Source organism: Nicotiana tabacum, chromosome 2, assembly GCF_000715075.1.
Source record: "Nicotiana tabacum cultivar K326 chromosome 2, ASM71507v2, whole genome shotgun sequence".
Lineage (NCBI taxonomy): Eukaryota > Viridiplantae > Streptophyta > Magnoliopsida > Solanales > Solanaceae > Nicotiana > Nicotiana tabacum.
The window spans coordinates 2,451,199-2,523,287 of record NC_134081.1 but is presented as its reverse complement, the minus strand read 5'-3'; the positions used below and the strand labels follow the sequence as shown (position 1 = coordinate 2,523,287).

The following is a 72,089-nucleotide window of genomic DNA, read 5'->3' as shown; positions in this document are numbered from 1 at the left end:
TTGTTTCCTATGTACCTAAGAAAAACCAGGCTAATAGGAGTACGTGTAAGAAATTGTACAAAAATCCGCATGAACTAATACATACGAAAAAGTGGATATAATTACAAGTTCATATTGCATGACCTAAAACATCAAAAAATAAACACAAAAATTATGGCGAAGCGATGAGTATTGATTACTAGGTCATTTTCTATGGACATACGAAATTTCAGCGCTATCGCCTCTCATTAAATTGATGCATCAATCTTAGGAAAACTCGATAGACACATAAATGAAAATAGGAGTACAGTAAGGAAAAATCCCAGAAGATTATCCATGCAGATTATTGATCTCCAAAGGGCTAATTATTTTTTTAATCATGAAAATGATGCTGAAAGCGAAGGGTAACCCCCTCCCCCCCTCCCCCCCCCCCACAAACCCTCGAAAAAAGAAAGTAAAGAGTAGAAATAGACCAACTTGCTCTGATCTCGTGGGCGTTTGTTCTTGTTCGGCTCTCTGCAAATACTATACAGAACATAAACCACTCAAAGCATGCCATTTTTTTCAGATTAATTTATAAAGATTTCTAATTTTTATGCACTGATGTAATGAATTATTTTAAAACTATATTACATCAATGCTATTGTTCTCTAACAAGCATGCTGTTCACTTGTAAGTTATGGTATATGTGTCTGTTAAAACATGTGAATAATTGATTTAGTAAAATCTTTTACAATGTAACTATAATCCTATTATCTAAAAAGTACCACCTTTCTTTGTTTGTATAATATTCACCAACTTATATATATGTTGTCGGCCAAAGACTTGGTCTTATAATTGAGACATAAAACAAATCTAGAGGGTGTTTGGTTAAGTTTAAAAGTTGTTCAAATTGGCTTATAAATACCTTTTGGCTTATCTACACGTTTGGTAAATACACAAAATGCTTATAAGACAAGTACTTATAAGCTAAAATCAGTCATAAGTCATATGCCGGTCACCCCCAACTTATGACTTTTCAGCTTATAAGCACTTTTAGTTTGACCAAGACTTTTACTAGTTTATCCTTAATCATATTTTTTAATTTACAAAATATTTTTCCCAAAATAAATTTTCTAACTTTCTTTTCATTTCATATTCCTTGTTCATCCATTTCTTTATAAATAATTTTTTTAATTTATAATCTTTTCTAAAGTTTTTAAGGATATTTTAGTCATTTTACTAAAAAAATAATTTATCAGCACTTTTTACCAAACACAACAACTGCTTATTATCAGTTTTCAACACACTTATCCAAACACGTAAATACTTATTTAAAAAAGCAGTTTTAGCACTTAAAAATATTTTTCAACACTTCAAACTTATCAGTTATTTACAATCAGCTAATCAATCAGCTAATCCAAACGAGCGCTTAGTGAATCCTACTGTGTCTATATATACGTGGACTAATTTGACGTGTTTTGATTTGCTGATTGTTAGTATTGTGCTTAATTATGTTTTAATCTCACTTAGATAAGTAAATTGTGATGCAATTATTAGGATATTCAGCCAAGTGCATGTATATGCCTTTGTCATTAGAGGTTAGTTTAGATTTTAATAAAGCATGTTCAACTAACTATTGCATTCTCTTCCGATCCCCTCCAAATCTCTAAGACTCTCCTCTGTTGACACAGGCCTGTCACGGCCGATCTCGGGCCATAGTATCCTGCCACGACCAACGTCGTGCCATTAATATAGGTATGCCACTGCCGACCTCAGGCCATAGTTGCCTGCTATGGCAGATTGTGTGCTATAGTGGCCTGCCAATAACAATTTTATTTTAATTTCCCGCCAGTTGTTCGGTACCCACAGGCTCCGATTAAATTCGGATTTTAATCGGAAAGTTTCATATTGCGGGTTAAAGCAGATCTTAACAAAACACGACTTCATACTCATGGTTCGAATTTCGAACCTCTAATTAAAGATTAAAGAGTAATTACCACTCAACCACAACCCTTGATGATAACTACGTTAACAATGTATACACACACAACTACACAAGATCTTAATTAAGTAACTATGGTAAGGAAGTTGTAAATGAATCTTGGGTCCTAGCTCTAGCCATTTTTCTTTCTTGAATATACTTCAAACGAGTATTATAATGAGGGTACCAAAGAGGCAGTAGGCAGTACAATTGCAGAGGGAGTACATTGAGTCAACTGGCTTATATCTATGCAGTGGCAGAACAAAGCTAATTAATGATAGATAGGAAGAAAACAATGGTGCACAATGCATGCTCGCAATAAAAAGCTGCCGCCCCAAAAAGACTTCTGACTCTATGTTTTTTCTTTTCTTTTTAACTTGGTTTATATCAAAGTAAAAGTTCATAAGCATTCTACAATTTCAACTATACAAGAGATGGTGAAAAACTAGAAGGACTATTTTGTTGCTTAGAAGCAACATATCACTATTCACATATTTATTTTAGAAAATGTGCTATGATCCAGGTTTTGAGTAAATATCCTACATTCGCCGCCCCGAAAAGAGAAAAGAAACACATGCGTCTATCAATTATAATTAGATAGATGTGAAGATTCATTTCATGTAGTCGTGAGGTGGGTCAATAGTTAGAGAAGAAGAAACTATATATTGAATAAGCAGTAATTGCTGATTAGAGAATGTATGGGCGAAAAACTTCATGTCATATGTTGAACAGGCCAACATATAACATGAGGGCTGCCACGTGTCGACGATATGACCTGTAAATCTGATTTAAAAATATCGATGTTACGTGAAGATGGCAGGTCGTCAATGAGGTCGAGGTGGCCAGATAAAAATAAACGACTTTTTCTAAAAATCAAAACGCATAAACTCAAAATTCCGAATACACTTCGTTAATGATCATATGATGTATACGAAGGTGGGAAGTTTCTTTAAGCAAACAACGTTAATTATATGAGTGAATGGTGGATGTTGCTCTTTGTTGAGTGCTAACTGCTTATTACTTATTAATTAGTGGTCCATGATTAATTATAATTAAAGTATATGGTCAAGTGATTCGATGTTTAATAAGTACTATTATTTACTACTAGTTGTTAACATTTGGCTCATCTAAGGGGAAAAGGAGATACGAAAGCATTCTTTTGAATTTGGTGCTCGAGAACTAAAACGTGAATTAAATAGATAAGATCAACAAACTAATAATTAATTCATTTTAATTGTTCTTTTAATAAAAGGAAGCCACCCAAAAAGGAAACTATTATGGCTTGGTTGGCGAAAATGATTCCATTTAGAGCTCTATGAGTAAAGAAATAACTTGCCACCATTATTCTAAAAATTCGAGCCGATACATTTTATATATTAATAATTTGCAATTACTTAATTGTTTCTTTTAAATAAAAAAAATGGGAACTCCGTAATTTATGTTTCCTCCGCAATAACATCATTAAACAAAGAAACTACTGACTCATCTATCATTTGAAAATTAGTTAGAACTTTGGGTAAATGTAAACCAGATAGTTTACCATTCAACTTCAGAAATTATAGAATAGAAAAAGGATGAAATTTTACCGTTATACAGTGCAAGAACGGAGTGGCGTCCCCGTTCCGATGCTGTTATTTAAATAGAGTTTAACCTATGTACAGTTATACACAGTGGAAGAGCTACAATAAGCACCAACAAGGATTATTATGCGAGAAGTACTCTTTTATCCTTAACTTGAGGTCTCGGGTTTAAGTCTTAGACTCCTGGGTATTAATTCACTTTTGTTAAGGAGCATTTTACCCCTCAATATAGAATTTTTTGGCACGAATCAAAATTTAGTCGAGTCTCAATGTGAGTACCGCACATCATGAAAAATCAAAATAACAAAAAAGAGCTACAATTAGCAAAATGTAGTCAGTTAAACATCTTTGTCAAAAAATAGTAGTGTCTATATATGTAATTTTCTTTTTTTATACCATCATGTTAAGATGATCTACGAACAAACAATTGTCTGTCGTAATTTTGATTTGATAACTTAAAAATAAATTAGTTTATTACTATAATTTATTTTTAAAAATATTGATAGTATAAAACTTTTAATATTAACAGTGTATAATTCCATTAAAATGACGGTGCGAAATGCAGTATGGCCATCCATTCTGAGCTCTTACTTATAAGTCAAACGGAAAATAAAAGGGGACAATATCTATATCATTGGCTCATAATTCAGGTTAATTTGTCTACCTAGGAAAACATCCAATTTCAAATATACACCACAAGACAATATAATCTACGTACGTAGGATTGCTGTTCATCATTTACCATATCTTTGATTTATGATCTTGTCGACAATATATCTCCTTCTCTACATTAGCTTGGAGCCCACCTAATGACTAAATGAAATGAACCATCACAAATTTGTTTCACTCACAAGCTTGGAGTAACAGTAAAGTTATTTCCGTATGACTTATATATCTTGTTTCGAGTCATGGAAGTAGTCACTAGTACTTGAATTAAGATAGACTGTTTACATCACACTTCTGAGGATACGACTCTTCCTCGGATCCTGCATGAATACGAAATATTTTGCGCATCGAGTTGTCCTTTAATTTACGACGTTCATATGCGTGTCTAATTTAATTTTATTGGGGATGAGGAGGGGGTGGTTCAGATTTATTTGTCGAATATAAGTTTCCATCTTATAAAATACTGTAACAATTTTACAAGTAAACAAACACGTCTTTCAGAAATTGGTAGTGGATTTTGTGATATGTATATAATTTCCAACTTAATTTTGAAACCCACATTTAGTTACCGTTCAGTCTTGCAAGATCCAAAGTCAATATTAATCTTTTTTCTACGAGGGAAAACTCTAAGAAAAATGTAAAAGACAAAAAATCTTATGCTCAATTATTGAGAAAAAACAACAAAAGACTATCAAAATCAAGGGTGTAATAGGCGATAAGAGGTCCTAAATTGAAGTATGATTAACTTCTAGAAAAAGTGATATTTTTTGTTAGAATATGTGCAAAATAAGTACACGGCAGTTTATTTATAACAGTTGAATTTAAAACTTTTGAATATAAACCTTTTTTTCCTTTTGACAATTAGCTGTTGACTCAACAGCAAGATTTTGTTACTAATAGTTCTACTTTAGTATTATAAAAATAAAAAAATAAAAAAAAAACAAAAAAAAAACTAGTTATAACCACAGCCATTTATTCTTAACAAGAGGTTAGTGATGGTCATTAACAATCCATCACCTAAAATGCTTGCCCCTCAACAAACATTTCTTCGATCTAATGGTATAGGTTGCCAAATATACCGGAGCGGAGCTAGTGTGCACGTTACTACTTCGGCCGAATTCAGTAACTTTTGTTTAAACCCTGTATTTTTTAATATATTGACTATGTACAAATTTTTAATTTAAAACCCTATAACTAAAAAGGAGTAGAAATTCGGCTGAACGCAGTAATTTTAGTCCAAACTCTATATTTTCTTAACAAATCCATTGATTATATATAAATATTTAATTTAAAACCTAGTAACTAAAAGGGACAAGATTAATACAGAAAATTTATACTAGTTGTTTATCTGTAAATTAATTAGCTAGCAAAATTGCCACGTTAAGTAACATGCTTTATCTTAACTAATTGTAATTGCTTGCTAACATGACGAACTTCAATTTGCCAGACACTTATGTACACTTAATTAAACATGATTTAGATTAACTAATCAAAGACTAAACTGACGACTGATGACGACAAAGATTTAAAATTGAATTTGTCAAAGCCTAAAACTACAGAAACTGATGAAGACTAAATGGAACATAATACAAAATCTTTACGTTATGGGGTTAAGCATAGAGAAATAGTCACCAATAGTACGATTTATTTGATAGTAGGCTATATTTATGTAATTTAGACACTATTTATACTCTAATTTAATCGCACTTTATTGATATTTGAATGCTAAAAGATAACAAAATGCTCTAATTAATAATTTTATGCTTTGCAGGAGCCACTCCGAGCTAGGAGGAAGCTAAAGAGTGTTTTGGAGTCAATATGGAGTGTGGAAGGCCAATCGAAGGTTGGCCCGGTCGAAAAGGAGCGAGAAAAGCAAGCGGGGAGGTCCCCTCCAGGTGCGTGGCAGCAGAGTTGACCACGAATTGGACCGCGCACTGGAGGCAGAACACTGGCTGAAATCCGCGGCCGGATCCGCGGTCGAATCCGCGGATGAGCGGACGGAGGCCAACAATTCAGGGGTAATTATGTAATTTCTAAGACGACTAACCTAAACCTATATGAAGCCTAATTCGCCCAAAAGGAAAGAGAGCTGTTTTTTGGGAGATTTTGGAGGCAAGAACAAGAGAGAGAAGACGGAGAATTTCCTAAGAGTTTTCATCTTCTTCTTCTTACTTCCATTGTTGATTATGAATTATTATATTGAATTTTTATCCATTAGTATGAGTAGCTAAACCCATCATCTAGGGTTGATGGAACCAATTGTTGGATGAAGTCTTGACTATGTTTAAATATAATTGAGACGTTCTTATTCTATGATTGTTCAACTATGTGTTGTGTTGTGATTAATTAAAAGGGCCCTTGATTAATCGTGTCTAGTATCTTATGTTGCTTGAGAAAGAACACTTGGTTAGATTGTTGTTGAATAACACCACTTTCGGGTAAGTTAAGAGATTAATTACTTGAATTTAAAAGCAAGGTTAGAGATAACGAAGCTTTGGTGAGATAATTCTGAGTTGCATAAATTGTTAACTAGAGTAGTTCGAGAGAATGCTTCTAGTAAATTATCATAATTGATCGAGAGATAATTACGGTAGCCCGTAACTCATAATCCTCATAGAGTATTACGGCGAGATTATAGCTAACATATCAGGAATTAGTCCGGCAATTGGGGAAATCAATAGCCCTAGATCCTTTTACCTTTGAATTCAACCTTATTCTTGATTATTGCTAATTTTGTTGTCATTTTTCATTAGATAAATAAATTCCACTTATGCTCTATTAAAATTCTTGCATCCGAAAATTGTCTGAGTTTATCATTAGCATTGTTAAAAGTTGTAGTATATAGGTTAATTCCCTGTGGGATTCGACTCCGGACTTGAACCGGATTATATTTGCAGCGACCGTTTAGTCCTTTTTACAAGGCATAGTTGGGCGTGATAAAATTTTGGCGCCGTTGCCGGGGAACTAATGGTGTTATTTATTACAACTTAGAAGAATTTTTAGGATTCTTAGTTTAGATCAATTCCCTACGGTGTTAAAAATTTTCCATTGAAATTCTCACGTTTGAACTCTTCTGTGACTCAGGTGTATGCCTAGAAGCTCTCTGAGGACTGGTGAACTTTTTGAAAGACTCTCAGACCCCGAGAAAGCATTCAGGGCATTGAATCGGGCCAACAAGAAGAACAAACAACTAAAACAAAAAGACCAACTCGAAGGTGAAATGGACAACGTAGACGACATCAACATAAACAATCAGAATGATCGTGTTGACCCAAACAATGGAGTGGTGGCACCTCTTGTGTCGGAAGCTACTCTTTATGATTGGGCACATCCAACTGCTGATAACCTAGTCACCGCCATTGCTGTTCCTCAGATACAAGCGGAGATATTCCAGATTACCAACAACATGCTACACCTGTTGCAGAATAAGGGACTGTTCTTCGGGTCATACATCGAAGACCCACAACAACATCTGAATAACTTCTTATCAATTTGTGTGACTCAAAGACAGCCGAATGTGACTCCTGAAACAATTAAGCTATTACTGTTCCCATTCTCAGTGACTGGAGAGGCTCAAACTTGGCTTCTTTCGCTCCCAATAAACTCCATTGCTACTTGGGAAGAATTAGTCAAGTAGTTCTTAAACAAGTTTTATCCTCCTAACAAAATTGCAAGGCAAATTGATGAGATATTGCAATTCAAGCAGAAACCGACTAAGACCTTGTAAGAAACCTGGGAGAGGTTTAAGGGTATGCTAGTGAAGTGTCCACACCATGGCATTCCAGATCAGATGTTGGGACAAAGATTTTACATGGGTTTGGCAGACAGTTTGAAAGCCAATGTAGATGCTTCAGCTGGGGGTGCATTTTCGAGAAAAATGTTCACAGAATGCAAGATTCTTCTCGACAAGATGGCTCAAAATTCAGGCTGGATGACTAGATGTACGACACTTACACCAATAGTGCATTCTGTTGCTCTTGACCCAAACAATTCCAATGCAGAGAACATAGGCACTCTCATGACCCAGATGAGCTTACTGACAAAGAAAATTGATGAGATAAGTACAAAGCAAGTGCATATTATTGATACAACAAATGGAGGCTTGTGTACTCCTTGCATAAACTAGTCATATGTGTGCTCGTAGAGTGGAGAGGATGACAACCAGGGCTTCAGAGAGGACATGAATTATGTCAACAATTTCAGAGGTTAGAGGTAAGGTGGGCAGCAATGGGGACCAGGATCAAACCAGCAGTACAGACCAAACCAGCCACAACACAACCCCAATCCAGGAAGCGCACGACCACAAGGCCAAGTCGTGCCTTATCAAAGGCAACAAGGCTATAATCAGCAGCACCAGCAACAGTTGGCCTACCAACCACCTCATCAACAGCAGGACAACAACATGACATAAATCAGGGGCATGCTGCAATAACTCATTGGGACAAATGGTAAGATGCAAGAAAAGTTAGCAGCACATGATTCGGCAATCAAAGGCATTGAAACGCAATTGGGACAGCTGCCTATGGCCTTGAACAATCGCCCACAAGAAACATTGCCTGCAGATACAAATATTAACCCAAAGGAACAGAACCCAAATTAACAAATGGCAGTGAGTCTCGGGAATAGAAGAGATTTAGACAGAGAGCAAGAAGTTGCTTAATCTAGAAGAGAGAATATGCCAACTACTCCAGTTACATTAGAGGCAGATGAGTCAGCAGAGCTCACTGAGGTTGTAATTGAACAAGCACAGGTTGACAAGGGTAAGGAGAAGGAAGGTGAACAACTCCCAGAACAGGTGGTAGAAAAAGCTTCCAACAAAGAAAAGACACCAAGCAGTGGGCAGAGGTTGATTCCTGCACCATTCCCTCAGAGATTGGCAAAGCAAAAGAACGATGATCAATACAGGAAATTCATGGAAATGCTTCGACAAATTCAATTAAATATTCCATTGGATGCTTTGAGGGAAATGCTAGGGTATGCAAAAATGATGAAGGACCTGATGTCGCAAAAATTTGACTTCTAGGACCTGTCTACTGTAACTCTGACGCAGACCTGCAGCGCGGTAGTGACAAGACCTATGGCTCAAAAAGTGTCTGATCCAGGTAGTTTCATTATCCTATGCACCATTGGGAGTTATGCTTTTGTTAAAGCACTGTGTGACTTGGGGGATAGTATAAACTTGATGCCCTTGGCAATTTATACAAAACTGGCATTGGCAGAGCTAGACCGACCTCAATGTTGTTGCAACTGGCTGATCGCACAGTCAAAAGACCGACAGGAATTCTTGATGATGTGCTTGTTCAAGTGGGGAAGTTTGTATTCCCTGCATACTTCGTTATTCTTGACTGTCAAGTGGATGAAGATATACCCATCATTTTGGGAAGGCCGTTCTTAGCCACTGGGAGAGCATTGATTGATTGTAAGACTGGAGAGTTGAAAATGAGGTTGAACAATGAAGAAATAATATTCAACGTTCAACAATCCATGAGGAGACCCAGCGAATTTGCAAATTGCTCGCTAGTGGAGGCCATGGATGTGATACTGCAAGAGAAGGATGAGACCCTTAATGTCGGGGATCCGCTAGAAGTATGTTTGATGAATTTGGAAGAGATGGATAGTGAAGGGCTGGTGGAGTGGGTCATGGCTCTCGAGGGTCAAGGGTTCTGGAAAAGGAAACCTCAGTTCGAGCTCTTACGCTTAGAAGAAAGAGCAACACCACCTACAAAACTATCAATAGAGGAGCCGCCACATTTGGACCTGAAACCGCTTCCAGCTCACCTCAGGTACGCTTTCTTAGGGATTAATTCTACTTTGCCTGTTATTATATCATCTGGTTTGCTAGCTGTGCAGGTAGAGCAACTCTTGCAGGTGTGACAAGAATGTAAGACTAACATTGGTTGGACCATGTCAGACATAAAAGGTATCAGCCCAGCCTTTTGTATGCACAAGATTCTCTTGGAATAAGGGCATAAACCTTTCAGAGAGCATCAACGACGGCTAAACCCGAATATGAAAGAGGTAGTGAAGAAGGAAGTGATCAAGTGGCTGGATGAGGGTATCATCTTCCCCATCTCTGACAGCAACTGGGTCAACCATGTTCAGTGTGTGCCGAAAAAGGGAGGAATAATGGTCGTACAAAATAAGAATAACGATTTGATCTCGACTCGTGCAGTCACGGGGTGGCGGATTTGCATGGACTATCGAAAATTGAACACAGCCACCCGGAAGGACCATTTTCCCTTGCCTTTCATTGACCAAATATTTGACAGGTTAGCTGGGCGGTCTCACTTCTATTTCTTGGATGGATATTCGGGGTACAATCAGATCTCAATAGCCCCTGAAGATAGAGAGAAAACATCTTTCACTTGTCCGTATGGCATCTTTGCCTTTCGGAGAATGCCTTTTGGACTTTGTAATGCGCTGGCTACATTCCAGCGGTGCATGTTAGCCATTTTCACTTATATGGTTGAAGACATTATGGAGGTGTTTATGGATGATTTCTCCGTGGTGGGGGATTCATTCGAAGATAGTCTTCACAATTTAAGAAGAGTGCTCAAAAGATGTGTGGAGGCAAATTTGGTGCTGAATTGGGAAAAGTGCTATTTTATGGTACAAGAAGGAATAGTTTTGGGGCATCGAGTGTCCAGTAAGGGAATTGAGGTCGACCATGCTAAGGTTGATGTGATTGAGAAATTGCCACCGCCCACTTCGGTCAATGGAGTGAGAAGTTTCCTTGGGCACGCCGGGTTTTACAGGCGATTCATAAAAGATTTTTCCAAGATTGCTAACCCTTTATGTAAACTTCTTGAAAAGGATCATCCCTTTGTGTTTTCTAATGATTGCACGTTGGCATTTGAGGAGCTGAAGAAGAGACTGGTAACTGCACCCATCATTGTTGCACCCAACTGGGAGCAACCATTCTAGCTCATGTGTGACGCCAGTGATTATGCTATAGGAGCAGTCTTGGGACAGCGAAAAGACAAGATGATGCACCCAATTTACTATGCAAGCAGGACGCTCAGCGGTGCACAACTCAATTACACCGAAACAGAAAAGGAAATGTTGGTTGTAGTGTTTGCCTTTGACAAATTCAGGTCGTACTTATTTGGTTCAAAATTTATTATTTATACTGACCATGCAGCAATTAGGTACTTGATAGCAAAGAAGGAGTCAAAGCCACGCTTAATCCGCTGGGTTCTTTTGCTACAAGAATTCGATCTGGAAATCCATGACAGAAAAGGGACTGACAATCAAGTGGCAGACCACCTCTCAAGGTTGGAAGGAGCTGAAAAGAAGATAAAGGTTGAAGATATAACATAGATATTCCCGGATAAATAGTTACTCGATGTGACAATAGAGGAGACACCATGGTATGCTGATATTGCTAACTATTTAGCAAGCGGTATTGTACCTTATGAACTCTCTTCAATTAAAAAGAAAAAGTTCTTTCGCGATTGACGATCTTATTATTGGGATGAACCTCTACTTTTTATAATATGTGTAGATAATATGATCCGGAGGTATATCCCCGAGAAAGATCAATCTTCTGTTTTGCAGGCTTGCCATGCTTCACTATATGGTGGACACTTTGGAGGAATCCGGACAGCAGCAAAAGTGTTGGAATCGGGGTTGTATGGGCCAAATCTGTTAAAGGATGCCCATGCTTGGGTAAAAAGTTGCGATGAGTGCCAAAGGACAGGCAACATATTTCGACGTCGCGAGATGTCGATGACAACAATTCAAGAGGTGGAGGTTTTTGACATGTAGGGGATTGACTTTATGGGGCCTTTCGTCAGCTCGTATGGTAACAAATACATATTGGTAGCAGTTGACTATGTCTCCAAATGGGTCGAAGTGGTGGCTCTCCCAACCATTGATGCAAAAGTGGTGACAGGATTCCTAAAGAAAAATATCTTCGCACGTTTTGGCACCCCGAGAGCTATAATCAGTGATGGTGGAACCCATTTTTGCAATAGAGCGTTCGCACGACTGTTGGAAAAGTATGGAGTTCGCCATAAGATAGCCACACCGTACCACCCATAGACTAGCGGGCAAGTTGAAGTATCCAACAGGAAAATCAAAAGTGTCCTGACCAAAACAGTGAATGCGACAAGGACTGATTAGGCAAAGAAGCTGGATGATGCATTATGGGCATACCGCACAGCATTTAAAACTCCAATTGGTATGTCACCATACAAGTTGGTATTTGGAAAAGTATGCCATCTTCCTGTAGAGCTCGAACATAAAGCCCTTTGGGCACTACAGTAGTTGAATTTGGATATGGAGACCGCAGGCACCAGCAGAGTCACTGAATTACATGAACTCGAGGAATTCAGGTTCCATGCATTTGAGAATGCAAGATTGTACAAAGAAAGGATGAAAATGATGCATGATAAGCACATTCTAGATCGGAACTTCAAACCCGGAGATCTAGAGTTGTTATACAACTCGAGATTGAGATTTGTTCCGGGTAAGTTGAAGTCCCAATGGTCAGGACCCTTCAAAATAGTGCAAGTGTTCTCAAGTGGAGCTGTAGAAATTGAATCCGGAGATGGGACAAATAAGTTCACGGTGAATGGGCAAAGGTTGAAGCATTACCTTGGAATGGTCGAAGAAAAGGGGGATAGAGTGGTGATATCTTTGGAAGAGCCCCAATACGCGAGCGAAGAGTAAAAATAAAAGCATGCGTCGTGCTACGACGTTAAATCAGGCGCTTCCTTGGAGGCAACCCATGGTTTGTTGTAAATCGCCGTACCACGACATTAACTCAGGCGCTTTTTAGGAGGCAACCCATTATTTTTCTTTACTCTTATTTTTGTAATTGATTTTGAATGGCATTGACCGATCTACTAATGTGCAGGGACAAAATTATGCGCATCGGAAGGATTCGGGGGACGAAATTAACCCGGAGATAGGTAAAGTGCGAAAAAGACAAAAATTTGCTGGAGATCGACATCCGCGGTCATGGATTGGACCGCGGAGTAGGCCGCGGATTTAGCACAGACTACTGCCTCCTCGTCCACGCCCGCGGACTTGACTGCGGATTGGGGAGCGAATTTTGTCCCCCTCACTGTTCCTTATCCGCGGCCGCAGATTGGGCCGCGGATTAGGCGGTACCAGGTTTAGAATTTGTTATTATTTTTTTTTCTTCCCTTCTTTTCTCTTCTTTTCTTTTCTTTCCTAATAATTAATTTTTTTTACTTACCCCCCCCCCCCAACTGCCCACTCACCCACTTCTTCTTTCCCTCCCCCTTAACAAAATCTAAAACCCTTCCCCCTTCCCCTAAAACACAAGCCCACTCTCCCTCTCCCTCAAAATTTCTTCTTTTTCTCCTTCCTCCTCTTCTCCACTCAACCAATCCCCAATCTTCATTCCTCCCAAGATCTCCAAGTAAGTAACATGATTATATTCCTCTTTCTTAGTATTTTTTTTCTTTCTTTTTTTGTTTTTAATTTTTTATTTTTCCCATTCTTTTTCAATTGTATGTGTAGGATAGTAGAATCATGGGTACTCTTGTCTTGGTTTAGGATTGTAGTATATATGTGGCATGGAGGCTAATAGATTTGGTTGAATTGGGGAAAAACATTGTAGAGTTTGTGAGGAATGGAAGTTTAATTGGGGCTTTGGGTAACTTGGGGGATATATGCACCTTAAGTGTTTGTTGAATTGCCACAATGAGTTTGAATGTAAATTGTGACCAATTGTGCGAGTGAAGTCTAAGTAACCACCATTGGTTCCCATATTCCGCCGATTACTGATAGTAGTGTTTGTTGTATAGGTACCATGACACCTTCAAAGAAGAGACGCACCACCAGAGCCTCGTCAAGTGGTCATGGAGGTTCATCCCGGGCACGGGCACCAGCCAGTGCAACTCAAATTGATCGTACCAGATTTGTCTCGAGAGCTGCCCAAGACTGTTTCAATTTGAAGGCCACTAAAAAACCTATACCGAAAAGGGGTATTGATAGGGCGTCCCTCCAGGATGAGTGCCCTAATATGTATCGGGAGTTGATCAGGCACAGGTTGGACAGCTTTTTCGAAGAGCCAGAGGAGGGTAACTTGATGCTTGTCCGGGAGTTCTATGCCAACTGCCCCGAACATAAGGATAGAATATGCGTTGTGTGACACACGAGGGTGGATGCCTCGATAGAAGCCATCAGGAGGGTGTATCGATTGCCTGAATTCAATAGGGAGGAGGATTTCTGTGATACATACAAGAGAGAACCTATCACATGGAACAGGTTTTTCAGAACTATCTGTGCACCAGACAAAGAGGTAGTGTGGGTTGTGCCAGGATCGAAGCTACACTCTGCCTCACTCAATTTTGAAGGAAAGTGCTGGTTGTAAATCATCAACAGTCGCTTGTTGCCGTCCCATAACACCACGGAGGTAAATGGTCCGAGAGCTGCCTTGATTTGGTGCTTCGTGAATGGCCACGATTTTGATGTGGCCCAGGTTATTCAGACTGAGATGTTCGTCCATTCACCACATAAGAGGTATGGGTTCTTTTTCCCTTCTCTGATATTGTGTCGGACAGCAAGGGTGCCTGAGAACCCAAAAGCGGAATGCGTTGTGAAGAAAGAAACAAAGTTCCTGGCAGACAAAGTGACCATCGGGAAAGACCCGGTGGCACCTAGGGAAACTCATAGTGACGATTCTGATGCGCCAGAGGAGGGCGATGAAGGGTAGGAGGAGGTTGAACCTGCCTCACCCCCACAGGAACAAGCTGCAGCGACTGAAGGACCATCCCAGGTCAGACGGAGTATACGGATGACAGCCTTAGAACAGGACATATCAGGGCTTCGCACTTCCATCACGAAATTGGGGGTTAGAGTTGATGCCTTGGCCACCCAAAATGCAAAATCAGAGAAGAAAATCATGGGCTGGCTGCGTGCGCTGGGGAGGGCGTATCATCTCGACCCTGGCACTATCTCCGATCAAGACTGATCGACCAGGGAAGTTCCTTTACCTCGCATTACTTTATTTTGTATGGCATGGGGACATTCCATCTTTTTAAGTGTGGAGTGGGGGATACTTTATTGTATGTTGTATGTAGAATAGTTTCATAGTTTATTTACATAAATCATTTTTGACTTGTCCCGATGATGGATATCATTCGACGGGTTTCTTGAGGGACTAAAGTCGAAAGAAAAAAAAGAAAAAAATTGTTAAAAGTAAAAACAAAATGGTGCGGTGAGCGTGGATTTTCTTTTGTAGTAGTGTATCAATTCCCCTTTGGGTTTTCTTTAAACCATGATTTTTTTCCAAGGGTTTCATTTGAACCGGGTGTAGTTAGTTTTTATTTTTTAGTTAGGAACTTATGGGCTATGGGCAGGATTAGAATAGGATCTCTTAACTTCATAATGCCTTGAATACAGCGGGTACTTAGTGTGACGCTTAGGCTCATTTGTTGACTCTTGTAAGAATGCCTTAAACTGTATGTTCTTAATTTGGCTTAAGTACTCTGATCTAAGTGTTTGATGATCCGATATGGAGTGAGTCATGTGCCATGTGTGTGTGAGGCTTGTTGTGTTCTGTGCACGATATTTGATGCCTAGAACTTGCCGTGTGTGTCTGCAAAGCAAAATAGTAGTCTTGTTTAGTCTGGAAAGTGATATAGGCATTTCTTTATTGAACCATATATATATATATATATATATATATATATATATATATATATATATATATATATATATATATATATATATATATATATATATATATATATATATATTTCACCCACCTATTTGTTATGTATCGTAGTTAACCTCGTTGAGCCTGTAATCTTGTTTCCTTGGCAACCACATTACAAGCCTTATCCTTTGTTTGAATTGACCATCTTTTTAAACACTTTACCTCTCGTAAGTACTTGAATTACTATGAATCTATAAAGGATAAAGTGTGGGGTAGTTGGTGGGGCTTTTGAGTGGAATTAGGGACATTAGGAGAAAGGTGCACCTTGTTATTCAAAAAAATATATATGTATCATGTGTTAATAGTGTATCATGTTGATTAGTAATATTTTGTGGTGGCTTTTAAGATGATTGTGCTCAAAGAAGTGTGGGGTAATTTACGTGGTGTTGAAGGTGAAAATATTGGTTTAACTTAAGTGTGGGCTTGATTATAAAATATATGTATTAAAGTGATTGAGGAGATGTAGTTACTATTATATCCAAATATATCCTACCCGACCTGCAGCCTACATTACAACTAAATAAAATCCTACTTGATCCTGATTGAACAAGCTCAATTAGTAGAATAGTACACTACGGGTAAGCCTATGGAGCGTTTTCTGTGGCACAAGAATATCATTTCTGAGGGTGAGTGAATTTTGTTTATTTTGAAGTTCCTTAATGTGCGTGAATTTTATTGATTGTGGAATGAGTCTCTTTTGTAGTGAGCAGGCACTTGATTCACGAAGGAGAGGTAAGTCTGGACCCTTGAATAGAGTAAGTAAGCCGGTTAGGAATATTGCGTGGCTCGCGGGAGTCTACTCTTCAGATGTAGATGTTACACTAATGTATACTCAAACTATGTGAAATATTCTTAGTATCACGAGTTAGGGAAGTCGCTCAGTGAAGTTAGGCCTCTCTAGAGTGTGGTTTGATTGCTCGGAGAAGAGCAATGGTTTAAGTATGGGGTGTTGATAGTAGGCTATATTTATGCAATTTAGACACTATTTATACTCAAATTTAGCCGCACTTTATTGATATTTGAATACTAAAAGATAACAAAATGCTCCAATTAAGAATTTTATGTTTTGCAAGAGCCACTCCGAGCTAGGAGGAAGCTAAAGAGTATTTTGGAGTCAATATGGAGTGTGGAAGGCCAATCGAAGGTTAGCCCGGTCGAAAAGGAGCGAGAAAAGCAAGCGAGGAGGTCCCCTCCAGGTGCGCGGCCGCGGAGTTGACCGCGAATTGGACCGCGCACTAGAGGCAGAACATTGGCTAAAATTCGCGGCTAGATCCACGGCCGCGGACTGGCGGACGGAGGCCAACAACTCAGGGGCAATTATGTAATTTTAAGGCGACTAACCTAAACTTATATGAAGCCTAATTCACCCAGAAGGAAAGAGAGCTGTTTTCTGGGAGATTTTGTAGGCAAGAACATGAGAGAGAAGACGGAGAATTTCCTAAGAGTTTTCATCTTCTTCTTCTTACTTCCATTGTTGATTATGAATTGTTATAGTGAATTTTTATCCATTAGTATGAGTAGCTAAACCCATCATCTAGGATTGATGGAACCAATTGTTGGATGAAGTTTTGACTATGTTTAGATATAATTGAGCCATTCTTATTCTATGATTGTTCAACTATGTGTTGTGTTGTGATTAATTGAAAGGGCCCTTGATTAATCGTGTCTAGTATCTTGTGTTGCTTGAGAAAGAATACTTGGTTAGATTGTTGTTGAACAACACCACTTTCGGGTAAGTTAAGAGATTAATAACTTGAATTTAAAAGCAGGGTTAGAGATAATGAAGCTTTGGTGGGATAATTCTGAGTTGCATAAATTGTTAACTAGAGTAGTTCGAGAGAATACTTCTAGTAAATTATCGTAATTGATCGAGAGATAATTACGGTAGCCCGAAACTCATAATCCTCATAGAGTATTACGGCGAGATTATAGCTAACGTATTAGGAATTAGTCCTGCAATTGGGGAAATCAATAGCCCTAGATCCTTTTACCTTTGAATTCAACCTTATTCTTGATTATTGCTAATTTTGTTGTCATTTTTCATTAGATAAATAAATTTCACTTATGCTCTATTAAAATTCTTGCATCCGAAAATTGTCTGAGTTTATCATTAACATTGTTAAAAGTTGTAGTAAATAGGTTAGTTCCCTGCGGGATTCGACTCCAAACTAAAATCGGATTATATTTGCAGCGACCGCTTAGTTATTTTTATAAGGCATAGTTGGGCGTGATCACTGTTCATTAACTTTTTCGATGACACTATTCAAAGGAAAAAATATATAGTTAAATAAATTTTGCCAACAATAATATTATATGTGTATTTGCTATAAAAGAAGTTACTTTGTAGGAAATATTTTCTTGAAAAAATAAGTGATTTTCTAACACGTTTCTGATGTTTGATAGATGAGTAGAAACTATTTCTCAAATCCTTGATTAGGAGGGAAAAGGGGGGTTGAGTGTGAAAATATGAAAGTAAATGTGTTTAGTTGGGACAACTCCAAATTGAGGGGCCAATTTTATAAAATTGTATAAACAAATATGCCAATGTGTGTATTAGACTTGTAAGATTCATACCAAAACTTTCTTTTCGCATTATTGTATTTAAGCACTTAATACAAATTACCATTCGCTGAGATGCCATGGTGATGGGCGGGTTGGACCGATTTTAGGCGGGTCAAAATAGGCTGAGTCAATAAATGATCCGCCCAAATATTACTTGGGTTGGGTCAATATGGGTTAAAATTTGGGTCATAGCCCAATCCATCCAATTCTTACCGAGCTTTAATTAATATGTATTATTTTCTTATGAATTACTTAATTACTAAATAAGACTTTTTTTCTTTTATTATGGTTATATATAACATATTAAACAAAAAAGAATCATTTTAAAGACATTTTTGCAAAGTTACTCATGGATCAATTTGGGTTAAAAATTAGCTCAACTTTAGATGGACTGGAATGAGTTGGGTCAAGATAGGGTGAGTTTAATAAATGGACGGATCCCAACCTTGGCAGGTTAGGCGGGTCATATTTTTCTAGGCCAATTTTAACACCTCTATCTAGCCCATTTTGATAACGACAAAGGTATATTTAGCCTCAACTATTAACCCGGCGCAAATTTATTCCATTTCCATAGTTAAGGGGCAAATAAGAGAGGTGAAAAGGGGTTTAATTTGTAACAGTATATGAGTGAATGGTAAGAAACATAAATTCCTTCTTGTTATCACAATTAAATAAGATGTGACATTTATGCTTGTGAACATATCACATTAATTTGACACAAACCAAGTAAAAAAACCATAGCCACAGAAGGCTTTGAATTGACAGCTATTTTTTGCAAAGCATGCACTGCTGTACTTTATTCTGCCACCAGATAGATGTGACAGTATACCTTCTGGTTTTACTGTCACTTTATATTGTGTCTTTATTTTGGAAATGTGTTGTTTAAATTAAATTTTATTACTTTTCTTTTATCATATTTAACACCAATGAAAAGTACACCCACCGTCTCAATTTATGTTAAAATTCGAAATTTGAGAGTTAAATGAATTACTATTCTTCAATTATAATTTCTTCATATGTTTTTATATTTAAAATTAATTATTATGATTTATAATACTTTTTACTTAGTTCTCAAATATGAAAATTTTATTTTGAAAAAACTAAAAAATTCTATGTTCAAATGCATAGTCAAAATTAAGTAGGCGTTTGGACATAAAAAATTGTAATTTTTTTTAAAATAAAAGTAGTATTTGGAGTTTAGTTTAAAAATAATATTTAGAATTTAAAATTATGTTTGAACATGCATTTCACTTGAAAAAATATTGCAGTTTTAAACATAGAACTGGTATTTTTTTGAGCCGAGGGTCTATTGAAAACAATCTCTCTCTATTTTCACAAGCTAAGAATAAGGTCTGCATACATACAATACTTCTCGGACCTTATGGTGTGAGATAATATTGAGTATATTATTATTGTATTTTTTTAGACATAGAGTACATTTTTTGGTAGAACGTAAAACATAGGGAACATTTCTAATTAAAGCCTCTCGTTTGTCATGATATAGTAATTGCTATGCTTTATGCAGTGCAACATAGGATTCTAATTTCATAACACATGCGTTAGGGCATTTCATAACACATGCGTTACAGCATATATATATATATATAGTACAAGTAATAGATATCGAATTTAGTAAATCAAACGAGTTGCGACAGAATTTGAACGTTGAGCCTATATGTAAAGTTTGAATACTGAATTCGTCGATTCTGCTTTTATGCACTAATAATATCAAAAACTTTTATATTACTAGTACAATTTTAATTATTATAACAAGTTATTTACCATATTCTCATCTATAAGCTAAGTAGCAAGACCTAGATTTTATCTTACTAAAAAGCATATAAACTTTAGACATAAACCATTTGGGGCATTGTAGCCATAAATGCTCTGTAATATGTGTTTCCTCATTCACAAAAACATAAATAAACAAAGCAAAATACTTGACTCATGTGACGTATTATATGAAAGTCTGACACATTGAATAAAAATCAACTTCAAAATATAATAATAATTGACTTTAAAAAAAAAGGACAGGACTTTACCGTTACACAGTGCATGAACGGAGTGGCGTCCCCGTTCAGATGCTGTGTAATTAAAACAAATTGTAAGATAAGGCAATATGGCCAGCCATTCTAAACTCTTTCAACTCATATCAAATAATTGTGGGGGAGGCAATAAAAAGACGGATCCAGAATTTTAAATTGGGTTAAGACTTAGAGTTTTATTCATTAAACTCATCACCTTATTTGTGTTCGAGGTTCATAGAATAATATATTTAGCTATTTCAATGAATTTTATACATATAAATCCATGCTTAAGCTAACAATTATATATTTAAATAAACCCATATCTAGACTACTATTTCCGCCCCTGAGGTGATGGACATTTTTTCAGTTGAACATTTGTTCAAAGGATAGGGGTCGTTTTTTGCCACACGTTTACTCAAAAAAGAATCATTACATAAATAGTCAGTCGGATTTATTATTATTTTATTTAGCAAGTATACATAAATAATATAATAATTTACACAATTATATATATATATATTATACCTAAAATATATATTGGTCGACTACTTTTTATTAAACAATTGGATGGACAGCTATCTAGGTCTGTTCTTTTAATAAAAATAGAACAAAAAGGTTGAACTAGAAGATAGTACGTAGCTCTATTTATATACATACTAAGCAACAAAACTCTGTAATACCTCAATCAGTGGGGTGTGTGCACATAATATTATTTTAAAACTATATGTTGATATAATAAGCTGAAAGTGTTTGAAAAACTATAAAGTAAACATTAGTCTAGAACAGAAAGTAAAGACTTAAAATTTGTGACAATAATCGAATACTCTCTCAGTAAACTTATACGTACGCCTTAGTATATATTCTTTTAGTTTCAATTTTTGTAAACCTGTTTGACTGGGCACGAGGTTTAAGGAAAAAGAGAATGACTTTTGAATTTGTGATATAAAATAAGACATATATATTTGTATGACCATAAATTACTGCATAAAGGTAAATTATTTACAAATATAAAAAATGATCATTCTTTTTTTAACGAACTAAAAAGGAAATAAGCTCACATCTATATATATACTTACTATATTAAAAACATGAAAGTCATTAGCGAAATGTTGTTCACCTTTTATACCCTTTAAAAATAGATTTCATATTGGACAAAATTATAATTTAAATTATTTTCCTATTATTTAGGACCTTAAAATCAATTAAAATTTTAGTTATTAAATTTTCTCTTTTTTAAAACATTTATAGAGTCCTAATATTTAGGACTTTAAATCGATTAAGATTTACCTTACATAAATTCTTTTCCTAATTAAAGTATGTAACATATTTATAATTAGTAGTACCAAAATTAGAAAAAGTTTAAGACTAAACATTAATTATCACTACTTGTCAAGAAGACACGTAGAAGGAGTTCTTGGGCATAAAACTTTTGAAAATTAAGTATAATTTGCTTATATGTTGTTTTTCCTAATATTTAGTATCTTGAGATCAACTAAATTCTGGTTATTAAATTAATCCTCTTTATTTGAACTAAGTACTTATATTTAAAATTTTGATATCAATTAAAATTTAATTAAATCCATTAAACTTTTATTTTATATAAATGATCTATATCTATATCTATCTATATAATATATATATACTATATTAAAAGTACGAAACTCCTTCCACTACTATAACAACAACAACCTAGTATAATCTCACTAGTGGGGTCTAGGGAAGGTAGGTGTATGCAGACCTTACCCCTACCCTGGGGTAGAGAGGATGTTTCCGATAGACCCTCGGCTCCCTCCCTCCAAGAACTCCCCACCTTGCTCTTGGGGTGACTCGAACTCACAACCTCTTGGTTGCAAGTGGAGGGTGCTTACCACTAGAGCAACCCGTTCCACTACTAAAAAATAGCAAATTTGTGACTAAATCATTCCGACCGATTTAATTCAGTCGCAATTTTCAATTGATTCGGTCGGAAATTTTATTAAAAATACATGTTTATTTATTTATTTATTGGCTCCAAATTGTGACTGATTCAGTCAATTAATTACGTGAAAAATATTGCGGTTTCCGACTGAATCAATCGCAAAAAAAAAATTAAAAAATATATATATTTTGACCGATTTGGTCGGAATCTGCAATAAAAACGAGGTCTGAATGGTCAACAAGATTTGCGACCGAATGAGTCGATATTTGAAAATTTTAAATTGGCGACCGATTCGGTTGCAAATCTATTTTTAATACAGCCATATCCATTTTTCTTTTTTCTTCTTTCTTCTCTAGTTTTTTTCCCTTTCCTCCCCTCTCCTCTTATGCCCCCACCCGCTCTATTTCTTGATTTTCTCCTCTAATCTAACCATATAAGGTATGATTTCCCTCTCTCTCACTCTCCCTCTCCCTCACCCGCTCCATTTACCCCGTCCACTCCCCCCCCCCCCCAATATTTTTTTTCTAAGTTGTTTAACTCATTTTTTGTGCAGGAATCCGGCGGCTCATCTCCCCTCCGGTGGTGGTCCGGCAGCAGATCTGTTGGTCGTTTTTCAGGTTTTTATTTTTTGCATTAATTTAGTAAAATAGTATGTATAAATTTGCTATATAATTTGTAATATAATATAGATAAAATAGCAATAATTTTTGTAATATAATATGTATATAGTGACTTGTTAAAAATTTACTTTTTTAGATTAATTAGCATTTTTTTTAATTTTTAGTTAGATGTTCTTATGAAAATGGTTAGTATACTTGTATGTATCCAATAGTAAATCAAGAAAAAAAATTAGAATAATTTAGGTATAATCTATAAGTATGGAATTCTTGTTTATATAAAAAAAATAACTTAAGTGTTAATACTTCTCTGTTAGAGTGGAACAATATTTTAAAGAGTTAGAATTTTATACATTCAAGTTAGGTTAGTTAAAAAATAACTTAAGTGCTAATACTTTTTTGTTTTGCCTTTTCGTTTGGAAATTTTTCATGCCCTACCTATGTATTAATTAATTATTTATTATTGAAATAAAATTAATAAAATAGATTCAATTAAGTATTAAAGCGCTATCATATGCTAATTTAAAATAAATTAGATTAATTTATATATTTTAGAACTTTTTTGTCTTACAATAGTTTAATGTACCTATTAATATTGAAATCACCCAAGTATTATAGTAAAATATATAATTAAACTTTTTAGATAACCGATGGGAGAATATAACTTAGTAAGTAGTGTAAATAAAATAAATATATCAACTTCTAGTTTTTTTTGTTTGTGTAGATGCCATTTGCGCATCGTAGATGGATGTATAATAGAAATCATCCTAATCGTGCGGGGTTGAGGGATGAATTTATTGAAGGGGTTGCTGAATTTATTGCTAAGGCTCAAACACTTGATGATTTTCTTATTGGTGGAAGGATTAGGTGCCCTTGTGTGAAATGTAAGTGTGCTAAGTTATTGGGAGAAGATGTTGTTACGTGTCATCTTTTTAAAAAGGGATTTACGGAAAATTATTATGTGTGGACTTCTCATGGGGAGAATCTTGATAGCGTAAATGATGTTGATTTTTATAATTCTTTTGGTGGTGAGGAGGGTAGTCCCGTAGTGGAGAATAATATTGAAAATTCTAGATTCAATGACATGATGAGGGATGCCTTTGAGATGTTCCCGAGGGCTAAATCTGAACCAAATGATGAGGCTAAGAAGTTCTTCAAAGAGTTAGAGGAAGCTGGTTGTTCGTTGTATGAAGGCTCAATGCATTCCAAGTTGTCTATTGTTGTTCGATTACTTCATATTAAGTCGGATAGTTCTATTTCTCAATCGGGAATGAATTCTATCATTGGGCTTATGAATGAACTTAATCCGAGTAACATTGATCTACCCAAAGATTTTTACACGACAAAAAATTTAGTTTCCAAGTTGGGTCTTTCATCAGAGAGAATTCATTGTTATGAAAACGGTTACATGTTATTCTGTAAGGATGATGCATGTCTAGAGAACTGTAAATTTTGTAACAAGTCTCGTTACAAGGATGCCACAGATGATAAAAAGAAGAAGATCCCGATGAAGGCGATGCACTACTTACCCCTTATACCAAGGTTAAAGTGGTTGTATGCATCAATGAGCTCCGCTCCTCATATGAGATGGCATTATGAGCATAGAAGACCAGATGATGTTCTATGCCATCCATTAGATGGAGAAGCATGGAAGCATTTTGATAGGGTGTTCCCGGACTTTGCTAGTGAACTAAGAAATATTAGGTTGGGATTATGTATTGATAGATTCACTCCATTTGCAGTCTCTGCTGCACCACATTCATCTTGGCCGGTGTTTGTTATGCTGTATAATCTTTCACCTGAGTTATGTATGACAAGTCCATATTTATTTCTAACTTGTATTGTTCCAGGTCCACACAATCCAAAAAGTTTGATTCATGTTTACATGCAGCCTTTGATTGATGAGTTGAAGTTATTGTGGCATCAAGGCGTGGAAATATATGATGTATCAACTAAGCAAAACTTCATATTGCGTGCTACTTTGATATGGACTATAAATGATTTTCCTACTTATGGAATGATGTCGGGGTATTGACTACCGGAAAGTTAGCTTGCCCGACTTGTATGGAAGATACAAAGGCATCTGACTTTTTCAAAGTCCCTCCCCCATCTAGCTCGCTTCAGTATAACTCCATGCCTTCTCATGGAGGTTCAACTTCGACCACCATTAATTTTATACCAACGCCTTATTTCCCAACTTCTTCCCCGCGTGATCCTGCTAGTTAGTTCGGTGGCTCACCACCGATTGCATCCTCGAGCCATCATAGTAGCCAGCATTGTGGTACATCTTTTGTGCCTCATACATCGCCCACTCAATTATCATATCCATCATCATCCACTCCAAGTATATCTAACTTAGATATTGGAGGTTGTCACGCAACTGCATCCCCATCTACCAGTACTCCTACAGTTGCAGGTACCGTGAGACAATATACTGGAGGGACTATATAGTACGGTCATCTTCATCGGCTGATTATCGTTCCCCATGGCAACGAGTGAGTTTTCCTTCAATTTCCTTTTAAACTCTTTCAATGTTTTTTGCATATAATGAAGTTAATGATATTTTTTATATGTTAAATTAAATACAGGTTTTTGCCATCCTTTCAGGATACGTATATAGTGATGGAATCTATGAAACCATTTTTTCATGAGCCATGGAATTCCTGGAGACAGATATCGTACCATATTAGAATGAATATGTGACAACAATTTCAGATAAGAATAAATTAATTTTTATTAATACTTATCCACATTCGTTTAATATTATTTATTCAATTTTGCAGGTTAGGTGTGTATAGAAGTCTACACTTGAAAATCTGGTGAATTAGAACTTCGAGAAGAGAACACAGAAACGGATAACAGATTCACATCATGTCGCTAGGAGAGGTGGCACCAGGCCTGATTGGATACATGAAGATGTCTGAAATCAGCTCTTGGCGAAGTGGAACACCCCTGATGGAAGAAGAGTGAACATGCAAAGTTAAACAGAGCTTCTACTAAGGGTGGAGCGTTGCATACTGGAGGTTCTATTAGTTTTGCAGTCCATCATTTGAGAATGGTAATTTTATTATAAAATATTCTTAGTTTTACAAGTATGCAAATTGAACACACACACACACACACACACACATACACACACACACACACACACACACACACACACATATATATATATATATAAAGATGTCTAATTAATTCTTCATTTTCAGGAAAAGGAACATGGGGAGATGTGACTTATACTGAGGTCTTTGCAGGGACCCACAAGAAGAAGAAGAAGAAGAAGAAGAAGAAGAAGAAGAAGAAGGACGGCACAAGAGAAGGATGGATCGAACCGCGTGCTTTAGAGACATTTGTATAATCCAAACACCAACACTATATTATTTTTCCTTCTTGGTTTATTTTATTTATATAATGTGTATTATTTTTATTTCAGGACAAGTATCATATTGATCTTGATGCATGGCAACAAACTCAGCCTGAAGGAACTCAACCGACTCCGGAGGTTATGACTGCAATTTCGACACAAGCGGTTGGTGGCGTGAATAAAGGTATAAATATTATGTAATTATCTACTTGATATTAATTTGAAAGTTCTTGTTTGTTTTATTACTTCTTTTACTTTCTTTTCTTTATTTCTCGTTAAAATAATAAATAAAGATCGAGTCTACGGGATTGGAGTACAGCCATTCTCCAGTCATCCACCAGTAGCACTATTCATCAGTTTCCCATGAAGACATGGAAGCTATGCGTCAAAAAGTGAATCAAATGTCGCAAGAATTTCAAATAACTCAAGCTTTGATCCAAAAATTATTAAAAATGAGAAGCAAGAAAGGCAGTCACGCTGCAATGGAGATTGAGTCTGAGTCTAAGAAGGAGACTGAGTCTGACTAGGCTATTTTAATGTTTTAGAGTTGAAGTTAGAGACATGTTTAATTTATGTTGTTTGATAGTTGGTTGTTTGATTAGTTGGTTGAATTGTTACAAATATTACTATTCATTTTGTAGTAAATATTGGATTTGAATTATTATACTAGGTGTTTGGTTGGTTGTTTTATTTGACAGATGGTGTAATTAAAAATACAACAGAATTCTGCTAAATATTTCTCAGATTTGCGACTGAATTAGTCTGTAACAACCCGATCGGTCGCTTTGAGAATTTGTATTTTGCCCAGTAGTTTGAGGGCATGAGTAACTCCGTATGATGTATTGTGACTTGTGTGAATCGTCAGTTTTGGTTTTCAGGTTATTCGTAATCGATTTGGCAGAATGAATTTCATGATTAAAGTTTTAAGTTGGAAGAGTTGACCAAGTTTGACTTTTTAGTATTTGACCTCGGATTGGAGTTTTGGTGGTTACATTAGGTCCGAATGATAATTTTTCACTCGGGCGTATGCCCGGATTTGTATTTGGATGTTTCCAAAAGGTTTCGACACTAATTAGCGAAAGTTGAAAATTTGAAGGTTTGGAGAGTTCATAAGTTTGACCGAGAATTGACTTTCAAGATATTGGATTCAGATGTGGTTCTAGGAATTGAAATAGCCTCATTATATCATTTGAGACTTGTGTGTAAAATTTGGGCTCATTCCGTGTTGATTTGATGTGTTTCGGCACGAGTTTTGGAAGTTGAAAGATTCGAAGTTCATTGCGTTTGATTCGAGGTGCGATTCATCGTTTCAATATTGTTATGCGTGATTTGAGGCCTCGAGTAAGTCCGTGATATGATATGATACTTTTTGGAATATTCGGACGTGGTCCCGAGGGGTTCGAACGTGTTTTGGATCAAATTCGGATCATTTTATTTCATTTTGGCATGGCTAGTTCCGCAAAGCATCTAGTTTACTTGTTCGCGATCGCGTAGATTTGATTAATGGATGGTGAAAAGTTGTTCATCACATTCGAGAGTCCTCAGACGCGTTCGTGTAGGTTGCTGCAGATTGAGCATCGCATTCCCGCAAGTGTGCACGCGTTCACGTAGTGATTTTGAACTGGGCAGAGGCTGGTTTCTTCTTTGCGTAAGCATTGATTGGCTGCGATCGCATTGTTCAGATGCATGAGGTCATCATGTTCGCATGGATAGTTATGCGAGGGTAAAATCTGGGCAGTGCACTTTTCCTCTTCGCGATCGCGATGGTATTTTCGCGATCGTGATTCAGCAATTCGCCCAGTGATTATAAAGTACTCTATTTCGGAGGTTTCGACCATTTTTGCATATTTGGAGCCATGGAACTCGGATTGAAGCGGTTTTTTAGGCAATCTTCAACATATGGATTGGAGTAAGTGTTCTCTACTCGGTTTTAATTTTATTTTATGAATCTATCTTCGTTTTTGGCATTTGATTGAGGATTTCAAGAGAGAAATTGGGAGTTTTTGTCTAAAATTTCATAGAGTGAATTTTTGCATTTTGATTATCTATTCCGAGTCGGATTTGAATGAAACTTATATGGTTGAACTCGTAATTAAATAGGTTGTTGGATTCTGTGAGTTTTGTCGGATTCCGAGGTGCGGTACGGGTTTGAATTTTTGTTTGACTTTGGGGTTTTGATGAAAGATTCGACCTTTATCATTTGGAGTTATTTCCTTAGGCTTTATTTGATGTATTTGAGTGCTTTTGGCTAGTTTTAAGCCGTTTGGAGGTTAGTACGCGCGAGATGGCATTTTTAGAGTATCGTTTGTCTTGCTCGGTGTTGGATTTGGCTTGTTCGAGGTAAGTAATACTTCTAAACTTGGTTCTGAGGGTATGAAATCCCGAATTACGTGCTATGTAATTGATGTTGAGGTGACGTGCATGCTAGCTGACGGGCATGTGGGCGTGCCAAATAGTAATTATGATTTAGTCGATTCCATGGAAATGCGTAGCCATTTTATCTGAACATTTTTATTATACTCTATGTGTTAGAACACTTGAGTTGTGATTCATGCTAGAAATCATGTTTAGGCTATATGCTGGCACTATTGGGACCCACAATGGTCGTTCTTTGTTGTTGAGTTATTTGCTTAATTGCAATTATGTACTCAATCACATTCATCATTTCGTATCATATCTTAGTCTTTGTTATCGTATATTGTCACATCTCATATCATTGATTAGGGTTGTTTAGCATGATTGTTGTGAGCCCCAGATACTGGAAAGATTAATGACTGAGTGAGGCCGAAGGCCTATTGTGAGTGATATTTTTGGGATCGGGTTGCACGCCGCAGCAGACTTTATTGATTCATGCCAGGATTTAGCTTATTATAGCGCTTGGGCTAGATCTGCCCCTCCGAAGTCTGCACATCCACAGTGGGCGCAGTTGTTATTGATTTTTGGGCTGGATCTGCCCTAGATTCGTTTGCATTGGGCTGGATCTCCCCTGGATTCATTTATGTTTGGGTGGGACCTGCCATGTACAGTACTGAGTGAATGAGTATGCTGAGTATTGAGCATGATGAGTGAGAATACGAGATAGTGAGATTGAGTACTGTGAGAGTGTAAGTACATATGCATTGCATTTGACATGCGTACTTGAGATACAGGCATAGAGATGCATTTTCTCATGCTATCCGATTTTTGTGACATTCATGATTTCACTTGCATATCGATATGTAGGTATATAGGTGTATTTTTTTCATATTATCTGAAAATGAAACATCTTAATTATTGTTGAAAGATTTTTAGGAAAAATCACAGTTTTCATACTTACTCATATCTTTGGTGATTTGGTGAAAAGAATTGAGTTTTACTGACATCTTTGAAAAAGCATGCCCATTTTCCCGAAATTGTGAACGAGTTGAGCATCATACCTCTGAGTTATTTCTTGTACCATTTTTATTATGTCATTATGAACTGTTGTTGGTTATTGGAGTTGGACCCTAACCCTTGTCCCAGCTCGTCACTACGTTCAACCTAAGGTTAGATTTGTTACTTATTGAGTGCATGGGGTCGGTTGTACTTATACTACACTTCTGTACCTTGCATGGAGATGTTAGATGCTGATGTTGTTGTATACGGCGGGAGCTGAATTTGAAGATGTATCTGCATTTCAGTTATGGCTATCACTTGTCTTTGGTAGCATTAGATTCGAATTATGTTCATTTACATTTCAAATAGATGTTGTAATTATTTTCATTCAGTTTTGTAAAAATCTAAATCTTAAAAACTCATGATTTGTACTACCAGTCCATGGGAAATTCTCTGTATAAAGGGAGTTATATTATCATTCTTTTCTTTATAATTCTCATTAAATTCGATAGTTGATAATTGCCTTACCTAACGGGTTGGGTTAGGTGCCATCACGACTAGTTGAATTTTGGGTCATGACACATTCACAAATTTCACCAAAAATTACCCAGATTTGCGACTGATTTAGTTGCAAATTGAGAATTTCTGATTTTTTTTAAATTTAATTAATACTCAATATGTACAACTATTTCAGTCAGAATAATTAATTAAAAATTAATTTTAATATTTAATTTTCAGACAGAATCAGTCGAAACTTTTAATTTGTATTTTTTTTTAAATTTTGGTCAGCAACTGAATCAGTCGCAAATTTAGCGACCAATTCGGTCGCAAATGGCTTAAATTCAAATGTCCCTGTATTTTTTAGTTTGCGACTGAATCCGTCGCAAATTTTTGACTTATTCTGTCATAAATATATTGCGACCACGTATTTTCCGACTAAACACTTTTCAGCCAGAAATCCGTACAAAAAATACGATTTTCGATCGATTTCTGACTGATTTGACGGTCTCAAATTTGCTATTTTTTAGTAGTGTTCGTGGAATGTTGTTCGCCTTTTTTACTCTTTAAAAATAATTTCACATTGGAAAAATGTGTAAATTATTAATTTTTCTAATATTTAAATGAAATACATTGAAATTTTGGTATTAAATCTTTTCGTATTTGAACTATGTAGAAATTCCTAATATTTAAGTTATATAAATTTATTTCTTAAATATCTAGACATTAAAGTTTACTATTGTAATCTACACTTAAGCACATTAGGACGAGTAAGAAAATATCTTTAAATAAATGATTGTCGCGACCGCGACCCGTTACTCGCGATCATGAAAGAGGAAACCAGATGCCCAGAAATCAGCAACTCCATTAAGTCCAAAATGAATCCGAACTTGAACCGAATCACACCCGATGACCCCGGGACCCCATCCAAACATACCAACAGGTCCTAAAACACGATACGAACTTAGTCGAAGCCTCAAATCACATCAAACAATATCGAAATCACGAATCTTACCCCAATTCAAGCCTAATGAACTTCCAACTTCTAAAACTAATGCCCAATCCTATGAAACCAATTCCGAATGACCTCAAATTTTGCTCACAAGTCATAAATGACACAACAGTCCTAATTCCAACTTCCGGAACCAAAATTTAAACTCGATATCAAAAAAGTCAACTCTCGGTCAAACCTCCCAACCATTCAAACCTTCAAATTTCCAATGTTCGCCAAAAATCATCAAATCAATCTATGGACCTCCGAAACAACATCCAAACATATTCCTAGGTCCAAAATCACCATACAAACCTATCGGAACCAATAATAATAATAATTCATAGTAATAACAAATAACTTACTTTAATTTTTATTTATATATTGTAATATATGGCCATATTAAATCACAAACCCAATTACAATTTTTTCACAAGTGAAAGATAGATAAGATACTTAAATTTGTATATTGAAATTAGTAGTAAATTGTACTCTAATTTATAAGAAATTTATGATCGTTTAAATTATAACTTTCTCTATGTTTTTTTTTAAATCTATGCTTATTTAAGTAATATAGGAAGTCAAATAATATTATTCATGTGATTTTTTAAAATTTATTCCCATCGATAAGGATTTACGTGTGACGCGCGTACTCTAAGACTAGTAAATTGAAACAGAGGGACTGATGGAGTAATACTTTTTGTTTCCATTTAGTTTTCAGGATAAAATTTTACATGCCGATTAAAAATATATTATTAAGAAGAATAGTTTGACTAATTCACCCCTTATTAATTCCTTGATCTTTGTATATTTTAGTGCCTCTTGGTCAGAAAACAACTAATGCTAAGGTAAAGTTGAAAAACAATAATTAGTTCTCTTTTGATTTTCTAAATTGACATTATTTACCTAAAAATGAGTAACAATTAAATTTGTACACGGTTTAAAGGATACGTGATTGAATTCAATACGAATAATTAAGAATAACAGATAAATAAATTAAAGATGAAATAAACGATCAAACCAATCGCAATGTAATGGCCAAGTCTGATCTTAGATTGAACAGTAGGACTTTGCCTCGATTGGACTCTCGGTATAAGTTCGGTCGCGAGTGAAGAAAAGAACAAATAAGTAATGCCTTGAACAATAGGTAGAAGATAAAAGTAAACTTTTATTGCTTTGAATTGCGTGTTACCATGTGTCAAACTAAAGAAAAACTTCCCCTTTATATAGTAGGAGAATTTCAGTTCTAGTAAAAATCTAAAAAAGGTAAAAAATTCTCTTTTTCCAGTAATTGTTGATCTATAATAGATACTAAACGAGATTAGCATCGTAATATCCGATTGAGGGCGAATATTACGGCCCCCTATCCGTCATGCATAACCGTTTACCGCGTCTGCCAAGGTCCAGAAGTTATACTTGGTCCGGGGTATGTCACTTTTTCGTGTCTGATCTCAAATATATCGTTCATTTCTCTCGGGTATCGATATGAGGGGTTCCTGGTCTCGATTATAATCACGTCGATCAGTGCTTCCCCTTCGTTCTCTCATCGAAAAATCGGGAAAACTTTGCTCCCGATTTTATCCGTACACAAACATGACAACTAAATGGAAACAAAGGGAATATTTTTTTCAATTTCATTTTATATAGCACTATTTTTTCAGTCAGTCCCAAACAACTTATGCATTTTAAATATTCAATTTTAAACCTTATATTTTATTGATTTATAGTCATATAAGTTTTTATAATTTATTTTAGATCATAAGTTTCAAAAACTTTCTTTATTCATTAATGATGTGTTCAGTCAAACACCAAAACGTAAATTATGATTCTAAATTGTTAAATTCTGCATAATCTAGTTGCCACAAAAAAGCCTATCATGTGGCAGGATTTTGATTTTTTTAATTTCAATTTTAACTTATCGCTTTGTGATATTATTCTAAGAGAGTACTTAAATGAGAGAATGTTATGATTGATAGAATGTTATGATTGATTTCATCCATTTTGCTCTAATTTTAGTCATTCTAGCTGCTTTGACAAAAACAAAATGTAGTGGTAAGCAGATGCTCCTCCATTATTATCCCATTATCCATATGAATTTTCTCATTACTAATTAACTCATTATTGCCACTTATTGTTTTCACATAAAAATAAAAAGAAAATGATATAATGAATCAACACCTGTGATGGGGCCCTTTCATAATTACAGCACAGGCTAAATTAAAAAATGACAAAAATAATAATTATGATGATGAAGTGGGAAATATATTATTTAATTTAACGCATTATTATATATGTTTAGAATGTTTTTATTGTAGGAGAGAATTAGTTGAACTTTCTAATCTGCCGGTTGTTAGAGCATAATTAGACACTATTTGTTGTCAAAGCTTCTTTGTCTACACTATGGTTTAGGTATAAAATTTCAACATATTCATATTACTTGGCCATGCAAGCATGCAAGAAAATTTCCTATTCATGTTACGTGTATTATTTAAAAAAATGGACAGTCCGATGTATAAATTATTTTGTGTTCATGTAAAATTCGAAAAAATACTACACTTAAAGAGGTGTGATATAAGTAGCCTACCTGATACAAGATTAATAACTTATCCTGTGAGTAACATGTAAATTGTTTAGTTTTGTTGATATCTATCCTAGATATGCTTGTCCAATTGAGACGCAACTTTTTTTTTTCTTTTTCTAATTAGCAATAGTGTTTGTATTGCCGATTAATTTAGCCGTAATTTCTATCTCCATTAACACAGGTACCTAGTAATTCTGGCCACCAAAAACAAATCATAAGAAATTAATTTGGAATTTGTACTTCAATCTCTTATGATATTATTCCTACTTTATTAATTGTTTGCCTACACCCTTCAATGTGAAATGTAGCATTTTATAAAGCGGGTATAACTTTCAAAAAGAAGAAACTCAAATCTTAACTAATCTTTCATATTATTCAGGACCCTTGACATAACTAGACGTGAAGGAAGTTTCATATAGGTTACTTCTCAATATATTTTCTTTCAAATTACTAAAATTTCATGTACCGTTCTTATATGGTAGAATATTCATGTAGAACTTTCTAAGATTTTACACGTGTGATACATGAGCCTGTTTGGTTTTTGAAATTAGTGTTTTGCCATAAAATTTTTATTTTTCACTTCAAGATGAATTTTAGAATTTTTCAAAATTTTGAAAAACTATAAAAAAAATATTTTTCAAAATTTTCACTCAGACCACTCACAAAAATTCAGAAATAACTCAAAATTATATTCATGTCCAAACACAACTCTAATTTTCAAATATCATTTTTATTTAAAATTATTTTTTACTTTTTCTCGAAATTTTACAATTTTTATGTCCAAACGCCCACGAAAATAGTAGAGATTTATATTTTCTTGACGCGGTATAAAATTTATATCCATTATTGAGTCTTTGACAGATTGAGTAATCTAGTAATGAATAACATTATCCACGTCATAAAGCAATGATCATGTACTCTGAAGTTGTCTATTGCGTCTCTGCTTATAATATAATATATTCTCCTTTGAGCAAAAGAAAAAGTTAAATAAAATAAAATAAAAGAAGAGAAAAGCTCATTTGAAAAGTGCAAACAACAAGAAGCATCTATTCTTATATCTTAAACGTGTTAACGTATACACCTTTTTCTATTCTTTAGTTCTAAAGGGTAATTATGAAGGCAACAACCATCTCTTTTATAAAGTTAACACCTCATCCCTTAATCCATGCTACAAAAATAAATGTAATAATAATTCTTCTCCAACTTTTGCTTTAACAATTATGAGTCATTAGTTGGGTTAGGTCCTATGTTTAACATTTTTGCAATTCCTAACTATATGTTACTCCCTCTTTTTCAGTTTTTGTGAACCTATTTTCTTTTTGGTTCATTCCAAAAAGAATGACCGCTTTCTAAATTTGGAAATAATTTAGCTTAAACTTCCAATTCTAACCTTAATGAGAAGTTTTTATAACCACACAAATAATCTGGACCCCTTTTTGACTTGTTTAGGACCACAAATTCAAAACGTCTTCATTTTTTCTTAAATTTCGTGTTCAGTCAAACAAGTTTATATAAATTGGAAGAGAGAGAGAATTCACTATAAATACTTTAGTAAATTTAATTATGTAAAGGTAGCTAGCTCATAATTGTGAGAATATTCTGGTTGGGTTGGTTGGTTGTTTTAGTGGCAGCTAGAAATTTTTTTTGGGGGGGTGGTTCGCCCAACATTCGGTATCTGCGTTGGGAGTTAAAGTGCTATCTAATAAAGACGATTCCATATTTAGGGTTCGAATTCAAAACCTCTGTATAGAACGAAAGATTATTTACCACTCCATCACAATTCTTGTTTGCGGCAGCTACAAAGCTTTATATAAAGGAAATGTGGATAAGGTTTAAAAAGGTAGAAAAAGATGCCTCCCTATTAGTATGTTTCTTTGATGGTAAAGGTGAATCTACTTTAGTTGGCATCTCTTCTGCTATAGTTACTAGAATAATATTCTTTACTTAAAATCTTATCAAAGAATTGGTTCTGATTCTATTGTGGAAGAATTTTCTTTGAGTTCCATATTTATGTGAAATGGCATCAATTTGACATTAGCCAACACTATTATGGGGAAAGTTCACAAAACAAAACCTAAACACCCCCAAAAAGGTCAATATTTGGTGTCATGTGAAAGTGACATGATTTTTAAGCTTTTCTTTCATAAGCTTGATATTTGAACCAGCTTAAGAGTATTTCGATTATTCTATCGGTTATTTGTAACATTCCACCTGATCAACTTGCATAATTCAACTATCCCACTGATTATGTAATACATTCTGTCAATATAAGTATAGCATAACTCAACTTACCAAGGCTTTGGCAAATGCAATCTACGTGTATCTCACCTTGATTATCTGTTACGTTCCACCAAAATAAGTATCATATAACTCTCCCTACCAAGACTTTGGCAAATGCAACATGCGTGTATCTCAATTATTCCACTAATTACCTATTATCTCTAACCACATAATAATTATAAAACTCTATTAAGAAAAATTGAGGGCTGTACTTTTTAAAACTCAAGAAACAGGATAGAATATACCTTTTTCCCTCACATATACATGATAAGTAATTAAGCTAAAAACTACTAATACTAGTGTCTAATCCCAAAGAACACTTTGGTTTGCATTAGAAACTAGCCTAAGTCTTAGTACAAAGTTAGACTAAAGTAGAATAAAGAACAGGGAAGATCTCTCTGTGTATTAGGCCAAAACTACTAACTCCTCTGCTAATTCTTCTACTAATAATCTAAAGATTGAGATCTCAACTTCCATTGCTGTTTCTTCCCTTTGTTCTTGAAACTTTTTCCAGTCATCAAACTCGGTTTGCAAATCGGATTCAACCATCATATCAATGGTGTCTGATCTCACATATTGCCATGAATCTAACCTCCTGCATACTCTTCCGAAGACGATTTCCCTATTGTTCAAGCTGTTAGTTTCAGTTTTCTCCTCGGAAAGCAGGTCGGACACTAGCCTTTTCATGTCAAAAGGGATTGTCACTTCACTTGCAAACTTATCGAAATCCCTGTCTCTGTATGATGATAACGAATCTTCATCATCGTCTTCCTCTTCAAGACCGTCTTCACCTCCTTCTTCTTCTTCGTCGAGCATTAGTTTCTCGAGTTCAATAGGATCTAACTCCGCTAGTTTCTCGAACCTACGAAGCTTATAGAGAAGTTGCTGCTGCGCTCCTGTTAGCAATGCATGACAATCAAAATAAGTTTTCAGTCAATGAGGATTCATATAGACGACTCAAACTTTTTGGAACTGAGGCGTAATTATTGTTGTATTAATACAGTAAGCAACCAAACATTAAAAAAAAAGGGCAGCCAGGTGCACGAAGCATCCCGCGTTCACGGAGGATCCGGGGAAAGGCCGCATCCCAAGGAGTGTGATGTAGGCAGTCTACCCTCATGCAAGCATCAGTGGCAGATTCCACGACTTGAACCCGTGACCTATAGGTCACACAAAGACAACTTTACCGTTGCTCCAAGACTCCAACGTTCACGGAGGATCCGGGGAAAGGCCGCATCCCAAGGGGTGTGATGTAGGCAGTCTACCTTGATGCAAACATTAGTGGCAGATTCCACGGCTCGAACCCGTGACCTATAGGTCACACAAAGACAACTTTACCGTTGCTCCAAGACTCCCCTTCGAGTAACCAAACATAGTAAAAATAAAAATAGTAACTTTTACACTGATTTTTAGACATCTCTGTTCCCTTTTGATTGTATTAATTGTTACTGTACAAAAAGAGTAGAAAAGGGATCTTATACTTAATAATGTGATTTTCTACTATGAACAAATGGTAAAGAGGGAATGCTAGAAAACAACTTAAGGACCCTACTAAAAGTACCCTTATCATGTAATCAGGCCCCTGAATCATGGCAGTCTGAAGAAAATACTGAAAAGGCAGAACCCCAAATTAGAAAATGTTTTTGAAATTCAAGAAGTTTGAGAGTTTCTTCTCAAAGTTCAATAAATTGAAGAGGACAAGCATATCAATTAAGTGAAAAGCCCCACCTGCACTAAATGTGGGTCATCATGCAATTAATAAAAGATTTAATTTATTTGCTCTAAATGTGTATAATTTGTTACTACCTCATATAGCCGGTTAGTTGTCATTTTTACCAAGGGAAAAAGGACAGGCCGGTGCACAAAACAGCTCGCATTCACGCGGGGTCTGGAAAAAGACAGTACCTCAAATGATGTTATGTAGACAACCTAACATAATGCAAACCTCAATAGCTGCTTCGGCGGCAAGAACCCGTGACCTATGGATCACAGGAGATAACTTTACAGTTGCTCCAAGACCCCCTTCCTCATTTTTACCAAGCTACCAATTAATATTTCTCATAGAGATTTACGTGTAATTAACTTATACGCGATCTGTTTACACTGTCAGTGAGTAGAACTTAAGCTCATTTCTAAATGAATAAAATTAGGGGATGAATTTATGTATAAACAAGATAAGGTCACATTAACAGAAATGATGTACAAGACTTACCATCAAACCAAGATAATATGTCATGTAATGTACAACACACAAACGTACAAACCTTTTTATCAAAGATTGAAACCTTTTATGGATCCCACATGAAATAATTCATATATCAAAATCAGCATTATCAAAATTGGTTATGACCTTACAATTATAGCATATCCAACCAAACATATCCATAAAGAAATCAGCATTTCCATAATTGTTGAATATGACTTCACAACTAATGATATATTACTAACTACTTAATTATTGCATTCAACATATATTACATATAATTATGAACTATGTATTATAGAACTTGTATGGCATTTACTGATACAACTTAATACAGTCAAACCTCTCTATAACAACTCATTTGTTCTAATATTTTTTGGTTGTTATAGTGAATGTCATTATAGAGGATACATATTATAACATAACATAAAAATCGGTTTCGAGAAAAACCTAGCTTTTATAGTAAATGATTGTTGTATAAGAATGCTGGTATAGAGGGGTCTGTTGTATATAATATATCATTCTTTTAAATCGGAAAAAAGCTAAAAAATTTATCGCACATTAGTATTCAAAATAATTTTGAGAAAATATGATTTACGTACTTTGTACAAGTGCATAGTTGCATTCAACATCACAATCATCGTCTTCCTCGTCCTCGTCCTCGTCCTCATATTCGCCTTCATGTCCATCATCATCAAACGGAGGATCCAACACAGAAACCGGACTGCATTGTTCTTTCTCCTCATCTTCTAGTTCAATATTAGCCAAACCTATTGCTTCATAATTTTCTTTGTCCTAAACAAAAGAAAACCAATTACTAGTATTAAGTACAACCAGATAAGCCACATAATTTAAACAAAATGTAATGCTTTACTTATTTGACAGAATGTTCTATCATTAGGTCATGAATTATAGGAAGTTGACTACTGACATTTATTCCATTAAGTTTTATATTTGTCAATTATAATATGGAATAGGGTGGTGTAGAGCCGGGGCAGACCTATAATCTAGTAATTTTTTCTTAAATTTTGTATTTATATTTAAAACTTATTAAATATGAACAAACAAACACACTAATTAAAACGAGCTATAAATCCAAATACCACCTCTGCCTATCGTGTAAGATCTTTACAATATTATCAATTGGGGGCCAAATGACAAAAGAAAAAAATTGTGGTTCGTCGTTTTGTGGATAATAGTGTCATTTTGTTTTATTTAGACAAGGTCAATTAAAAAAAGATTTTGGTGGCAGAAGCGTGATAAAAAAGGTACAATTATCAAACAAATAGAAATCTCCAGCAATTTAGATAAATGACAAATTTCTCCCCTTAAAATATTGTTTGATTATTAAAACGTCAAAATTTTGATGGGTAATTTTGTCATTTAATGTAGACATTCCGGCCACCGAATCAGACCAACGAGATCCTTTTGCCGACAGGTAAAAACCAGGTCAAACTTAGTTATTTGAGTCACGAGTTGACTCATTCTATTTATGTTGGCTAAGAGAAATTTTTACCGGAATATATAATTATTACTGAAATAACATAATTTTTACGTGTTTAAGTTAAATAACACGTTGAGGTCACCTAAAATATATCCATAAGCAAATTTACTTTAAATACAAAGTTTATAAAATTAAAAATAAGACAGGTGAAATTAAGCTGATGGTGAAAAAATTGCTTACACATGGTATACATAACATAAACTCAACTTTTATTATTACAAATTATATTTAAAAATATATTTAACATACACAAACTTACAACTTTGTAAGATGTTTTACAATTCAATTTTAACTCCTATACGACATGTAAATTTTTTACTAAAAATTCCTTATATCGAAATGAAATTCCCTATGAATATGAAAAAGGACTTTTTTACTATCAGTATAATTTAGTCAATTAATTAGCATATTTATCGGGCGACTGGCTAATATTTATCACAAAAATTTATAGAAATATATATTTATAGTCATTTTTTAAAATAATAGTCGACAAAATACATATTTTGGTATATAATATTAGTGTATTACCAACAAAAAATTATACATATATAATATTAGTGTATTACGAACAAACATTGTTGTATTATGTCCAAAAGCTTACCTACAGTTAGTGACAAAATAGAAAGACAAATGACAAACCTCTTTCTTGTGGCGAGTCGGAGATGCTATCGGCGATGAGAACTCCGGAGTCCGGCGACCGCTGGACGGACATTTCTGAAGAGAAAATCTAAAAGGACTTATAGGACTTGAACAATATTTATTTTCACATTCAACCTCCTCAATTTCCTCCTCATTATCAGACCTACAACTACTTGAAGTCTCAAAATCCATTGATTTCTCTTCATTGCTTTCTGACCAACCAGCACTACTTAGCCTACTATTATTACAAAAATAACCACTTTTCACTTGTACAGTAATTTCCTCCTCATTCTTGATTTCCTGTTTCTTGTTTCTGCTCCTGTTCTTGAGTTTCTTCAAAATTGACCCAAATAAACCAAACCCCACTTTGTTAATTTGTGTTTTGGGTTTAGAATTTTGTTGTTTTTGGATCCTAATTGCAGCTTCAAGAAGTAAAGAGGAAGTTGTAGTAGGGATATGAAGAAAGACTTTTCTTTTGGGGCTATTTTTGCAATTTGTTATAGGTGAAGGGAAATTGTTGAGAGGTGATTTTCTAACATCAGGTGAATCTTGAAAAGAGAAAAAACAAGCATGTTTACATAATGTAGAAGTTGAAGTTGAGGTTGAGGTTGTTTCTGTGATAATTTTGGTTTTTGGTTTCTTGTATGTTTGTAATGAGGTTTCTCTTTTGAGCTGAAAACGTCTATCAGCTATGTAATTTTTAAGTTGAAATGGTTCTTGATCTTCTTTCAAAAGCTCATGCAAATGCTTCTGTGCCATTACGAGAAAATAAAAAAAACCAAAGTCCTAATCAGTAATAAAAGATTTGAGATTTTGAAAATGGATTTGAGTAGTTGAAGAGATTTCAACTTTTAATATAACCAAAGAGATTATATTGTGGAGTTGGGGGAGTGGGAGTGGGAGTGGGGATTTGTTATGTGGTTTTGAAAAGTGGAAGATTGAGAAGTGGGGAAGTTGTGTACATATAGTTAGAGACTCGAGAAAAAGAGAGCTAGGTTGGGGTGGTAGGGGTAGGGGTAGGGGGAGTGGGGGTTTACTAATGGGGTTTGGGAAAGAATGAGGAGAGTTCCTGATTCAAATCTGGAGTTTTACAAGATCGAGGTAAGGTGGATGATAAATAAATAATTACATAGTGTATAAAAACATGAGAAAATTGGAATTGTAAAAAAGTGTATATAATATGGTAATAAGGGGTGCAACAGTAGATGTGTAGGACTGTGGGGTTTGTAGTAATAGTTCCGCGACCAAGCCGTCAATCTCGGAGATAATTAATTTCGAGATTAAATTTAAATTGAGTTTATTATTAAGATAAAATATAATTAATCATTAAATAATTAATTTCGAATTAATTAATTTTAAAATAACTTATTTTCCTCCTAATGACCCCTAAATGATTTTTGGGGTGGATTGTGGAGTTCTATGTGTCTCTCTCATGAGCTTTACATACATAATTGTGTATATCTAAATTCCTATAGATGGTGTAGACACAGAGGCTGGGAGTGTAGGTGGATAAGAAACAGTTTATCTTAGTTAGTAAGTGTAATTACACAGGGTGAATCCATAATAAGAATAATATGAGTTTAAATTTTAAGTCAAAAAGGATAACTCGGTGTGATTTAGACAATCTATTCTAACGTAAATATTAATAGTTACTTTCACGGCTCGAATTCGTAACTTATATATTAATAGAGACAATTTTAACGTTGCCGAAGTTTTCAAGTTTCGAACACACGACCGCTACTTGAAAGAGGAGGTGCCAAAGGGAAAGAGCCACACAACTTTTTTTAAGTTTTATGACAGACTAGATAAAATATATGTACACTAATAAATTATTTATAAAGTAATTACAAATCAATTTCTTATGATAAGTCTTAATAGATAATTTCATAAGCTAATAATTAACCTTCTATAATAGCATAAAATTAAAAAAACAATGGATTGGAAGGAAAAGGAAGATAAAGGAAAGGCAGGAGAGCTGGCAAGCGGTAAGGAAGGCAGAGCCAGTCACAGAATACCCGAGAAGAGCGCTCTTTTGGACCAATCACACTTTTCCACGTACCTTTTCACACCTTTGCTTTCATTTGACCAGCATTACATTAGTTGTTTGTCTTTTCTATAAAGTTACCACAGTTATTAACATTTTTTTCCTTAAATACTACGCCCTCCGTTTAAATTTATGTGAACATATTTTTTTTTTAGTTCGTGTCAAAAAAAATAATTTATTTTATTATTTGAAAATAATTTATCTTTATGCAATAATTTATAGTCACATAAATATATGTGTCTCATTTTACACTACAAATTCAAAAAAATTCTCTCTTTTCTTAAATTTTATGTCCAGTCAAATAGATTCACATAAATTAAAATGAAGGGAGTATGATTTTTTCATGGAAATACTAATATTATGATAACTGGAGAAGAGAGTTAGCTTTTTATCGAGTGAGCTAGAACACGAGCGGATGCACACTCGAGCAGAGAAAGTTTAACTGGTTCAATGGTGCAGACACCTACTGGGATGAGGCAAAGCTGTAATTGAATTCATATCTATTTGAGCTGCTCTAGCAAGCATCTCTTTCGAAAAGCTCAATTATTATCGAGATAGCTAATCATATTATTTTAGCCTAAAATTTATTTCGAGATTAGTAATATATATAATCAAATATGAGATAAATACAATTTCAAATTTATCCCACAAACCTTCGGGATCATTCGAGCTGGGTTTTTTTTTTCTTTTTTTCATGTTACTCTGCTTCTTTTTAACATACCTAATTTATAAAAGTATCAAAATTATCATTTTATAATAGTGGTGATGTGATGTTTCATTTCTTCTTTATTTTCATGAACTTTTATATCTGCTGAAACTCAACTGTCATGCTATTAAACGTAAAACAAAAATGCTAAAAATTTAAGCAATTTTCAGAAGAAGGTAGGTGACATTCTTTTTGAATTAATTAAAAAGAAAAATATCACATAAACTTAGATGGAGGAAAGAATATTTACTCTGTGTATGTTTAAGATAAATACTCTCCATTTCAATTTATATAAATTTGTTTGATTAGGCACGAAGAGTAAGAAAAAATAGAAGACTTTATTACCCGTGGGGTAAAAAATGAGGCAATATATATCTCTAATTTTGAATAGTAACTCATATCTCTATACCTATATATTTGACAGAAGGGCTACAATTTACAGTCCTTCACTGGAGACATATACTATTTAGTTCCCTTGCATTGCTACATTATAGAAGTACTACCTAAAAAGCTGTGACCTAAATAATTTGTCAGTGTACCTAAGTTAAATGCCCCTTATTGCTATTCTAATTGCAAAAATCATTGCTTTCACCGAGTTAAATGCACTGCTTGTAAATATTGATAGTACTGATTAGCAATTATTTGAGTTGGCAACGAAGGTACAAGAAAACATATGAGGTGAATTGTTTTATATAATTAAACCATACTATTGTTTAGCCTGTGCTAGAAAGTTAGTAGGTATTTTGACGTATATTTTTTTCATACCAATAGATTTAGTAGGCGTTTGGACATAAAAATTATAATCTTTAAAAAAAAATAGTATTTGAAGTTAAGTTGAAAAATGATATTTGAAATTTAAAATTATATTTGAATATATATTTCACTTGAAAAAATATTATAGTTTTGTGAGTAGCAACCGATAAATTTCTATCAAGACCACTTTTTGGTTTTTGAAATTTCTATTTTCGAAAAGTTTTTAAAAAACTTGCAAAAATTCAGGGACAAACACATTTTTGAAATTTTGTTTTTTGAAAAAAAAGAATTTTTTTTTATGAACAAACGGGGCCTTAGGTTTTTATTACTACATATGTTTCTTTTGCTTCGGTAATCTTATTATCTTGTTATTATTACTGATTCTTTTGCATGGCTTCTCTATTATTGTATTTCTTTTTTAACACTGTTGTGACTAACGTCCATATTTTAGAAATTCTAGATCCGTCTCTGGCTGTGATTATATTTTTCTTGAGCCGATGGTCTATTGGAAGTAACGTCTTTACATTCACAAGGTAGAAATAAAGTTTGCGTATACACTATCTTTCCCAGACTCCACTGGTACGCAGACCTGCAATAAAGGAGCTCAATTACCATTGGGGAGAAGTTGTTAATCTCAAATTATGGGCGTACGTATATCTAATCATTATTGAAGTGACTAGCAGTTCATTTATTTCTGTAAAATCTCATTTAATCCTTACTTGTTACTCTTCATTTATTGATCTCTGGAAATAAATCATGTATTCATAATGTGTAACCGTTTTGACGGCTCACAAATTCTAACTGGAAATGAAACGACAAAAATAATCCCCAATTGTTTGGTTGACGAATTTTCAAATTGAATTTATTTTATAAAAAAATACTCACATGTAAAATTATCTTATAATCTTATTAGGAAAGTGAGTAAAATCGACATAGAATTTTCTTTTTGCACCCTTGGTTAGATTAGTAAATAGTAAATTTAACCCATTTAAATCAATTAAAATAATCTGATTTTATTTTCTTTCTGTTGTGAATAATTTATTGAACATTACGGAAATGAGATCTTCTTGATTTGACTTGAAAAGAGTGGAGCATACCTGACCCACCATCCCAATGCACTACTAGTCTACTCATATGTCTTTATTTAATGAAAAAAGCCCCACAAAATTTGAAAATTGCACAACTATTACGAGTACGAGAGTTCAAGGTTTTGCTTCCTTTTTATTTTTTGGATTTGAACATGTATTGTTTAATTATTAAATTTTTGAAATTACTCATATAGATCGCAACCATATAATAAAAATTTTGAAAACACTTTAAAATATCACGATACAGATAATACTATTTGATTTTTAAAATTTTTGAACGAGAAAGTTGCATGTACAGTTGACTCTGCTAAATATTTTTAATTATCAAATGAAGAAGAATCAAAAAAGAAAACACGAACTTATGTAAGCACCTATTTGAGTCGATTATTTTCAAGAGCTCACCGGCGACATATAGTTATTATAAAAATATGTTTGCCTTCAATGATTCAAATAGTAACATTGCCATATGAATAAGACAAAGAAAGCAGTGGCTAAATGTCAATAATTCCCACTAATTTCTAATCTTTGAGGTTTTTATACTCATTATATACATGTAAACTTTAGTTACAACTCTAAACTCAAACAATTTGACTTTTCAATTTTGAAGTGCTACTATTAATTTCGGGTGTAGGGATTGGGTAGTGTTATTCTTTCAAATACTAGTTTGAGATTTTTTGTGAAAAGAAAAAGGACAGTTTCCTTTCTATTTTTAAATTGATGCATTGCTTCTCATTCAAAAGTGATAAACATAAGAATGAACTTGAAACCAACTGAATTTGCAGATCAAAAGGGATCTTAAGAATATTCTTTCTATCTTTCACCACTGTGGAAACATTTATCTTTTAGTCCCTGTATTATAGTGGCATGCCCATTTATTTTCTGGATTTCACCTTTCATCTTTTCAGCTTTGAGCTTTAACTTTTACTAAATCTAGTCATTCATAATTTATATTTATGTTTTTAGCTAAAACTAGTCGAGGTGGGAGCGGAATATGTGGTAAACAAGATGCGTGAAATGAGGTTGAAATAGTTCGGACATGTGAAAAGAAGATGCACGGATGCCCCAGTAAGGAGGTGCGGAAGATTGACTAAGGTGGATCTAAGAAAAGATAGAAGTAGGCCAAAAAAAGTACTAGGGAGAGTTGATTAGGCAGGACATGATACATTTTCAGCTTACCGAAGACATGATCCGTGATAGGAGGGTGTAGAGGTAAGAATTAGGGTAGTAGGTTAGTAGGTAGTCGAGCATATTTTTTTCCAAACCTATATTTTTTTTTCCACACTTGCAGTACTAGTATTAGTCTTATATGTTTTTCTTAGATTCTATTAATACATGTTGTTTCTTTTGTTTCGATTATCTTATTTTTTTAGTTGTTGTCACCAATTCTTTTCTTCACCACTATAGTATTTCTGCTTTTCTTAAGCCGAAATTCTATCGAAAATTGGATTTGAGATTGTTGAAAACTGAAAAATATTTGTTTCCCCTTTATTTTTATGTTTTCGTTAGGCATTAAATGCGCGTCAGTCGATGGTCGGCCACTGCCGATATTGAACCGTCATTGTGAAATTTATAAATAGCCCCTCTCTCCACCATTTCGAACTTTTACTTTCAGATTCTTAATCTCCAAAGCTTTTTATATCTTCTAACTTCTTCATCTGCAAATTCACTATTTTCACTGCTACCATCTTCTCAAAACATCAAATATTATCATCTTCATCTATTTTTAACTTCAAATCCATACAAAAATGGCAAAAACATCAAAGATTGTTCCTCAGAAGAAAAACGTTTCTTCATCGCGGCCCGTCGGCGACAAAACATCGGTGGAGCCACGACCTGAAGAGTGTGTTCCTGGGGGGTGTTATCACTTATGACTTCAAAACCAATAAAGCCTCGTCAATTCCTGGTCGATGCCAGCCAGTGTCGAGGTACATATGCTCGATAACTGAAGGGTACCTTAAGCAGGAAAGGAAAGATTGCAACTGAAAAGGCAAAGAAGTGGTGACCCGACCCCGGGAGAAGACATTACCACCCATGTGGAACCTTTCACGCTAGGCCCCCTCGACCCGGTCGTCATTGATTTTTACCGTCAGTACCAAATAACCCTATGCCAAATCCATCCTTCTTTTTGACGAATTATTATTCTGCTATGATTCTTCGTAATCAAAGTCGAGGGGATGCCTTTCACCCTCGACCACCTCATCAGGTTATACAGCCCCCGCCTCTATCGAGGCGAGTTAATAAAACTCTAACGCCGGGCCACCAAAGTGTTGTTCTCGAGCATAAATGAGGACAAGGAACGAGGCTGGATGGGCCGTTTCGTTCGAGTGAGGACTTCCGACCTTATCCCGGCTGAGAAGATGTCATTTCTTTAGAAATGGAATATGAAGCATAAGTATAATCCCATTATTAGTTCTTATTTATTGTTTTGCCCCTTTGCTTCTTCTTATCGATATCCTTTTCTGTGATGTAGCAGTCGCTTGGATGCCGAGTGCAATTCCTAACCTCAAGAGCTGGGTTCGGGACCTGGCCCCAACCTCTACGTACGCTGAGCGCTCATGGCGCGATTTATCAAAGGGACGATGAGAGGCCAAAACTCATGGTAAGCCTTTTTCCCATGTCTTTGATGATTCAATCAAAATGTCTTCTTATACTTAACCAATTTTCTTGCGTGTAGGCCTGTGCAAAGATGCGATCATGAGGCCCCCGTCTGGTGAGAAAGAGACTTTGGTCCCGATTCCGAAACCGGCTAAGGACAACAAGAGAAAAAGGGTCTTGGCTTCCAAGGACCCAGAACTTAAGACAAGGACGGCTTGTAAGCCGGGGAAGAACAACATCCTTCTGACCGAAGAATCTGTTCGGCGTGTAAGGGATGAAGACGAAGAAGAAGAAAATGACGACTCCATACTGATGGCCCGATTGAAGAAAACCACCGATGCCCCAAAGATAGTTGGATCGATAGTGGTTGATGAGGCTCCGCCTCGAACTGAGGGGGTATCGGAGAAGGACTCGGGCAAAGTCCCCGAGTCATTGAAGATCGAGCATGCCTCCCACCGAAGTGAACAAACGGTGGGTATATCTGAAAGGACCGGACCTAAAGCTCTTCGAACTGAGGAGAGCGCCCCAAGTGACTCAGGAGAGTGGGTGAGTCTCCGATTACTATTGCCCCAAGTGACTCACTTGGGGCAATAGTAATCGGAGACTCGCCCACTCTCCCTGCTTTTTCTGAAGGGGCAATTCGGGAAGCCCGAGCATTGGGGACCCTCGAAGTAGACGGATCTCGTGAGGGAGAGGACCCCTTCCGTGATTTGTTTATAGGTATCGAGGATGCTGCCGGCCCGAGTGATGCATCGGATCTTTTCTTCGAGGCTCAACGAGCCCTGAATCGGGTAAGTCTCGATTCCCTTTGTTGATGTCATATTCTTCTATTTTTTGCCTAACTTTTCCTCTTTTTCATATAGGATTTAGCTCTTCATCAGGAGGTATTTTCCAAGTCTCAGGAAGAGTTGAGCCGATGTGAGGCTGACTTCCGAGGGCTTTCGGAGGAGAGAAATAGCCTCAAATTTATTAGTAGGCAGAAAGAGGAAGAGATCAAAGATCTTCGAGCTGAGTTGGCCAAGGCTCGCCAAGATCAGACAGCCCTGATCGAGCAGATAATGAAAGTCTTAAAAGCTCATGGGCTCGATTCGGGAATGGTGGCTAATATTTCAATCTCATAGCTGCAGCAGAAGATCGAGAGGATCGAGCAGTTCCGTGAGGAGGTCGACATGATAAAGGCGGAGTCCTTGGGGTGGAAAGAAGGTATGGACCGCTTTGCTGCAAAAAAAAAGAGACTGCTCGAGCCCAATTATCATCGGTCGAAAGTCAACTTCAAGGCATGAAGGAGAAGAGCTCGGCTCAAGCAAGGAAAATAGAGGAGCTCGAGGCTCGGTTGGCTTCCGAACTTGCCAAGGCCAAATCTGAAGCCGAAAATGCAAAGGCCGAGGCGGATGCTATCAGTGTCCGTCTATCGGGCCGATGCTGAAGCCGCTCAAGTACAAGCGAGAGAGGCATCCGAGACAGCTCAAACTAGAGCATATTGGATTGCTGAACTCGCCAAATGCCAATCTCGGAGGGAAACCCTCTAGGAGATTCATGCTCGAGGTTTCGATCTTACTAACGAGATAGCAAAGGCTAGATAGCATGAAGCCGAAACTAGAGCGCTGGCCACTTCCGATGATGATGATGATAATGGCAGCAAGACCGGATCCGAGAATGGTGAGGACCTCGATGTAGAAGAAGCTGCCCCCGGAGGAGATCATGAACCTTAGGATTTTTCACTTTTGATATTTTGTATAGGATCCTGATCGGACCTTGTAAATATTCGTATATATAAATATCTCTTTCTTTTTCGACTTGTCTTTATTTCTTTTATGCCTTGTGAAAGTTTTGTTCATAAGTTCGAGGCTTAGGCATTTTGATCGAAACCGAACTAGTGTAGTTTTTATAATCGAGTGAGTACTTGCTCGAACTCGGAATAGGGTGACCCTTAGGTTTTAATTGAGTGAGGATGATTTCTTCAAACTCAAAAATAAACTTTCCCTTTAGGCTCTTAAATTAGACCGATACGGCCATAGCAAAAAGAATGGCTTTCTCCTCTTTTTTGGATTGATAAGTTTATCATTTAATCATATAAATTCTGTTGTGCCTTAACACGAAATAAAGAATTTGCTCGAAAGTTCGAACGGTTCTGTACCCATTAGGATTTTAAAGGGTCGATATTATCGAGACCCTTTGTTTCGCAGTGCCTTAGCATAAAATAAAGAATTTGTTCGAGAGTTCGAATGCCTTTGTATCCATTAGGGTTTTCGAGGGTCAATATTATCGAGACCCTTAGAAATTTAGCCGAGGATAGCCTTTTTTAACTGATTTATGAATATATTCGAATGCCTGTTTAATAACGGAAATCGGACGTCTCTGAACCGTGTTGATTTGGCTGTAGCCTTTAACTTGGGATTCGCCTTTTGGGCTTATTCCCCTGTTATGCTTCGAACTTGTTCGAAGTATCAGTCCCCGAATGTGGTGGCTGTGGCCTATAAAATCGAGAATTGCCTTTTAAAGGTCTTACGATATTGAGGTTTAGTAATTCGATCGTGTCGGTTTTTTGGACGGCAGTCCCCGAGTATTGAAAAATTGTTTGAACTTCAGTAGTGATCGGCCCTTAAGCTAGTTTCCACCATAGATCATAAGTATGAAATTGCAAAGTATAACTTTTTCTAAAATATGGAGCATCTGGTAAGGAATAATACTTCTTCCAATAAATTATACATGTGTACATGTTTTGCCATTAAGGCTCGAGTAATCTACACGGACATGGTTCATTTGACCGTTTGGTCCTCTACAAAATTTACCTATCGAGACCATATCGACATGAAGTATTTTCCTTGTAACTATCCGAGGGTGATGCCCCCCACTAAGTATTCGATATTGATTGTAAAGGAGTCTCGGATACTATTGAATTGCTCTAAGTTAGCACGAACAATGGTTGCCTCATTAAAAACCTCGCCGGAAAAATCCATTTAGAATAAAAACCGGTCTAAGGGAAAAAGAGTGCAACGCGTGCTTTCAGACCTAAGGACTGCGTTTGAAGAATCCTTTGATGTCTTCGATTCTGCAAACGGTTAGTATAAAATATAAATAAAAATGGAAAAGGTTGTACCTTAGCAGTAATATCGTTTGAGGAGTGACACGTTCCAATTATTTGACAAATGTTCATCGTTCATCATGCCGAGTTTGTAAGATACTTTTCCGACGATATCGAGGATCTAATATGGTCCCTCCCAATTTGGGCCGAGTTTTCCTTCGTTTGGGTCTCGAGTATTGAGGGTGACTTTTCTTAGCACTAAGTCACCGGTTCTAAAATGTCGAAAATTGGCTCTTCGGTTGTAGTACCTTTCGATCCGTTGCTTCTGTGCGGCCATTCGAACGAGGGCGCTTTCCCATTTTTTATCTAGCAATTCGAGACTTGTATTCATAGCCTCGTGATTCGACTCTTCCGTCGCATATCGAAACTTGACGCTAGGTTCCCCGACTTCGACCGGGATTAGAGCTTCGGCGTCATATACTAAAGAGAATGGTGTTGACCCCGTACTGGATTTTGACGTTGTTCGATACGCCCAAAGGACCTCGGGCAACATTTCTCTCCATTTTCCCTTAGCGTCGTTCAACCTTTTCTTTAGATTTTGAATGATGGTTTTGTTCGTTGATTCTGCATGTCCGTTCCCACTGGGGTGATATAGCGTTGACAAGATCCTTTTGATTTTGTGGTCTTCAAGAAACTTTGTTACTTTGCTACCGATAAATTATTTTCCATTGTCGCATACGATCTCGACATACATTCCGAATCGACATATAATGTGGTCCCAGATGAAGTCGATAACTTCTTGTTCCCTGACTTTTTCGAAGGCCTGTGCTTCAACCTATTTAGAGAAATAGTCAGTCGTAAATAAAATGAATTTAGCTTTACCTGGGGCCGATGGTAGAGGGCCGACGATATTCATTCCCTATTTCATGAACGGCCATGGGGATATGACCGAATGGAGTTGCTCCCCGGGTTGGTGGATCATCGGTGCATATCTTTGACACTTATCGCACTTTCGAACGAATTCCTTCGTATCTTTTTCCATATTGGCCCAGTAGTATCCTGCTCTGATGACTTTGTGAACCAATGATTCGGTACCGAAATGATTTCCGCAAGTTCCCACGTGAATTTCCCGTAGGACGTAATCGGTGTCTTCGGGACCCAAACATATTGCCAATGGTCCATCGAACATCCTTCTATATAGTGTTCCATCTTCGGCCAATGTGAATCGTGCGACCTTCGTACGTAGAGTCCTCGATTCTTTAGGATTCAACAGAAGCTTTCCGTTCTTTAGGTACTTGATATATTTGTTCCTCCAATCCCAGGTCAGACTTGTAGAGTTTATTTCGGCGTGGCCTTCTTTGATCACTGACTTCGAAAGTTGCACGATAGTCCCCACGTTAATTTCGTCGTCTTCGACCGACGACCCCAAATTTGCAAGGGCATCGACTTCGTTGTTTTGCTCTCGAGGTACATGCTTTAGGGTCCATTCTTGAAACCGTTGTAGTGTCACCTATAATTTATCCAAATATCTCTGCATTCGATCATCTCGAACCTCGAAAGTTCCGTTAACTTGGTTTACCACAAGTAAGGAGTCACATTTGGCTTCGATGACCTCTGCTCCCAAACTCTTAGCTAGCTCGAGACCTGCAATCATGGCCTCATACTCGGCCTCGTTGTTAGTTAACTTGGAAGTTTTGATAGAATGTCTAATTGTATTATCTATGGGCGGCTTCAAAATGATGCCTAGCCCGGACCCCTTCACGTTGGAAGCGCCGTCTGCGAATAGGGTCCACACACCCGATGTTGTACCTAATTTTAATAATAGTTCTTTTTCGACCTCAGGTATGAGGGCTGGCATAAAGTCGGCCACGAAGTCTGATAAGATTTGAGACTTGATGATCGTTTGGGGTTGATACACGATATCTTACCCGCAGATTTCGACGGCCCATTTGGCCAATCGGCCCAAGAGTTCGGGCTTATGCAAAATATTGCGAAGAGGATAAGTGGTCTCCATACAAATTGGGTGACATTGAAAATATGATTTTAATTTCCTCGAGGCTCTTATTAGGGCAAGCACCAATTTTTCTAAGTGTGGGTACCGGGTCTCGGCCTCGCCTAGAGTTCGACTAACATAGTAAACAGGAAATTGCGTACCTTACTCTTCTCGAACTAGGACTCCACTTACCGCGTTTTTCGAGACTGCTAAGTACAAGTAGAGTTGCTCATCTGCTTTCGGAGTATGAAGCAATGGCGGGCTCGAGAGGTACCGCTTTAACTCTTCCAATGCTTGTTGGCATTCCGGGGTCCATGCAAAATTGTTCTTTTTTTTAGCAGCGAGAAGAACTTGTGACTTCTATCTGATGACTATGAGATGAATCGACCTAGGGTGGCTATGCTCCCTGTGAATCTTTGTAGCCTTAACATTATCCACGACTGTGATGTCTTCGATTGCCTTGATCTTATCGGGGTTGATTTCGATACCCCGATTTGATACCATAAAGCCGAGGAACTTGCCCAAGCCGACCTCGAATGCACAATTCTCTAGGTTGAGTTCCATGTTATATTTCCTTAGTAGATTGAAGGTCTCCTGCAAATGTGTCAAATGGTCCTCTGCTCTGAGGGGCTTAACTAGCATATCGTCAATATAAACTTCCATTGACTTACCTATTTGTTCTTCGAACATTCGATTTACTAAGCGTTAATAAGTGGCACCAGCATTGTTTAGTCCAAACGGCATTACATTATAACAATAGGTGCCATACTTAGTGATGAACAGAGTCTTTTCTTGATCCTCCGGGTTCATTTGTATTTGATTGTACCCGGAGTAGGCATCGAGAAAACTAAGGATCTCGTGGCCGGCTATGGCATCGATCATACTATCGATATTCGGCAGAGGAAAAGAGTCTTTAGGACGTGCTTTGTTTAAATCTTTATAATCTACGTACATCCTAAGTTTATTTCCCTTTTTAGGGTCTACGACTATGTTTGCTAACCATTCAGGATATTTTACCTCCCGAATGGATCCTATTTTGAGAAGTTTGGTTACCTCGTCCTTGATTAATACATGTTTTACCTCGGACTAGGGTCTTCTCTTTTGTTTTACCGGGCAAAACTTTGGGCCCAAGCTCAGTCGATGTGTAGCGATTTCCGGCGGGATCCCTGTCATATCTAGATGGGACCAAGCAAAACAATCCATATTATTGATAAGAAATTTAATGAGTTTTTCCCTGAGCTCGGGTGTTAACCCCGTTCCCAGGTATACCTTTCGATCGGGTAGATGCCCGATTAGTACAACCTGCTCCAGCTTCTCAACCGTCGATTTGGTGGCATCGGAATGCTCGGGGATTTTGAAGGATCGAGAGATCCAATAGTCATCGTCCTCATCCGTTCCCTACTTCTCCGATTGAGTCGAGGTTGGCATCTTTGGTTGCTGTTTAGCTTCCTGTTTTCCTTTGGACTCCGATCCTTTTGTTGACGAAAGTGTCGATATCGGTATCACTTCGTCGATCGTGAACATCTCTTTGGCATCGTGTTGTTCCCCGTACATCGTGTTTACTCCATCCAGTGTTGGGAACTTCAGTATTTGGTGAAGTGTTGAAGGGATTGTCGTCATATTGTGAATCCATGGTCTTCCGAACAGGGCATTGTATCTCATATCGCCTTCGATCACATGGAACTTGATTTCTTGAATAGTCCCAGTTTATTTACTAGTAAAATGATTTCTTCTTTAGTCGTTTCACTTGCCATGTTGAAACCATTGAGAACTCGAGCTGCGGGAACGATCTGATCTATTAGGCCGAGCTGCTTCACAACCCTCGATCGAATAATATTGGATAAATTTCCTGGAATAATTAAAAAACGTTTAACCTAAATTTTATTCATAGGGATAGAGATTACCAATGTATCATTGTGGGGTTGTGAGATCCCTTCTGCTTCCTCATCGTTGAATGATAAAGTGCCTTCTGGTACATAGTCTCGAGTTTGTTTTACCCTGGTGATCGATACCTTAGTGCGTTTGAAAACGGGCCCTTGTGGAATATCGATCCCACCAACGATCATGTGAATCACGTGTTGTGGTTCTTCCTGCCATTTTTCCTGTCTGCATCCCTGTCTCTAAAATGATTTTTAGCTCGGTCGCTCAAGAACTCTCGAAGGTGATCCTCGTTGAATAGACGGGCCACCTCCTCCCTTAGTTGTGTGCAGTCTTCGGTTCTATGATCATGCATACCATGGTATTTACATATTTGATTGGGGGTTCCTTAGGGATGGATCGGTCTGTAGGGGCATAAGCCATCTAGTATCTTTGATTCTCCCAATGACTGACATAATACCTGATGCATCGATGCTGAAGTTGTATTTTGATAATCGTGGTGCCTCTGTGGGATCGACACACTTATCAAAACCATCTTTGCTCATGAGCCTTCGAGAGCTCTTTCCTCGATCGTTCCTTCGATCATTTCAGATGGGATTGCGTCCTGGCCCGCTGTTTCTGTGATCTGCATTGTATGGTTGATATTGGCCTCTGTTCGACCGAGGTTCTTTGTCGATATCTCTCTGAGTTCTTCCAACGGGCCTGATCGGATAAGCGGAACCGGAAGGGGTCCCTAATTGATCATCCTCAACCCTAATCTTCGACTGGTATCGATTATGTACATCGGCCCAGGTTACCGTTGGGTATTCAATTAAATTCTGCTTTAGCTGTCGTGAGGCCACCGCCGATCGTTCAAACCTTGAGTAAAAGCTTGAACAGCCCAATCGTCTGTGACTGGTGGTAGTTCCATGTGTTCCATCTGAAATCGAGATACGAACTCCCTCAACATTTCGTTATCTTTCTATTTTACCTTGAAGAGGTCCGACTTCCTAGTCGCAACCTTTATTGCTCCGGTGTGTGCCTTTACGAAAGAGTCTGTAAGCATGGCGAAGGAATCGATGGAATTAGGTGGCAGATTGTGATACCATATCATTGCCCACTTCGATATAGTTTCTCCAAACTTCTTTAATAGAACCAATTCGATCTCATCATCTTCTAAATCATTTTCTTTTATTGCACATGTATATGAGGTGACATGCTCATTTGGATCGGTGGTCCCATTGTACTTGGGGATTTTCGGCATGCGGAATTTCTTCGGAATGGGCTTCGGAGCCGCACTGGGGGGAACGGCTTCTACACGAACTTCTTCGAGTCCATACCTTTTAAAATTGGTGGTGCCCCCGGAATTTGGTTAACCCAGGAGTTATACGTCTCTACTTTCTTGTTAATTGCCTCGATTTTCTTTTCTCCCGTTTCAATTAGTTTAGTGAGCTCCTCAAGCATTATAATAATGACGGGGCCAGTCCCCAATTCATTGGCATTCGGCCTTTCTGGCACTAGCTCGGTCCTGTGGACGACTTCTGGTTCTACCCCACTCGGCGCTCGATGTTGATTTTGTAATTGCGCTATAGCGGTTTGTTAAGACTGTAACATTCCAAATATCAATTGGATGCTGACTCCACCATCTCCTCCGCCCTGCGTACCTCGACCACCAGATCGACTTTCCCCGCGTACGCTACCTTCGGGATCAACGCCCAAATTTGTATTTAGGGCGATATGTGAACTACTGATGTCGATGGGGTTTGCAATTGGTATTCCTTCGAGATCATCCTGAGGCACCTCGATTCCTGGGGCGGCTATATTGTCGTTTTCCCTATGAAATCCGAAACCGTTGTCACCATGTATGGGTGTTGTTTGTGAGTTTGACATGTTATTTCCTGAAAACAAAAACACTTACAAGAACAAGTGTAAAGTAATGTGTGTTATCGGAATCAGTATTAAGCAATTACTATTATCTTTAGCCCCACGGTGGGCGCCAAACTGTTTACCCTTAAAATTGGATAACAATTAAACTTATAATGTGGGTTTAAGGATACGTGATTTCACTTAATACCAATTGAAATATATAAAGATTAATGATAGAATTATACAATAAAGTAAATGAAATCAGTATTTGGGTAGAACTCAACCCTTGAGTTAGAGTATCCTCGAACTGATTGATGCAAGGACAATAAAAACACAATAAGCTGAAGAACAAGAGTGTGAGCGAGAAAGAAAATTATATTGCTTTTGTATTAGTTTGTGTCTACAAATAGTTGGAACCCACCTTTATATAGTAGAGGAATTTTATATGTCGTACAATTCTAATTACAGAAGGAAATCCCATGAATAACTAAACACTCGTTCTTGATTCGATCCGTTCCGAGATTTTCGCCATGATCTTCGACCAGTCGCGAATATCTCACTTTTTCGTTATTACGCTATCTTCGGTATTGCTCGATACATGCATCGTTTGGTCTCGATTGTTTCCGGCCTCGATCTTGGCAGGTGCCTCGAATCTCGATCTCGGTACCTTGTTTTCGTGCCTCGATCTGATCCACTTCGGAGTCGTCCTTCGATGCAAACTCGCGGTCTAAATCAAACAGTAAAATCGGGTGGGCCAGATTTTAACCGTACACAGTATTATACCAAATGTAGGTTCATCGTTGATTAAAAAAAATATGTTGCCTTTAAGGAATATTCACTACTAGAAAATTATAAAAAAATCGTCCAGAAATATCGACTAAAATCGATCGGAATATTAGAAAGACCGACCGATTTTCGACCGACTTTAATCCGTCGAAATTAGACTGGTCGATAAATTTTTGATAGATTTCAGTCGGTCAATTATTTCACAAGCGGCCAAAAACGAATCTGCCGAAAAAAACGACCTAGGTCGGCCGTATTTTCCGACCGAAGTCGATCGGTATTTTTAATTATAAATTTAAAAAATGCATCGTCTGAGAATCGAACTGGGGTCTATACTCTCGCATGATACTATTCTACCACTAAACCATTGGTACATTTTGGTTTAAGACTTTATTTTATTTTATATGTACTCTTTAATTGCATTTTCGCGCGAAAATAACCGACCGATTTCAGTCGGTTTTATTCAAAAAATAAAATTACCGAATGAAGTCGGTTGGTTTTTTATAATGACCGACTGAAATCGGTCATTTTTTTAATATTAATTTTAATTTTTTTACATGAAAAACCAACCAAAGTTGGTCGGTTTCTTAAAAAAAAATTTCTGCCAAAATAGGTTTTCGCGTTTTGCGCCAAAAAAACCGACCGAAGTTGGTCGGTTTCTTAAAAAAATTAAAAAATAAAATATTTTAAAAATTTTCGATCGTTTTTTTACCGACCGACGCGGTCAGTTTTGGCCGAATCTCTAGTAGTGTAATTTATCTTTAATTTGAATGAGAACAGATTTGACAAAGAGAAAAATCTTTTTGACCGTGCACTGTCAATGTAAAAGTTTTTTACATTATTAGATCACTTAATTATAAGGTAATTATAGGTAAGACTAATCTTTATAAAAATTAATTGATAATATGATAAATATAATAATTAACTTGCTATTAAAGTTTAAAATTTACTAATGTGTTAAAAAAAAGTCATAAACTTGCATGTCTAAATATATATGAGTAATGACAAAGCTTAATCCACGTGGCCTAAGATCCCAATTGTTATAAAGAATAATGTCAGTAGATCATGTTTCTCTCAACACAATTATGTCTACTACAGAAAATTAAACTATTATGATTTAGGGTAATACCATAGACCAAATAAAACAATTAAGCATAACTTTTGTTAGGATACAATTAGTTTCACCAAAGTCCGACAGATAGAAGCTAATTAAGTATAAATTATTGAAAGAAGAGACAAAGAAGAGCAACATGGGGAAAATAGATAGGGGCAAAGAGCTAATTAGCACAGTCCAAGTCATCGACATGTAGTAGTTTGGCCCTTGTAATATTTTACAGCTGCCTTTAGTTTTTTTTTTTTTTAAAGATACAGACCCCGGTGCATAACGTATTTTATATTTATACATAGTTGAAAAAAGGACCGTATTCCAAAAGGATTAGGGCATGTTTTTACGGCTCGAACCGGTGACCTATAGGTCACACGAAAACAACTTTAATGTTGCTCTATGACTCCCTTCACAAAGGCAAATTCAAGATGTAAAAATGAGTGTAATTTTCTTATTATATGTATACATTTATTTCCTTTTTACATGTATACATAGCTCGAACAAAAAGTTATAAATTTAATTGAACTTGTAAAATTTTTTCTTAATTATATTTGAGCCTCGAAAGAATAAATTGTAAATAGCACTATTCATTTAGTTGACGACGAGTTAAAATCACAAAAAAATAGTTCATTTTTATTTTTCGTTTACAAGGAAAATATTTCTTTGTGAGAACTCATTTGAAAATGAAAAAGGAAAAGGAAAAATTCTTCATAGGATACCCCTTACATGTTTGGCTTTGTGGTTGTACTTAAGCCTTTACATTTGCCTTTTTTTATATGACATGACAATAACCTGAATTTTCTGTCTTCTGTTTTTCTTTCTTTCTACTTTTGTTTTTGTTTTTTCCTATTCCCTTTTCTTGTCTTGTGATTTTGTCTATGTTTGGAACTCTTTAAAATCCAAATCTTAACAAAATCTATAGGTTTGTAGTCCTTATGGATCTATAAAACTTACCAAATTAAGGAACTGAATCCATTTACAAAAATAGATAAACAATAAAATAAGGTGAAAAGAGAAGAAAATTTGATTTCTTGTAAAAACATTGTTCCATTGTTATCCTTCTTTTGCCATTAAAGATCCCATTTGCTAAGTGCTAAGATTTAGGAACTACTCCTTTTAGCGGCAAAAGTGTCACAGTAATAGCCTTGGACTACAATTTTCATCGAGCGGCGGATAAAAATATTTTGCAAACGATTTAAATATGCAACGTGACATTATAAGCGACAGAGTGATCTTATTACATGAAATTCAGATCTCTTCTCTAATTCAATCAATTTCTGAATTTTTTAAAAGGAGGTTTATCCTTCTTTGATGTGCTATGTAGGCTAAGTGCATTTTAAATGTCATTTTAGTAAATCTCCCTTTAGAAAATTCAAGAAGGTATTAATAATTATTTTTAGATCCACCCCCTACTCTAATAAATTATATAAACAATCTTTCTAAAAAAATTCTTAACAATCACTACTCATTTTGAAGAAAGAAAAAAGTAATATAGTCAAACAAATATTATAATTAATGCTATTAAATAATTATCTTAACCGGAGTGCAAAAACTTTAAAAGATATTGAAAGTGGATCAAAAAAAGAAAGGGAATTCTTGTTTAAAGAAAAAAAACATTTTATAGATGTCCTTTTTTTAAAAAAAATATTGAAAAATTCGAACTTGTACTCTCTCTAACGACACATTGAAAATAGTACTATACATACCGGAACTAAATTGTGGTCTTTTTGAACTCAGACGTCAAAAATAGGAGAAAAAACTACTAACTACCATTTTTTATATAGCGCGGTGAATAACCACGCTATATTTGAACTCAAAATTGGCGGGAGGTAAGCAAAAAACCTCCATTGGAACCCACCCGTCCCACAAAAGTGTATCTTCTCCGTATTGTAGCAAACTAACACCGGATCCAAGGCGTTGTCGTGTAGTGGGTCTCGTCTATTGCTCGTTTCGGGCCCCAAATCATCAAATTTTCACATTTTAAAAAACTTTAAATCGAGGTATTCCGACTTACGTTTTGGTAAAACTCATGTATATAAAATGCTTATTAGTTATTTTTTACTGTGGTCCATATTTTTTTGTGATCGTTTTGTGATTTAATTAATTTATTATTTTTTATCGGGATTAGATTATTTATGTGCTAAAAAATTAGTAAAAAAGATATATTGTTATTTTATGAATAATTATTGTTATATGTGATTTTATTGTTGTACGTATATTAATATGTGACTTTATTGTTGTTTAGTGCCCTTTACCGTTATGTTGTGCCCTTAATTATTATGTAGTGCCTTTAGCGTAGTAAAACTGAAAAAAAAATTAGCTTATGATAATTAACTTTGCTCATGGCCATTTAGAGTATTGTTACTTTAGTACTTTTTAAGATTCCGTTGTGTAGAATAAAACCTATGTGCTCTCCATAATAAACTCGGATAGAGTACTCAATTATGAATTTAATGTATCAGTAGATAATTATCAAATATTAGATAGGAATTATAAAATAATCATTTGCCGGAAAATTTGGGCAAAATATGAGAGTTAACAAACATATGGTTACGAATGAAATAAATTCAATATTATTTACTATTAAGTTTGTAGTATTTTTTATATGATTAATTATTGAATGTATCTTGATTACTTATGAAATTGTAATATATTATAATTCTGTTATAATTCAGAGCCATCGACTGTTGTTGTTGATCGTCCAGAGCCATCGACGGCTGCTGCTGATCGTCCGATACAAGAGGTGCATAGTGGGCGACGACTGAGTTATGGCTCATCACCGAGGGATGCTAGGATCTTTCACATACTTCATGTACTCCAGTGCACCTCGATGCTCCGACAGAGCATTATCCTGTTTTTCCTAACAGTTATCGAGTAGGAGGGACTACTTAAGTTTCTACCACAGACGTTGGACGTAAGAGTCCTATATTGTTGTAGAAATCAAGCAAGTGGTCTTATTGATGATAGCGATTAAATACGAAAAATGTGTGTCAACTGGGACCTACATTACGATGCCCTCGGTCCGGAGGGGTGCGTACAAGATGTTGACGAAGAAGATGAAGACAGTGACAATGAAATAGTGCCAGACAGTAACGATAATGGCGAATGAAAATTATTATTTATTTCTTGGGGTGTAAGTTAAATTGTTGTATTGAATCTTTAATGCTAAATATCAATTAGATTTAACCCCATTGGAAACATAATTTTATTTCATAAAATTTGCAAATTGAACATTTACAGTCATTTAGCACAACAAAAATACTGCAATAAAACACTACGTTTATTCTTGATAATTGGGCAGATTGGATGAACTGCCACCTGGAGTTGAATTACCACCGCTTCTCAAACCAGCTGAAGGACATTTACGGCGGTCATGTCCTGTTTGGGAACATATGCCACATTTATGCGCATAAACGGTATCACCAATATCCATTTAGTTCCGTATCCGCGTTCTTTTTTGCACTTACCGTTGACGCACATAATCCTTGTTACACGCCATTTTAAATGATTCCGGCGGCCAATAATGCTCAGCACCCACTCGCTGTAACTGTTCATTATATGTGTTTAAGTATGTACCAACACTATATTCTTTAAAAATGTATGCCAATGTGCTCGCTTTCTATATTTCTCAAATCGTTTCATTGGATGTGGCATAAATTCAACACCCCTTTCCATCAATGACGATGCACCTCTAGATCTTTCAACAAACCTCTCCGCTATCTGCTTGAATGACATCCGCACCATGGTAGTGACATGCAATCCACGTGCAGACTTCAACAACTCATTGAAAGACTTTAACACGTTTGTAGTCAAAATTCCCCATCTTATACTACCATCCTTATGCAAAGTCCACTTGTCAAGCTCATGTCGTATCAACCAACGATAGACTTCTGGGCCTTCCTGTCTAATCAATTACATTCGCCTCCTGAATTTACACTATTGGTGATCTGTTACAGCCATCCAAATTAAATCATGTAAGTCCTTGTTCGGATAAGCCCTATGAAAGTTGGCCTTCAAGTGTCTAACACAGTAACGGTGGTAGGCATACGGTTCCTACCATGAATGCAAATTATGTACAAAACTTAAAATATCGCTATGTCGATCAGTTATTAGACAAATACCCGAACTCTGTCTGACAACGTGATCCTTCAAGTGGTTCAAAATTAATGTCCATATCTCTTGGCTTTCATTGGTACAAATAGTAAATGCTAGGGGAAATATACTTTCATTAACATCTACTGTAACGTCGATCAACAACATAATACAATACTTTTCATAGACATGAATGTCGTCTATGGATATTACCGACTGACAATGCACAAAACCATCAATGGATGGTTTAAAGGCCCATAGCACATATCTGAATATGTATTCTGGTATTTTCGGACTCCGCTCAAGCTTCTATTCAACATCAGTCCCATGGTTAAAGTATTGCAATGCAGCCATGTACCTGGGTAGAGCGGCAAAGGAGGTATTACAACCTTGAAACTATCTACGATAAATAACCTTGTATACTTTCGGAGATGACTCATGAACTACGATCTCACGACACTCTTTTATAATGTAAATTCGCACTGCCCTTCTTAGATACACTTTATCAGCAAAAAATAAATTCTTTGACAACACCGTTGCTCTAGATTTATCCCGCATTGTTGTCTGAATTTTGTCAAGATCCCTTGTGAGGGCATCCACATCCGACATACTTGGCAACTGATCAAGGTAGGGAATCACCTTTGAATCAAATGGCACATGGGACTCGTACACTCTTGGTCTAACGGGAGGTGGATCATGCTTCCTCGTCAAATCAGGTTCATTATTCTCTTCCTCATCATCATCACCCTCATCAAGGAAGGGTGTGTCATCTCCAGACTCATCATAATTGTTGTCATAATCACTATTATCTTCCTGACTCTGCGCATCTGCCAGATCCCGAATAAATATGTCGTCTTCAGAAAATTGAGTAAGGATGGGACCTTCAAGTTGCTCGTTTTCACTGCATAATCAATAAAATAATGAGTTTCTCAAATTCATCCAAACATTACATATAAACTTTGTCACTTAGCTTACAAATCATAATATGTTGATATCTCATGATGCATATTATCCTGTTGTTGATGACTCCCGGATAGACCACTATGATCCAACACACCAAAACTAGGCATATTCCAACTGTCCGTTGGTTCGTAACTTGTAAAATTCATATCTGGCCAGTACCCCCTTTGGAATATATGAGTGTTAATACAAATACAATACATAAAAATAAATATCGTAACACAAAGAAAAATTGAAGTTTACCACTCAGCTTGTGGATTATGTAAACCTGGGGAGAAATTATATCCTCGCTCCTCATTCGCCCGTGTAGATAAGTTTAGATCTGGCCAAACTCTTTCGCTGCTCCAAAAAAATTACTCGATGATTGAGGGATATCCATATTTTGCGGAACCTCAATATTGCGAATGTCTTCAGCCTTGATGTATATTTCTAACATTTTTATCACAAGAAGTTTCCGTTGTTCATCCGGAGTCCTCAAAAAATCTGTTAGAGTTTCATCGTCTTCGATGTTAAAGTTAACATAACAAGCAACCCCTTGCGGAGTAACAGAATACGAATATCTTTCGGTTATTTTAATATTAACCGAACGTTTGCTCACACTCATTATTTTACATAACAACGATACCAATTTATCGTACTCCATTGTAAGTGGCCACTTAACATGACACTGTGGAGAAAAACTATAGCGTACTGAATTATTCTCCACCACAACCTTACTGAGTTATTCTCCACCAGGCCTCACCCCCCAATATAATGAAACCCTAATTTTTTGCTCTTCGGACATTATGACAAAATGCAAAATAACTTAACAAATAAATATTTCGGAAGACCTGAAGGATCCTGAATGGATTTTTGCCAAATTTTGAAACTCCTTAAATAAGAAAAAAATCAGTCTAGGGGTACAATTATTGGATGTATAGCGCAGGCATAATAGGCGCTATATATGTAGCGCGTATACAATATGCGCTATACCCTCAATTATTAGTGTATCAGTAAAGTTCAGATGAATTATTGGTGGGGCATGAAAGTTCAAATATAGCGAGGTTATTCACCACGCTATAACTTAACGGACAAACGTGTCGTTAAGGTATAGCGCGGTGAATAACCGCACGGTGAATAACCGCGCTATATATAAAATGACAGTCAGTAGTTTTTTTCACCTACTTTTATCGTTTGAGTCCAAAAAAATAACTTTAATTCCGGATTCTATTTCTTTCTATTGGAAAAAGAGATCTCAGTATGGAAACTCGGAATATTGCATATAGCAAGAGGCACAAATTTTGGGCATAAAACCAATAAATAGGAAAAGGTTTTCTCGATCCTTTAACCTAAGCTTTCACAAGTTAATATTTTGAGCAACCTTTAATGTTAAATGTAGTGTCTTTTAATTAATTTTTATCAGGGTAGAGCAAACTTCATATTTTCTTTGGTTTTTCATCTCAGTATTCGATACCCACACGATGCAATGTTTAGTGTTGTTTAGCAATGAATTAGCCTTATTTAGCTGTTACTTAGCTGATGTGGCAAGCAGTTAGTTAGACTGTTAGAAGGTTCCGGAAGTTAGTTAGGATCCAGAAATTAGTTAGAGTCAGGAAGTTAGTTACAGTGAAGGGGAAGCAATCCTCGAAATAGATTTAACTCATATATAGACTATATTGTGTACATTTGATTCATTCATGAAATAATACTCTTCTTTTAGTTTTGATTTCTCTTCTCAAAGCTAATATCTCGGTGGTAGTCCTGACTTAGCTTCACTGTTCTTCGAAGTCTTTGCATTTCCTAGAACTATTTTTCTTTTGATTGCAGTGTGTGCATCACCACTTTAGGGCATGGCTTATCCGGATTTGTGGTTGAATTTGTGGGGTAAAATGTACTTTACTAAAAGTAATTTTATACTCAAGGCTCGAATCGGCAACCTTTGGTTAAGGATGAATGAATACTTCAATTCCATTGTAACGTTAAGTGGTAAGCATTGGGTAGTTAACTCAAGAAAGAAATGGTTAATTCACTTGAAATCAATATTTAGTTCATTTTAGGACGTCGTCGTCAATAATTGTTAAGAACCAAATGCTTGTTTTCTTTATAATTTTCTAACTTTTTAATAGACACCAAATGTAAAGTTTTATTTTGAAAAAGCAACTAAATTATGTGATATAAGCGCTTGAATTAATATAGTCAATCGTTAAAAAATACATTGGATCAGGCGATTCAACACACTGAGAGCATGTGGCTTTACTCAATATTACAAATTAAAGTATATCCCTAATATTGCTAATGATCTTTTATTAAAATTACTTTTGATTTTATTCTAAATTCTTAAGAACTCCCAAAAATGACCTCGAGAATCTTAGTAACTCAGTTGATTGACTATCTGAATTTTTATCTTGTTGGTGAGAGTTCGGTTCCCCCCTTTTAATTCTCAACCCCATTTTCCCTTCCTTTACCCCCCAACTTTTTTTTTTTTACTTAAAAAGACCTCAAATTTCATGGATCAAATAACAAAATATGCATCATGTAGAGAACTGAAAATGAAACTGTACAGATGGGACGTTTCAGTCACTTTCGTCGCTTATGTCATAAGGATGACATCATGACAGGTCGAGGTAGAAAATCGAAAGCTCAATTCGTTTCTTGTCATTACACTCCAAAAAACGAGGGGACTATCTGTATACGGTTAAAACCGGCCCCACCCGATTTTACTGTTTGACCGAGACTGAGAGTTTGCATCGAAGGACGACTCCGAAGTGGACCGGATCGAGGCACGAAGATAAGGTACCGAGAACGAGATTCGAGGCACCTACCAAGATCGAGGCCGACAGCAATCGATACCAAACGATGCAGGAATCGAGCAATACCGAAGATAGCGTAATAACGGAAAAGCGAGATATTTGCGACTGGTCGAAGATCATGGCGGAAATCTCGGAACGTATCGAATCAAGAACGGTTGTTTAGTTAATCATGTGATTTTCTTATGTAATTAGAATTGTACCATATATAGAATTCCTCTACTATATAAAGAGGGTTCCAACCATTTGTAGAGACAACAAAAAAAAAGTAATATAATTTTCTTTCTCGCTCACACTCTTGTTCTTCAGCTTATTGTATTTTTATGGTCCTTGCTTCAATCAGTTCGAGGATACTCTAATTCAAGGGTTGAGTTCTACTGAAATACTGGTTTGATTTACTTTATTGTATAATTCTATTATTAATCTTCATATATTTCAATTGATATTAAGTGAAATCACGTATCCTTAAACCCACATTATAAGTTTAATTGTTATCCAATTTTAAGGGTAAACAAATACTTTTCTTTCAGTCTTTTTATTGCATTCACTTAATTTTTGTTTCTCAAACTATATTGCTAGTCTGAATTTGCACTCCTCTATATATATTGGAATAATATTTGGAACTTACTATCATGCCGGGGTTGCCGTGAGACAGAAGATTTTTTGGGTCTGGTCCTCACCCGATATTCTGTATCAACATTGATGCCCGATCAAATTTAGATTCGTGTTGAAAAATCTCACATTCTACCTTAGCTTCACAAGGTAGGGATAAAGTCTGCGTAAACATTACCCTCCCTAGATTTACTTGTGGGATTACACTAGGTTTGTTGTTGTTGTTGTTGAAAAATCTCACATCTGGAGGGCTTTCACAGACTAGGAAAGACGGATGGATTATAGAGCTAGGGCAGGGGCAAATCGAAGATTTTGCCCATTGGGGTTGGGTGTGGACGAGCTTCGACTAGGCCAGCATTGATTAAAAAGAAAAACCTCCTCTATCTCATTCGTTAATCGGTTAGGATTCAAGATCAGGTCTAGGATTCGAGTCAAATCGACCTTTCTTCTCATCTCAAGGCGAGGTAAGGAATTGTTTCGGAGATAAAAGCTTCTTAACAAAAGCAATTCTTACAGCTCTAACCTCATACATATAATTAAGGATAAAAGAATACTAAAGAAGATGAAGCTACTAGCACTGCAGTAACGGACAACGGTTGCTGCATGCCTAAAGTTTAGACTCAGAGCTCGAATCTCATACACAAAAGGACTTTTGTTCTTCGGCTTTCCCAATCACTTTCAATTTCACATTCCCCTCAAATTTATGTCTCATTCCTCAAACACTTTTCAACACCAAAAAGGTGCACAAATTCACACGTATAAAAGTAAATCTACTCTAATGTTGACTTGTTCCTATTTTGCAACTCACGTACGTCTCTTTGCGTGCACACAATATAATGACACATTTGTTCTCTCCGTTTCTTGTTTTTATTTGGTCCATCTCACGTGGGGTTTGAAAGAATGTCTGAATATGTGACTCAATATTACAAGTTATAAAGGGCAATTTGGTGTATAAGGTATTCTACGTTCACATAAGTTTCAGGAAAGAGTCGCATCTCAAGAGATGTAACGTAGACAATATACCCTATTAATGGCTGTTTCCACGTCTCGAATCTATGACCTATAACATACAGAAAATGACAATAAGAAATTGGTTTCTGAATTACATTCACTTCGTTTCTGATAATTTGAGAAGAGTTCTCTTCATTCATATCTGCACTTGTTGTGATTTTAATTAATTAGATTAAAATTGTATACACTGATAATGTAAATCTTTTTGTATGAATATGAGCCTTGCAACCTTACTTACTATAATATGCTACTTATCATATTTACCATTTTTATCTAAAATGCTTTTATCTATAATTATCTTTAAAATGACCTCAATCTCTTCTACCGTTTTTTCACAACATAAAACTTAAACTCTGTCTACTTTATAGTAATAAAAGGAAAGTGAGAAGGTCCGAACCTAGTAACAAAAAGATGTATTCAAACCCTCAACTCACGGCGTATTTTACTTTATTACTCTCTCCGTTTCAATTTATGTGAACCCATTTGACTGGACACATAATTTAAGAAGTGAGAAAACTTTTGAACTTGTAGTGTGAAATGAAGCATATATATTTTGTGTAGCTATAAATCATTGCATAAAGGTAAATTGTTTCCAAATAGGAAAATGAGTCATTCTTTTTAGCACGGACTAAAAAAGAAATAGGTTCACATAAATTGATCGGGGATTATATATTATGCTCCATATACATTATGCATGTTCACGGCTTTATGCACAAAACAAATAAATAAACATCGAACTCTTGCTCTCATTTGCCACATACACACAAGAAGAAAGCTTTACTTTTTGGTTTTCAGTGACAGCAGATTCACATTGTCGTCTGCAAGTTCATATATTCAATACCTACAAGTTGGAATATACTATTTAGATCACCTTAATAAATAAGTAGATTTCACTTGTAATATCACCAATAGATTGAGCATTCGTACGTTTTTTATTAAAATAAAGTTGCAACTGATTATATTCTACAAGAATTAATAGATAATTCTAACATTTATAACTCCATATAATCTCTTGAATCAAATGTCTTTACTTTTTCCATGTAATTCCTATGTATCTGAATGTTGAGAGGTAAGAGTGTTTCAAGTTCTTACACATTGAGATTTATAAGATCAGGTTAATTACATAGAAGGTCACTCAACTTATTTAAATACAGTAAAATTATCATACTTATTTTCTTAGCTACAAAATCACTCAACTTTTACATAATTTCCTGAGATATTCTTCTTGCCAAAATCCGATGAAATTGGCAGGAATTCACCCACTTTATTAAAAATTATTACTCCAACTTAAAGTATTATTCCCAATTTATGTGAAACAGTTTGACTAACATAGAATTTAACAAAGAAAGATTTTTTTTTTGAATCTTGTCGTCAAAGCAAATCATAACTATTTGTAGGGTAAAATATCATCTTAATAAGGATAAAAGTGAATATTTAAAGTTAAATTATTTCTAACTATAAAAATATATTATTTTTTTGGGACAAACTAAAAAAATATATTACATAAATTTGGACAGAAAGTATTTAATGAAACTGGGTAATTTCCGATCTGGGTAAGAGTTTTTCAAGTTCTTAATAATAAGATAGTGACAGTCTTTATAATTAACCCTAAAAAGTTTGGTCATTCTCAAAACAATTTAATAACCTAGTTAAAACTTAGAAATAAACAAAAAGGCCACCCTTGCATGCGCATCGTACGGTATATTTCAGATATTTAAGTGGACCTTACTTTAATTTAAATTAACAAAAAGGTACTTACATTTCCCTCGCTTTAATCTCAGCGATTTGACTTGAAAAATGTGACACTTAATTCTGCACCTTTTAAATTACATCGATAAAGAAGTTTAGATTATAAAATCTGTATGTTAATGAAATAATAATATTATATCGATATCGACAAAGCACAAAGCAACTCTTTTGCGATTGGATTTTTGAAGAATTAACGTACATAATCGTCCACTAAATCGCTTAAACTAAAAATAGTCAACGAATATATAATATAAATATAATTCATTTATAACATATGTATTACTGTATATAATAAGTAAATAATTTATATTTATACGATCAGGAACAATAAATAATAAATATATTAGGTTAGTATAGCCTGGGTGTTGGCTTTTTTTTTAAAAAAAATAAATAAATAAATAAATATATTATGCTCTTTATGTAAAGGTCCCTTTGATTTTTCTTTTTTCAATCAAATTGGAAAGACATGAGAATGAAACCAACTGAATTTGCAGATCAAAAGGTATAAATGTCCTTTCTATTTTTCATTCATCACCCCTGTGACAATATTTATTTATCTTTTAGTCTATGTATTTTAGTGGCATGACTATATTTTTCTGTATTTTAGTTTTAAACTTTGTCAGATTTGGTCCTCTAACTTTTGTATCTTGTCAATTGTCATGACAGATTGGACGGATTGACTAGATCAATTTGAATTTCTTCTAGTATTAAAATTGATTTATTTAATTATTTTTTTTAAACTCATGTTTGACAAAGAACTTAATTATTTCGCGTGCCTAAATTGTAAGGGGACAAATAAAGCACTTTGCTTTATGTTCACGATGCCAAGTGAACTGATTCTTATTAGGCCAAAATTCTGAAAATTACAAGAGTTTTTTTTTCATTATTACAAAAAAATATGTTGGAGAGCTAAGTTATTTGACTAAATATTTTGGAAAAGTATAAGTGGTTTTGAGTAGTAGTATAAGTAATTATTTGCTAAAGGAAGGTAGTAGAAATTTGTATTTTTTCTTTAGAAGCAGAAGTAGAAGTAGGAAAATTAAATTTTAGGATATAAATACTCTTACGAAAAAATATATGTTATCAACTTGTTATAAAAGCCAAAAGCATGGTGTATATTGTCCTCTTTTGGCCTAGCAAACGTTATGAAAAAGAAAATAAAAATCATACTTAGAGAAAATCAGAAGCACTGGAACTTCAGGTTATATATCGTGTTGTCATTTGATATTAAATCACATATGAAAAGGGTATCCTATGCTGTATTTTTTCATCCATTTTAAAATGTTGTCAGTCACAAAAAAAGAGATAGTTAATTAGTTCTACTTGAGGATTTAAAATGAACTATAAAATGTGATTTGGTACAAATTGTCCGACATGTTACTACAAAGTTGCTAGCTTCTCATATAGTTTAAGTTAATCTCGATTCTAATTATGGTACTAATTAAAACAAGAATCCAATGTTGGCCTCCCCTTCATAGAAAGTACATAAACACGTGATGTTTTATACTTAATATGATACAAGAGGGGGTAATTTGTGTGGTGCCTCATTTTTGCATGAACTGGATTATCGAAGGTACTGATTCTTCTATGCGTTCCTTATACTACAGTTGCGAATTAAATAATGCATAAAGTAAAGAACACAAGGATTTTTACATGGAAAATACTCGACTCAAAAGGTGAAAACAAATCACGACCTATTACTATCACGATCCCAAATTCCCTCCGTAGGAGGTCGTGACAGCACCTAGTCTCTAAGACTAGGTAAGCCTATCAATGTGGAATAATCATAAATATCTGAAATAAATAAACTACAATTCAAATAATTACAACTCCCAAAATCCGGTAGAAATACGTCACAAGCTTCTAAAAATTTATTCTCAATGTTTCTATGTATCAAGGTCTAAAAAAAAAAAAGGAAGCAACATAAAATGATAGAAGGGGACTCCAAAGTCTGCGGACGCTGGCAGATATACCTAGAAATCTCCGTGCGCAGATAACTCACTGACGTCTAGACTGGTAAGATGTACGTGGATCTGCACAAAAAGATGTGCAGAAGCGTAGTATGAGTACACCACAGCGGTACCCAATAAGTGCCACACCTAACCTCGGTAGAGTAGTGACGAGGTGAGGTCAGGCTCTACTAGAGAATAGATAATGACATGAAAAAAAAATATTTAAACAATTTAATAAGATAAAATAAATATGGAAATGAATCAAATAGTATGTCACATTTAATGACACAAAATAATTACAAATAATATCTCGTGGAATCAAAACATAATTCCTTTCAACTTTATGAAAATCACAACAATTAATCGAAGGCAACTATGGCCATAAATCAATATCAATAAGGGTACTACCAAGGTACCGCCTCGTAGTCCCAATTCATAAATAAATTCACAATATTTTATTTTCTTATCTCACCGCGGGAGCCTTCTCAATTTATTTTAAAGAAAATATTTTTTTCGAAATAGCATCACGTGTTTTAGCCATCCTTATCGCACCGCATGACTTCTAGTAGTTTTTTCTACTAGCCACGCGCATTAAGCCACCCTTATCTCACCGTATGTATTTTAATACCTAGACCTTATACCACCGCATGCGTATCAATATCACAATATATCATAATTTGCATCTCAAGTG

The 72,089-nt window shown here is 35.7% G+C and overlaps 1 protein-coding gene and 1 non-coding gene across 2 annotated transcripts; both read right to left on the bottom strand.

The window, feature by feature from the left end:
- Positions 1-7,861: 7,861 nt before the first annotated feature.
- LOC142174120 (small nucleolar RNA R71) lies at positions 7,862-7,968 on the bottom strand. Its single transcript, XR_012703452.1, has one exon. It is a non-coding gene; the product is annotated as a small nucleolar RNA R71 (small nucleolar RNA).
- A 28,296-nt stretch (positions 7,969-36,264) lies between these two features.
- Positions 36,265-41,533, bottom strand: LOC107760873 (uncharacterized). Its single transcript, XM_016578984.2, has 3 exons — positions 40,422-41,533; positions 38,881-39,073; positions 36,265-36,971 (listed from the first exon to the last, which is right to left on the bottom strand). Exons 1-3 carry the CDS (start codon positions 41,178-41,180, stop codon positions 36,481-36,483), a joined length of 1,443 nt encoding a protein of 480 aa, XP_016434470.1. The 5' UTR covers positions 41,181-41,533; the 3' UTR covers positions 36,265-36,480.
- Between the last annotated feature and the right edge of the window lie 30,556 nt (positions 41,534-72,089).

Bases quoted from the DNA above. Each gene is read 5' to 3' on its own strand.
- LOC107760873 (XM_016578984.2), bottom strand. From the start codon at position 41,180: ATGGCACAGAAGCATTTGCATGAGCTTTTGAAAGAAGATCAAGAACCA. The intron at 39,074-40,421 runs GTTTGTCATTTG...TCTTTTGTTTAG, and splicing joins CGACTCGCCACAAGAAAGAG to GACAAAGAAAATTATGAAGC. The intron at 36,972-38,880 runs GTACGTAAATCA...CATTGCTAACAG, and splicing joins CAACTATGCACTTGTACAAA to GAGCGCAGCAGCAACTTCTC.